Here is a 71,864-nt window from a genome sequence, read left to right on the forward strand (position 1 = left end):
TTTGCATATGTTTTTAGTTTAAAATTAGAGACGTGGTTTAGGGACAAAATATAAAAACTTCAAAATTGACAATGCATTGATACAAATTGTTTGGACCGGACAGAATACAATTGAATTGGATGGTCCAAAATTGTTCCTTTTAACTTAACACGAATCTCAATGCACAAAAAAATCCCCTGCGTAGGTGGGACCCACCTGCCGATTTAATTTAAATCGGACGACGGACGACGGACTGTACTATTCTTGTCAACCGCTCATATTAAAAAATAGAATTTTGTTTTATTTAAATTAAAGGGTGTCCGTTGTATTTGTTTTATTTTAATCATTTTCTCTTGACGGAAGGAAGACACACTCGCACTTTCAAGAAAACAACTTTCTTCGACTTCTCCCTCAGGAATTGTATTCATCTTCATAAATCAGGTACAAAGAGAGCAAACAATTACAAGAAATAATACAAAGATAATTACAATTACAATTACAAGAGATTGTTCTCCCAACACGACGGAAAAGAAATCTCTTATGCCTCCAAGTTTTAATGTACCAAAATTAAACCTTGATTAATGTATAAAAGGACACAATATGGCTTTTTCCTGTTTGATAGGGCTACACCTGAAATATATCACATTGTTATTAAGGAGTGCTCATCAGAACCATTTCTTCCTTACCAAATATGGTTGCAAGTCAAAATTTCAAAAACTTCTTATTGTATATTTTAGATATGGGAAATGAAGAACAGACCAGCGAAACCTTCAGCTAAATAGAAGTCTTGGATGTAGCGAGAATAGTGCTATTCCGATCCATTCAAACATACTCATGAACAGCGAGAATAGCGCTGTTCTCGCTATTCCTACAAAAACATGGAATAGCAAACTACTCTCTCAAATGTTCAATCGTTGTTCTCGCTATTCTAAATGTTCCAATACCTCATCATACCTCATATTTCATATCTTGATTTTCAAAAGCTAAATTATTGATCCGAACCATTCAATATGATATTTATACTAAAATATGCATGAGGATGAAATTTTAGAATTTTTGAAAATCTTTTACTATTTTTTAAGATAGATACAAAATCACTGTTTTTGGACTGTTAAAAAAACAGTGATTTTCTACCCATCTTAAAAATTAGTAAAACATTTTTAAAAATTATAAAATGTCATCTCCAACTATATTTTAGTTTGGATATCATGTTGAATTGTTCGAATCAACAATTTAAACTTTGAAAATGAAGATATAAGATATGAGGTATGATGAAATATGAAAAACATGAAGCATTGGAACCCTCCTCTCTCTCTCTATATATATATAGAGAGAGAGAGAAGTTGGCTACTCTACTTACATAAGCATATGATGGTATATGCTTATAAGTCATTTTTTTGTTTTCAAAATCCAAAAAGTCGATATGAACCGTTAGATGTGATCTCTATATTGAAATGTACTTGGAAACCAAATTTTATATTTTTCTGAATTTTTTTATTATTTATTAAGTCACTTTGATAATCGCTGATCCAACGATGATTTTTTATTTTACTGTTTTGTTAAGCCACTGTTGGATTAGCGATTTTCAAAGTGGCTTAATAAATAGTAAAAATTCAAAAAAATGTAAAATTTGGTCTCCAAGCACATTTTAATATAGAGATCACATCTAACGGTTCAGATCTACTTTTTGAATTTTGAAAACGAAAAAATGACTTATAAGCTTATACCCTCATATGCTTATGTAAATAGAATAGCCAACCCCTCTCTCTATGTATGTATATGTATATTTATACAACATTTTTTATTGTCTATCTCACTACTAATTGTATTTTTCCACTTTGTAAAACAGGCATCATGTCTAGGAAGATGTCTAACGATGAGCTATATACATCATCACGACAAGACGCCATTGATCTCCACGAGTATTTTTTTTTTCTATTTGCATATTTATTTAATAAAATTGATGAAAAGTAGATAGCTCACAATTTGATTTCATATCAAAATTATTTTATTACAGGAAAGCCAACAAGTTATTCAGAGAGGCCCAGGATGCTCACAGGCGGCAAGATGACAAGTCGTGTAAAAAACTAAAAAAGATGGCTCATTTCAAATTGAAGAAGGCCCAACAATTGCAGAAGATTGCAGCGGAGAAAATATTTAATATAAAAAATGAAAAAAATAACAAATTTGTAGTCGACCTGCATGGTCTGCACAAATCAGAGGCCGTGGATTATGTTTATCAACGCCTAGTCGAACTGGATGAATCTAGTGATACACCACCACCTCTCCTGGTCATAACAGGTATTGTGTATAATACCAACTCTTAATTTATGAATTCAAATTGGCAATATCTTGTTGCTATTTTTTTTAAAAAATCTATATGTGGTAAATGTCGTATATTTGTTTATTAATATGATTTTCAGGGACAAATAATTATTTTAACTTAGATCGGTCTAAATTATTCATGTTTAGTTGAAGTCTAATGTTAAGTCATGGCTTAAGGTATGCCTTGTTTGGTTAGAGTTAGTGGAGAACTAAAGTTTTGGAAGCGTAAGTTAATTAATTATTAATTATTAATAATAATTATATAATTATATAATATTAATATATTAATAATAACTATAATATATTATAATATTATTATAATAATTATTTAATATATTATAATATTATAATAATAATTTAATAAATTAACAACATAAGATATTAATTATATAATTATATATTAATTATAATTATTAGTAGTAAGATAATAATTATATAATATTAATATATTAATAATAACTAAAATATATCATAATATCATTATAATTACTATTTAATATATTAGGAAAAATTATTAATAATAAGATATTAATTATATAATATTAATATATTAATAATAACTATAATATATTATAATATTATAATAATAATAATTTAAAATATAAGTATTAATTATATAATTATATATTAATAATTATTAATAATTATTATTTATAATAATATACTAATTATATACTAATAATACAATATTATACTCATTGGAGTTAGGTCATGACATTCAATAAAATTAAACCATTATATGAAGCGATTTAATTTAGGTCGATTAAAGATCAGCTGATATCATCTTAGATCGACTCAATTAATACTCATTTAATGGAATAACAATGACTTAGGTCACATGATATATAAGACCAAGTCTTAATTTATGAATTCAAATTGGCAACATCTTATTGCTTTTTTTTTCTTAAAAATCTATTATGTGATAAATGTCGTTCGTAAATTAAAACATGCAACATCTTGTTGCTTTTTTTGGAAAAAAATATTAAATTTTTTTTAAAAATTGTTTAATGCAACATGGTGTGATTTAATTTCAGGTAGAGGGATCCATAGCAAACACGAGCCACAATTACCGAGTGCAATTAAAGATTTTTGTGATGACAACGGGTACGTGTACATTCATTTTTGTTATATCTCATTTTAAAATTATTATTAGATTTTATTAATATTTTTACAAATAATATTTTTATTTAGAATAATTATTTGAGTACCTTCACTCCAGTACTCTTAAAATCCATGTACTCTATTTAGAAAAACTATGTATTATGGTCTCCACTAATTATGTTGTCCCTACTAATTATTATTCTAAAAAGATATTATATGATCCCCACTAATTATTATTCTAAAATCTCTGCAACACTCTTCCTCTATGATCTAACTAATTATATGGTCCATGCTAATTATGTGGTCCTCTTTTCTTAATCTCCACACTCATTCCCGTGACAACTTTCATATATATAAATACTTGAAAGATAAAATATTAATACTTTGATACACAACTTATTACGATTATCTCTTTTCCAGTCCCCCAATCGTCCCATATCAACCTTCCTCTAATCAAGCAGTGGGGACTCCTTATCACCACATTAACCTTACTCAATCGTTCACGCGTCAACATTCCTCTCACAAAAATAGTTTACCACATAGATATACATACTTTAGTGCAAATGTATGAATACTTACAATACTTGATATTAATACTTTCATAAGTCATCTAGTGTCATATGTAAGAAGTGCTTGCAAATATAGGAATAAACACTTGCATGCCGATGAATACATGTGTGGCAATGAGTCCGAAAGTACATTATCATGGATCTCATTTGAAAGAAAAAATTGCGTAGAAGATATTTGTAGTTTTAGATTTGTAAAATTCCTCATAGATCGACACAAATATAAATGAGATTGAACGGAGGAAAAAAATCAAATTCTAAAAATGTGTATGGTCCCCCCATGTAGTTTGTCCCCTATAGATATCTATGGTGTGGGCACGTTTGAGAGATTTGGTTGGAGAGACAATTATTTACGTTAAAATTGTTCATTTTATAGGTATAAATACTTCATTGCATATGTATTAATACTTTATAAAAAAAGTTATGTGTAAGAGTTTTTGCGGTCCTCCAAAATAGTTATAATAGTTATGATGGAGGTACACTGCAGATACTGTAATGAGGTTATCAACCTCTCTTATTTATGTTTAATTAAAATGATAATCATTTTTCTCTTTTAGGTACTATTATAAAGAAGGGATCAGGCTCGGAACAATTCTCGTATCAAACCACATCTTTTAAGCCATCAGGAAATTTGAGTCACTGAATGATGGGACACACAAATAGGAATCAACTCAGCAACGGTGGAGAAGGAATGAAAAATAAGAAAAGTATCCTCTCAGGTATTGTAAAAGATTCTCCTCACTTTACGGTTTGAAATTAACTCCCATCTGTTTAGAAATTTGGACTAGCATAAGGGGTTTGAAATTAACTCTCATCTGCTTCGAGATTTGAGCTAGCAAAGGGGACAGGGATTCAAATCTGCTTTGATGTCTCGTTATTAGATCTAATATTCTGACCAATTTCTGTACCAAAACTTGTGTTTCAAACCACCAAATCGTCTAGAATGTGGTACTGCTGCCTTTTTACTCTTATTTGCAGGAAACAGGCGAAATTGTGAAGTCTGAAGACCTTCATGCAGGTCGCGTCACTCCTGATGCGGGTCGCATCGCACCTCAACGCGACCTCAGATGCGACACTCATCAGTCCCTTGAGAGACACAAGAACGCGGGTCGCATCACGGGATTCCTTGCTACAAACCAATTGATTCTGCATTCCAAAGGGCAAGAGACATATTCCTAGGGTTTAGACTTGACAGCTAACTTGGAGACGAAGTCGAGAAGCAAAAAGACGAAAGTTTCTTCACAGATCTTCTTTGTTCTTCGGGTTTTGTCATGAACAATCTTTTCATCAATTATTTTATTTACTTTTTGATTATGTTTGAGTAGTTTATTTAGTTTCTAGGGTTATGATGTAGTTTGAAACTTTGTTTTATTATGCATGTTTGAATCAGTGTTGAATATTTGTGTTTATTTGATTCGAGTATTATTTTAGTTGCTTAGTTGAAATTGATTGAATGATTCTTAATTGTCTACTGTTAGATGTCTATAACATCTATTCTAGTATTTTGACCTTGATGTTTCTTTCAACCAGACCAAGTATTTGAGATAGGTTCTCAAGACCAATTAGTAACTGTAAGGTGAACATTTCTATTTATCGTAAGATAATGGATGCCTTTAGTAAATCGAACAGGTAACTTAGGTTGAATACCAATAAACGTGAATTTAGGGGTTGAAAACCCTAAGAAGGTAAAATTGCATTTCCATCACCAAGTTTATTAAGCCAATAAATGAGAGTTGAGGTTTAGAAACATCAGGTACGATCAGTAGAGCCTTACGCAAAAAACCAACACAGAAAACTGAACATGCTGTATTCACTCGATGCCCACACAGGCCACGTCATATCTGACACGAATCGCATCACAAGGGTCACTTCTGAAAGGAAGCGGATCACGTAAATGGTGCTGAGAGGCAGAGTGGAAAATGAAATCAGAAATCCTAAAAACGCCTTTTTACAATTGATAAAAACCAAACTTTTAATTACTGTCATTTAATTATTGAAATCAATGTTTTATGATGGTCTAGAATTTTCACATCAAGTAATTTTTTATCTATCTTAAAAGTTAGTAAAAAATAATCTAAAAAATATAAAATTTGGTCTACAAGTACATATCCATAAGGAATCATGTTGAATGACTCAGGTTAACAATTATAATTTTGAAAACAAAAATATTGATTCATATTACAGACCAACTAGTGATATGCATAGTACGATCGACTCACTCTAATTCACTGAAGCATGGAAGAAGCAAAAATTGTCTAACAGCCTGTTTTTACTACTTTGGTTAAAGACTTCTAACGATATGATCTAAACAAACTGAGCTAAGATATGCAAAAAAACTAAAATTGAAGCAATATCATCCAACATTTTTCCCAGAACAAAAACAAAGCACACGACCATTTATTATAAATCATATAATACAAGTTTTTTAATAAATGGCGCTTCTTAGTACCTAAATTTGAACAGATTGCACATGTTGAATTTCATTTCCTCCTCTTCTTAGAAGGTTTACTGCTTTCAAGGCGTTGCCGTGCCTTTTCAAACTCTTCATCTGTTGGTTCAGGTTGCGAATTAGGGTTGCACTTTGAAACAATAGAAGAAAGAATGGAGTTAAATTGTTCCTTTCTTTGGCTTCTTCTCTCAGTTATTGCTAAGGCCAGATCATCCACCTCTTTATTCCTTTTCCTAAAAAATGGTTAAATAAACGATTAAGAGCAAATTTTTAACTTCAGGGTAGTTGTATTGCCAATTTGAAATAAAAAAAATATATATTAAATATACAAGTTTAGGATGCGAGTTTGAGATTCCACCATACCTGCAGCATATAAAATCATTGTCAGTTTAATTTTGTTTCACTTTGTAGTTTTGGATTGTGCCTTTTATGTGGGGTTTCTAAATGATGACTCAGGGTCAAGGGCTTAGTTAAATGCATTTTAATGCTGCGCTATAAGGGCATAATTATATGCATTTTAATGCTGTGGTTATAAATAACCTATTACAGTGTTATGGATATAAATTTCTAAAATGGAAAACATATAGGGGTTTATAAATGCTAACTTGGAGGGCCTAGCTAGAGGATTTGTAGGAGGCTCATTTTCTATATTTCAACTGCCCTGCAATATGAAGAAATTATTAAAATAAGAATACGCTTTTATAAATTAACAAAATGACACTATATTGAAGCTAGAATTTGGATTAGCATGTTAGAACAGGCAATGTATCGTAAGGTGGATATACAAGTCCATCATACTTGTGCAAAAAAAATTACTTTTTCCCATAATATTCTATTGGAACATGAAAGTTGTAGTTAATCTTAAGAAGATCGAAAAGTACCATCATGTGTAAATAGGAGAAATTAGTAAACACCAAAAAAGAAAATTAATGAACAATGAATAGACTCTGTGATAAATATTGAGTTGAGTTATATTTGAAGAAAAATGCCTGAGTCTGCTTTTGAAATTATTAAAAGCAAATAAATTCATTTCAAAACAATAAATATATGCTTCATTCTTCATTCACCAATGAAAATATTTGTTCAAGAAACACCGAATGGCAGTTGTGAATTACCTGATGGATGTTTTCCAATTACATCTCGACCTCTAGTCTCATCAAGCTTAGGACAATCCCGAATATAGACATCCTGTAGAGATGCAAGAAACTGGAACCCCCCTAGCAACTGTAACTTGTGACATCTACCCAAATGCAGCTTTGATAGAGATGCAAGAAACTGGAGGCCCCCTAGCGACTGTAACTGGTCACACGAATACAAATTCAGCTCTGATAGAGATTTAAGAGTTTTTGTAACCTCAGCTGGAATAGATACCAAATTTTGGCAAGAACGTATAGTCAAAGTTTGAAGGGAAGTGAGGTTTTGCAAGCAATTGGGAATTGAATTTTCAAGGTTCCCACAACCTTCCCGTTGAGATAACTCGTAGATGAACAATTTAGTGATGAAACGAGGGAGGTGAGAAATAGTTGAGACCTCACAAAAACTAAACCGAACTACAGTTAAATTCGGTAAAATCCCTTCCTTCAACCAGCCTGGTGATAAATTTCGTCCTCTATAACGGTTGATTTTCAACTCTTTGAGATTATAATGGGGACATAAACCATCAAGTACATCATTATCGTGTTCTCCATCTTGACCAATGAGACGAAAAGGTGACCATTCCAATTCCAGTTGGTTAATGAATGGTTGATTGTTCAGTTGTGCTTTCTGAGCAGCTTCTTTGCTGGGAACATATTCAAGATCCTTTATACGAACATATCCACTGAGTTCCCAAATGATCTTTAAATTCTCAATTTTTGCATTTTTGAAGGAAAGAACCTGGCGATCAAGCTTGATTGCTTTAACAATATTTTCAAAACGTTCTACCAAGGAGACCTTTGTAAAAGGCAAATAGAAAAGTTGTAAATTAGCCAATTTGTTAAATCCCTCGGGGAAACATTTAATCTCTGAGCAATCACTCATGTTTAGATACTGGAGGTTGTAAAGGTTACAAAAGGACTCTGGCAATGTTTCAACATTTGTGCCAGAAATATCCAGAATCTGAAGATGCTTTAGGTTTCCAATGTTTTTGGGTAGCTTCTTAATTTTGCATTTTGCAAGAGATAATGATTGAATATTTGTAAGCACATTGCACCAAGTTTCTATTCCAGTAATGCAACAACTGTTAGGACTTACCTTTAGAGAAAGCAATTTCTTATATTTGCTCAACTCCTTTTGCTCCTCTGGCTTTAATTTCTTTTGAAATACTGATACATGCCGAATATCCAGAGAGACTTCCTGTTTCCCATTTTCTAGGCAAAAACACTCATCTTTTGTTATAGATAGGCACACATCATGCATCAGATCATGAATCACATATTGGTCTCTGTCACCAAGTCTTTGGAAAAATCCTCTCCTTGCAAGGTCATCAAAGTAACGGTTCGCCTGGTTTCTCAATTCTTTGTCATTATCTTGAAGTCCGATAAAACCTTGCATGATCCAAAACTTTGTTAACTCAGGTTGGGTGAATTTAAAATCTTTTGGATAGAGTGAGCAAAATGAGAAACATTTTTTCAGATAAGTGGGTAAATATTGATAGCTCAATTGAAGTACGGGAAGTATATCATGTTCCTCTTTTTGTAATTCCCACATTTTACTGTCTTTGATATTCCTCCAGTGTTCAACACCTGAGTTGTTTCTCAAAGCACCTCCGATTGTTATGGCAGCAAGCGGAGATCCTTTTAGCCTTTCACAAATTTCCTTACCTATAACCTCCAATTCTGGATTAATATTGTTTGATTCGGCAACTGAATCAAATGCACATCTCTTAAAGAACTCCCAGTAAATATGGTCATCTAAACCCTCCAAATTTATAACACCTCCAGAGCCAATACTCGTGCCTGGAATTTTCACACATTCTGGATCCCTAGCTGTCACCAGCACTACACTTCCTGGATGTGCTCCTTTCATTGGTGCCAATAGACTTTGCCAGTCTTTGCTCCAAACGTCATCAAGAACTAGCAAAAATTTCTTGGAATTTAATCTCTTTTGTAAATCTTTTTGCAGTTCATTTAAATTAGTAAGATTGCACTCTTTTTCATTTTTAGTGGCACTACCCTCAATCATTTCTTTAGTTAACCTTACCAAATCAAAATTATCAGAGACACAAACCCACATGATTAGATCAAAGTATGACTCTACAGTTTTATCATTGCAAACCTTTTGTGCAAGAGTAGTTTTCCCAATGCCTCCCATGCCTACAATAGATAAAACAGATACATTCTGTTTCTGATCCATTCTGCTGCTACTCTCCCCAATGTGTAAATTAGAAATATTCACTCTTTTCACTCTCTTCCTTTTACCAGATCCAGAACTGGGAACTCCCATTAAACAGATCACTTCGTTGAACTCTTTATCACGCCCATACACATTAGATATATTAAGAAATGTGCTTGTAATCGGTCTAGCAGTTTCGCCAAATTGGTTGGGATTTTCTGGTATGCCATGACTGGAACAGATTTTTTCCATTTCATTATAGACGTCATTAAGCCTATCAAGAATCCCTTTTACTATCTTTGGGAAATCCCTCATCCAGTTCCTCAAAAAATTAATACCTGGGAAGCCCTTCTCGACTTTATTCTTCAATCTTTGGTACTCCAATTCATCAACTATGCTTTCAGCTTCATAGACGGAATCTTTAAGCTGGGAAAGGAGCTCGTCTATGGGGTTGTATTTAGGTAATCGCCAGCATTCGGATCTCTCGATTAGGAGTCGTGCCTTAGGCAATGCCACACGAAGCTTTAAGAGGTAACTATCGACAGCCGAGGCCTCAAGCCAAGAATCAACAGCAGATTTACCAATGGTTGACACCAAAAACTCGACTGCTTTATCCCACAATAAGTTCATTCCCCCCTGTTACGTTTATCAACCAACGTAAGGGAAAGGATTAGACAAGTAGTGAAATAATAAGCAAAAAAAAAAAATCCTTTTTTCCTCTATACCTTCTTTGGAATGAATTGAAGCAAAAGTAGCCTTTCTAACAATAGGAGTCCCCCGTCAAACGAAGAGGAAAAACAGAGATGTGCAAGCCTTTTTTTCTTGAAGTTTCCTGAAAGAAGAAAAATAGTATTTTCTTGTAACCAAGGTTCCGTCCTCAGCTGGAAGAAAGAAGAAGGGATAAATGGCGAAGTGAAGTTTGGTGATGAAAGAAGCGAAGGAAATGTTTGGGAAAGAAGAAATACCGTGTGGGAACTTGACAAAAAAAGAGTGAAAGTGAAATAGTACATTGATTTAATAATTCTTTTAAAACCCTAATTAAAGTTAACACTGGTGATGTACTCCCGATTTTTTTTATTAACAGAAAATAAAAATATCAAAATAGGGGTGAAATTTCAAAATATAGGAAGCACGGGATGGACGGAATAAACCATTACCTCCAGCTAATTCTGTTTTTAACCACGCAAACATGCTAATTCAAAAAAAAATCTTAGACAGGATAATCCATCCTGTGCAGTACTCTGGTTGGGAAATTGTTCAACCAGTTGTCTATCCTATTCCGAAAAATTTGAGTAACTGGAAAGCTCCTCTCGACTTTATGCTTCAAACTTTGGTACTGCAATTCATCAACTATGCTTTCGGCTTCATAGACAGAATCTTTTAGCAGGGAAAGATGCCCGTCTATTGGGTTGTATTTAGCTAGTCACCAGCATTCGGCTCTCTCAATTAGATGCTGTGCTAGAGGCAGTGCCTCAAGAAGTTTTAAGAGGTAATTATCGACATTGTTCCTATTAAGCCAAGAATCAACAGTAGATTGAGCAATGGTTGACACCAAAATATCGAGTACTTTATCCCACAAAATCATTCTCCCTTGTTACGGTTATCAACCACAAGGGAAGGATTAGAGTAGCAAAATAAGAAGCAAAATATTTTTTATTCTTTGTTCATGTCACCTTCTTTGCAATGAATTGAAGCAAAAGAAGTTGCTTTTATAATAAAATGGGATTTCCCCTGTCAACCAAAGATGAAAAACAGAGATGTGCAATTTTTTTCCCTTTATTTTTAATGATGAATGGAAGAAACACAACAAAATGAATGTTAGGACCATTGTTCTGAAAATCAGAATCAAAATCGGAATCAGAATCGTGATGTTAGTCATGGAATCAAAATCAAGTGAATCTGGAATCTACTGAATCAAACTAGAAACCATCTTTTTTTGGAAACAAAAAGAAAATTGCTTGTAGTAAAAAATTGATTTTTTTTTTTTAAAATAACTAATTTCCTGAAAAATTATGATAGCTCCAAAAATTAAACTCAAATAATATGTTAATGTAATATATGCAAATATTTAAAACTAAATAGGTAGCCAATAATGAATTCTCACATAGAGTAAAAAATATAAACAAAAATAAAAATATTATATATTTGATTAAAGATAAATTTAAAATGCATGTCAATATTGTTTTTAAAATTGTTTTATATAGAATTACAACTAAATCACACTTTTTTAGTGTTTATTATCTTAATTTTTACAGAAAAAAATACAAATGTTACGTACATATAAAATTAAATACGTTAAATGTTGAGAATACACTCGGCAGCTAAGAGATTTGGAAATCAAACAAGATATGCTAGGATCCTGATAACGTCAAAATATATAGTGAAAATCACTAATTTTTAGTACGAAAAATAGCAGAAAATCATATGCATAGTATCTATTTTCCTGAATTATGTTTTTAGGCTATTTTGGCAATTTTTGGGGAAAGTTGCGAATTTAGGTCAAAAACGGAGCAAAAATGTCATATCTAGGCCGATTCTAAAGGAAGTGTCAAAATAGGGCATCACTTGGAGTATGCAAATACCTCACACAAAGTGCATAACATGTAACATGGCAAAATTCACTGAAATTTGGCTAAGTACAGTGCCTTACAACCTCAATTATACCGCATGCGGTGTAAATGGCTATGCCATAAGGGCACACAGATTGGATCCGTGAACTGTTTAGTTTGGATGAAATCTCAGCCGTTGAATAGCAACCTTCTAGGATGATGAATCTCCAGATGTGGCAGGCCTTGCTACGCATTGAAGTCTATTTCGCTCCAAATATAACACAAAATGCTATATTTGGTACCCATGTTCTCCCATGATCCCCATGACTCCACACCCTTAGGAAAGACAATATAAACCCCTCTTGTAATAGAAATTAGTGTGCATATTTTAGTTGTGTAAGTCCATATTTTAGAGCAGAATATTGTGTGTAATTTCTGGAGTTTTGGAGAAGAAGAGGCTCTCGAAGTCCAAGGCGGAAGAAGGAGTCATCCAAGGAAGATGTGTTCTAGGTTTTAGGTTATATTTTTCTTTTATTACTTCTTTTATTTTGTTATGGCTTTGAGTAGCTAAGATCCTCCTCTCTAGGGATGGATGTAATGAATTCTAATTTATCTCTTTACTATAATATTTAATTTTATTTTATGTCTATTTGAGATTTTGTTATACTTAGAATGTTATTGAAATATGTCCTTGCATACATAGTTCTGTATACTATATGCCAATGTCCTCCACATACCTATAGGTGTTAAGTCATTGTACCTCAGTGTGAGAGGGGATACAAATAAGTACTATAAACACTTCGACTAATGAGGCTTGGCAGCAGTTCAAAGACTAGGGTTAGAACCTAGTGGGCTCCCTTGGCAGGATATAGATTAGATAGCATATCAAAGTATAATTAAGAATTTATTTATTACTTGTAATGAATAGGGTTTAGGGTTATTACTTAGCGAGTAATAGAGGAATATAACTGATTAGGTTAGTGTGAGTGATTTAATTACATTATATCATGTGATAGTCTGAACTGTCCCTCACAAGCCGACCTTAGAGTCGGAGAACCTTTCAAATACGCATAGAACCGAACCCAAGCACTCGTAGGGAATAATAGTGTCGGTATGCGGCTCTACTCTTCGGGGTGGTCTATATCGCATACGGCAGTGACAAAGGCCGTATGCGAGTAGACATGAGTACCATAAATATGCATTGAGATAATTAGAAGGATTTCTTCCAAAACCCTAGAGGCTCTCTAAACTTGGTTTACAGCAATTAGCATCTTATACCTTTACCAGAGTAAACTGTAAAATCACCCTGTACCTTTATTTATTTATTTATTTTATTAAGTATACACGCTACCCAATTAAACCCGAAGAATCTAGACTAGTGTTATTGTTGTTAAGCTACTTAGATCTATCCCTGTAGATCGACACCCGACACTACTATATGGTAGCATTAGAGTAACTAAGTATATATTTATATACTAAAAGTTAGTAGTCTCATTTAGAGTCATCAGATTCATATCTAGTAGAAAAAGAGAAGAAGATGTGAAGAAAGGAAGATGGATATGCATATCATATATATTATTTCATATACAGATAATAGTTGATTTCCTTCTAAATTATATTGTGTATTCTATGTTTAAAACATGTAATTGATTTACTAAAGATACCAAGTTGTATTGATAAAAAGGAGATGCTACAGCCTTGTAAATTAATTAAGAAAGAAAAGAAATAAAAATTAAGAAGAGAAGAGAGATTCATGGGAGTCTTGTGTTTTTGAGTTGTTATATATATATATATATATATATATATATATATATATATATATATTTTTACATTTCTATTATTATTTTTGACATTAAAGAATCAAAGTAACAAAAAAAAATTGTAACAAAAAAGAACTTTTATTTTATAAATAAAAGAACTAATTTTTTTAATATATAAAAAAAACTAACCATTTGCTCATAAATTTATTTATTACATTAGAGCAATCCATCATGTATTCTCTAAGGTTAATTTAATTAGCAACTTTTCCTAATTTACATTAAAAGATTAAATAACATAGGTTTAAATTGACGAGTCCTACTGTAAGAAGGTCCTTCTTCTTCTCTTCTGTATTTCCGGTATGTGCTTCCTTTGATGTCTATACTAAAATTCATATTCCTCTAACCATAATTTCCTCCACAATTGGTCAAATATGTGATAATTCGGTCAAAACTATGATAAAATTTGGCCGATATTTACGATTCAACCCTGATTTTACCGGTTTCCTGTACAAAAATTGCCTAGCCGAGTCAAATCGGGAAAAATCGGCTTGCTTCCAACAGATTTCACTCCAACTCGGTTGAGTCAATTCGGAATCGGTCGATTTTGTAAGACATGATTAGGATACTATGATTTATGTGATCCAATCCTACAGATCTAATCTCCAAACAATCAACCAATCGACAATAATAACTATTTAAGATAATTTATAACGATCCAAAGTAAGTTTGAACTATAAAAATAGAAGCAACAATTAAAAAATAGATCGGAGCCCCAATACGGATCCAAGTTCTTCTAACTCAATCAAGAAGCATGCATGATATTTATGGAAACTAATTAAGCAAAAACAGAACTGCAAATAGATAGAATATAATTGTTAACTAAATATAAACTAATTATGCACTACGTGTGCTTGTGAAACTGCTAACCACTTACTTTTTGAGTGTGCTTATGCAAGGTCTGTTTTGAACCGTTTGTCTAATCGCTTGGGATATAGACTAATGGTTTTAGGTGATTCTATTGAGCAGACTTGGTCGAGGTCTAAGCGTTTAGCTATGGCAGCTGGAATTCAAAATGAAAGATGTTGGATTGTATGGTTTAGCATAACCATGTGGTTTGTGTGGAAGCAAAGTCTTTAGAGATAATGTGTTGCCTTCAATGAATTTAGTTGATCAAATTCATGAGGGATTTTTGTGGATGAAATTTTGCAAGGAAAAATTGAGATAGATATGAAAGGCTGTAAGGACCGGCAATGGATGTAATTTTTATTATCTTTTTATTTTATTTTTTGGTTTGATAGCTTCTACCAACATTGTAATCTATATATATATATATATATATATATATATATATTGTAAGACTACGCTACTTCGCGAATTAAACGGGTTGTTTTAATTTGTGCTCATACCTCTAGTTTCGAAGTCTAAATAGCCGATCCAAACCGTTAGATGTTTAATCTATATTAAAATGTGCTTGGAGACCAAATTTTATATTTTTTGAATTTTTTTTACTATTTATTAAGATGGTTTGAAAATCGCTGTTTTTTAATGGTGCAGAATTTTAATAAAAACAGCGATTTTCAAACCATTTTAATAAATAGTAAAAAAAATTCCAAAAAATGTAAAATTTGGTCTCCAAGCACATTTTAATATAGATTAAACATCTAATAGTTTGAATCAGCTATTTGAACTTCGAAACTAGAGATATGAGCGCGAATTAAAACAACCCGTTTAATTCGCGAAGCGTAACCTTACTCTCTCTCTATATATATATATATAAACCGATATAATTGTTACCAAGTTACTGAATTCAGAATAAAAGAGAATTAACCACATACAATTTGTTACAGGAGGCGTGACCAAACCAACTAAGCAGCTTCGTGTAGATACTTGGTTTCGCAGCGGACAATTGGTTTTTGGCTTTGGGAATTCAATTAAGAGTATGCATGGCGACCTATTTTTTGATAGAGACGTATGGTAATCAGTGTTATTGATCGGAGGAAACTTCATAGCAAGAAAATGACAAGATATGTCACATTCCGAATCATAGCAAGGAAACTTCATGTATTAATTGCTTCACCATTTATCCCGCCATCATCGACCTTTAGCCTTTTGCCTTCTCAATATTTATTATATTTAGAAAATAATTAATACATTTTAAAAACCCAAAAAGATAACAAAACTTTTTCGATGAACCACATCAATTGTATGTGGTTAACTTTTGGCTAATTCGCTATGGAATTGCATATTTTTAGTACAGTTCCTTATCGTTTCAAAACTTTGTATAGTTCGTCACAAAAGCATACAGCCTTCCCTGGCGCTCTTAGAGTTATATCCTGTAATGGAACACTTCAATTCTTTAATTACATTCTAACAATTATTTTTTTATTTGAAAATTCATCGAAAAAGTAATTAAGTTAATTAAATAAATTTATTGACCATTAGTTTGGACTATGAATCAATTATTTACTCACAACTAATTTGTTAACAACTAATTTATTATAATCAAATAAATTAATTTGGAAATGAAAATAATCCAGCAGAGTGCAACTGAAAAATTAAAATTTAAATAGGTGTAAATTTTTTATTATGACCTTATTGTAGAAAGCTTGTATAAAAATATATATTCCTTAGTCTGTAGTGACTATTTTCAATGTGAAAAGATCGTCTCATGAAGGCCAAAATGTTTTAGACAGTTATGTATTTTCATTTTATTTGAATAAAAACTGCCCTTTTAAGAGAATTTAAAATCACAAAAACAATTCAATACAATGAATTAATTATTAATTAATGTAATTTAGCAATTTAGTTTTTTTTTTTATTTTAACAATTTTATTTTAAATTGAGAATTGCGTCCGGGAATTAATGGAAAAACTCAGTTCGAAAACTATTTCAAAAATAAAAAAAATAAACGATAAAGGATAAATAAACATCATCAAATATTGGATTACTAGACTAATACAATCTTATGTGAATTCGTTGTGATACGAATATAAATAAAATTTTGCAATCAGCTGAGGTCCAACCACTACTAGAAAAAAAAATACTTTGTCATCGGTTAAAATTGCTATCCGTCATCGGATTCTGAACCGTTGCCTATCACTCCGATAGGAAATGTATACACATATACCATCGGTTTGAGCCGATAGCTTTAAGCTCCAATGCGATCAGTTGGAAATTAGGGACAGATGGGAATAATAATTTCTCGGTCGTCAAATAAGCTGTTAATATAGAAACACCATCGTCTGTGAAGGAATTAGTGTCCTCGAGCAAACATGTTTATATTGCTTTTGATATTGATCATAGAATAGTTGGCTTGTTCAATTTGTTGCCTTGAGTTTGGTTACGTGATAGTTCATCAGGTTACAGACCTGCATTGTGAAACACTATCATAATTAACAAACTCTAAATTATCTCTGATCGAGGTAATTAGCAAGGAACTCTAATTGCACATAAGATCAGTGTGAGGATTAAATTAGGATGATCAAGTTTCACAGATCATAGCGACCAGGTTGTCGATTTAATTTCACGGATGCATATAAGTGTTTATATGACATTGGATTGACCATACATGAACATTATCTAAATTATGTGTTTGTGTCATTAATAGTTCATGTGGTGTCGGTCTTATGTCTAAGACATTTGGTCTTCTTGCTTAAGGAACGTACATCAATGGTTGGTGTTTACCGCTCGCTATAACAGGGAGCTATACGGACATCCTCTCTACGTGTAGGTGTTTAACCCTAAAAAGTTGGACGTTAATTACTTGGATACAATGTCATTTAATTAAACCAAAATTAGCCAATTAATATGTCAAACCAAAAGATGGGAGACAAATATCAAAAAATAAAATTCATGGTTAAAATCTACTCAAATAACCATGAATTTTGATATGTCATACACTTTCTAACTAAAAATGGTTGAAGGGTTATGAAATTTTAAAAATCAAATGAAATGGCAAGCTCTGATTGGTGCCACATGGCATAGGGTACCCATAGTAAGTAACCTAACAAAATTCAGAGCGCCCAAGCAAAGTCCCAACAAAGGAGGGCCCACTGATTAGAGACTCAAAGGGATTTTCGCTGAATCAGGGATATAGCTGGACTTAGAGCACAGGAATTGAATTCTGTGCACCAAGCTGTCAGCGCATAGGCTCACCATGCGCCTAGACCACCCAAACCCAGAAGACAAGCGGTGAGTTTAAACCCAGTGCCTCTGACCCCTTCATTTCGCATGCGATCAGCGCCTCTGCACGGCTTATTGAGCACCAAGCTCACCCAAGAAGAAGGAAAAGAAATAGATAGGGGACACTGTATGCCATGTTGGACGAGCTTGCGTTAGACAATTCAACCAGCTGTGAAGTCGTGAGACAAGCTCGAGGATTTGCAAGGGAAGATGATCGTAGAACTAGCATTCGATCTCCTCTTTTCTTGATTAAATCTTGGTGTGCGAAGTTTGATGTTTTCTATTTTGGAAACTAACTAAGCGACTGATCAAGGATGACTATGGAGCTGGCAACCTGTCTCCCTCCACTTGCTGGAGAGGTATGTGTTATAACACTTTGCTAGATCGTGTGTGTAGCCAGGGGCGGAACCATAATTTGAGTATAGGGGGTGCTAAATAATATTATTATTATTTTTTGGAATCAATGCTATAATTTGTAATATGAAATTGTTGTTTTCAATTTAGGAATTGTCTGATTAGTCGGTGCTATAATAAAATACCATTTGTTTATTGCAATTTCTAATTTGGAAAGGATTTTATTTTTGTCATCTTCCAATGCGCAAAGACGGAAGGCCCACAAGTCCAAATAGAAATGAATTTAATTATATTTTTTTAAATTTACATTGAAGCCCTCTAATTTTGAATATTTTTATAGGGGGGGCTTATACATGTAAAATGAACTATATAATACAATTCATATATACTTGATAATAAAAAAAATTTAAGTTGGGGTGGCTTAGCACCCCCCAGGTACACCTATGTTTCGCCCCTGTGTGTAGCACGATCCATAAACTATGTGGGTTTAATTGCATGTTCTATCGTAAGATTGTCTCTAGAGGCTAAATTTTTTTAAAATGTACCTGTTAGCCTAGAGAATTACCCAAAATGGAAATTATATATGTGGTCTAGCTATGTTATATATATATAGGAATATGCTAGCAGGCTACGCGTAGCATAGCTCCCCTCCGTGCAACGGCTCAATATTCGAATTTTCAAAATTCTAATAGTCGATCCGAACTGTTCATCTTGTTCTCCATATTAATATTTGTTTGGAGACCAAATTTTACATTTTTTGGAATTTGTTTACTATTTTTTTAGATTTATTGAAAATTGCTATTTTTTATGGTCCAGATTTGCTAAAAACAACGATTTTCAATAAATCTAAAAAAATAGTAAAAAAATTCAAAAAAATGTAAAATTTGGTCTCCAAATACATATTAATATGAAGAACAAGATGAATAGTTCGGATCGACCATTAGAATTTTGAAAAGTTGAATATTGAGTCGTTGCACGGAGGGGAGCTATGTTACGCGTAGCATGCTAGCATATTCCATATCCATTTCCCGTTTTGAATGGAGAATTGGCGTTCCAATAATACTGTAAAAACTGTAGAAAAAGAAAAACATTAAATCGCATAATATAAAATCTCCTCAGATCGTCACGTTAAAAGAGAAAATAATAACAAAATAGAAAACTGACAAACATGTTTGTTATTTCTTCAACCATTAAATTTATTCGTTATTTGAATCTCTACAGAGTACAGACCATCGAAAAAAAGGAATCCTGAAAATTAAAATAAGCAATTGTACTTGCATTACAAATTAGGACCCATTACATATCAATTATTAAAACCTTTAAAGCAAAAAACAGATTAGATACTTCAGCTAGTGATACCCTATCTCTAACTTATGTGGGTATAGTTTTTGATAGATCAAATTATACCCCAATTACACTATCTCTAACCTATGCTTAGCTACTAATTCATAATCAACAACTACATAAATACAAAGATTTTGTGTAGCCTGTTGCACCTACATAAATACAAAGTTTTTGATAGATCAAACTATACCCCAATTACACTATCTCTAAACCTTCTTTTATTCATTTTGTGTAGTCTGTTGCACCTAAATACAAAGATTGCTTGTCTTTTGTACAAACTTTTCCATTATTGTGGGTCTTAGAAGACAAAATAAAATGCTGTTGGCTTGGATAGCTCAGATTTCTGTGTATTCTTAGAATTTGTACCAATTGTTGTCACTGAAGTTTCAATAGAATATATAAATATTTAACTCTCTGGAAGATACATGCGGTTTGTCTCAGTAATATAACACATTTGGCTTGCTTCAAAATGAAATTAGCAGCATCGTATTATACCGCTTCTTTTCCAAAGTGGTACCATATTGACAAATGAACCCAACATTTGTTAGATTTGAAACACATTCAAATTTTTGGGGTTGTGGCTAATACTTCAGTGAAAACAATGCAAGCCATAGTTTAACAAAGAAACGACAAAAAAATTTAGTGTTAGTTGCAAATATAGAATTGTTAGCTTTATTTCCAAATATGTTTAATTAGTGGGTGTAATGCAACAAAAAAACATCCTGAATAGGGGAATGAGTTTTTGTGGTTGCCACCAGTATGTACCAGTTGCTATTAAGCGATATCAACCATTAGAACTAATTGAAATTTGTATAGAGTACCTGGCCTTTTTTCTTTTTAATTTCAACACTGACGAGACCTCCTTTTCACTACCCTTAATGGGAAAAATCAGAAAACATCTCTCCACCAAAGGTGCGGACGCCATTGCGGTTGTGACAAAAGCTGCGGTTAGAGAAGTAGGGATCGAAGAGGGTGGGTTCAGGAAGGACGGCGAAATGGATGTCTTTGACCTGGATTGGGAAAAAGAGAACTTGGGGGAGACGGAGAGTAAATAACCGGATTTAATTGGAGTTTGATGAAGCTATCCGTTAATCAAAATAATGTATCAAAATTCGGATAAACGGTAGAAGATGCTCATCGAAAACCCTCAGATGCTTGGGGATCATTTAGGATGAACTTGTTTTGCCTAAAAGAATAACTTCTTACTGATATTTTGACCACTCTCTAATCAAGCATGAAGTTATGTACTGAGATTTGGGTGAGATCAAATGGCCTGTGGATATGATCAAATAGCCCATTTTTTTTTTTTTTTGGACTATTCAATGCTATTGTTTAGGCATGTCATTAGTATTCTTAACCTAATTTCTTGAATTAAACAGGAATGAGATAGAGATAGCTTAGTGTGTGCAGAGAGAGTGGACACAGAACCCAGAATTGCATGAGAAAGGCGTGGAAATTCAGATTTAGGCAATCTACTGTTGAACCTAAATTTTGGAATTTCTATGGTTGTCAATCTAGGTACTTGAATATTTAATTTAGAAGACTGTTATGGAGGCAATTTTATTATTGTACTATTGTTAACCTAATTTAGCAAAGTAAATAGTAATTGGAGAAATGCCTCAGAACAGAACCCATGATCACAGGAGAAAAGAGGGGAAATTTAATTGCAACTTGCTATTGTTATTGTTGCTGTCAAAAACCAATTAATACTAATTAAGTGAGAAAAGAAAGAAATACAAAGAAAAATAAGTATATTTTCTGATGGACGGCCTTGTACAGAAGAAGAAAAAGAGGAGAAATTAAATTTGGCTTTAGATTGCACAGATTTTTTGAGCAAATGAACAAAATCCTTAATTGAGTGAGAAAAGAGAAAGAAAAAGAACAAAAGGAAAAAAATCTAATACCTGAGAAGAGAGGTGCGAAAATTCAAACAAATTCTTGTATACAGATTTTATACAGATCAAACCAAATTTGGAATATCTCCTGGATGCAAATTCAAACAAAACTATACTGGTAGCAAACCTGACGCAATTTTATGAGGACCAATCAATACAATTCTGGTATGAAACCGAGGTACTACTAATGCCAGTTGCCAAATTGGACCCGTATGTACCAAATGGGTAGTACATGCATAGGCAATAAGGTACGGGACTCAAATTGCTACTTCAACAGTTTAGCATGCAAAAGAAGATAGAATATTAACAACCCATCAAAAAAGCCTTTCCCCGTACTGGATCACTGAAACCTGATACTGAAATCCCTCAGTTGCTTGGGGATCATTAGGGTTTTTATCAGTATGAAGTTGTCTTGCCTAACCAACAAAAGAATATCACTTTTATTCTAATTTCAAAACTGCAATTATGGCTTATTCTATTATCTAGCCGAAGAGGATAACTTATTTTATTAATAAACTGTCTATGTAGAATCACAAGTAAAAGTGTCATTTTAGGAAACTAAATTGATTAGCATTCTTAACCTAATTGCTTGAATTAAACAGGAATGGATGGAGGGGGGTTTCAAAAAGCATCTGAATGGAGGGGGCTACGGAGAGGAGAGAGGAGGAGAATGGGGAGGGAGAGCGTCTGAGGAGAGAAAGAAAGGGGTTTAGAGTTTAGACTTGAGGAGAAAGAATTCACATCCCCTCCCTGAGGTTACCGGACAGAATACAATTGAATTGGATGGATGGTCCAAAATTGTTCCTTTTAACTTAACACGAATCTCAATGCACCAAAAATACTGCCCCTGCGTAGGTGGGACCCACCTGCCGATTTAATTTAAATCGGACGACGGACGACGGACTGTACTATTCTTGTCAACCGCTCATATTAAAAAATAGAATTTTGTTTTATTTAAATTAAATTAAGGGTGTCCGTTGTATTTGTTTTATTTTAATCATTTTCTCTTGACGGAAGGAAGACACACTCGCACTTTCAAGAAAACAACTTTCTTCGACTTCTCCCTCAGGAATTGTATTCGTCTTCAGAAATCAGGTACAAAGAGAGCAAACAATTACAAGAAATAATACAAAGATAATTACAATTACAATTACAATTACAAGAGATTGTTCTCCCAACACGACGGAAAAGAAATCTCTTATGCCTCCAAGTTTTAATGTACCAAAATTAAACCTTGATTAATGTATAAAAGGACACAATATGGCTTTTTCCTGTTTGATAGGGCTACACCTGAAATATATCACATTGTTATTAAGGAGTGCTCATCAGAACCATTTCTTCCTTACCAAATATGGTTGCAAGTCAAAATTTCAAAAACTTCTTATTGTATATTTTAGATATGGGAAATGAAGAACAGACCAGTGAAACCTTCAGCTAAATAGAAGTCTTGGCTATGTTTGGATGTAGCGAGAATAGCGAGAATAGTGCTATTCCGATCCATTCAAACATACTCATGAACAGCGAGAATAGCGCTGTTCTCGCTATTCCTACAAAAACATGGAATAGCAAACTACTCTCTCAAATGTTCAATCGTTGTTCTCGCTATTCTAAATGTTCCAATACCTCATCATACCTCATATTTCATATCTTGATTTTCAAAAGCTAAATTATTGATCCGAACCATTCAATATGATATTTATACTAAAATATGCATGAGGATGAAATTTTAGAATTTTTGAAAATCTTTTACTATTTTTTAAGATAGATACAAAATCACTGTTTTTGGATCGTTAAAAAAACAGTGATTTTCTACCCATCTTAAAAATTAGTAAAACATTTTTAAAAATTATAAAATGTCATCTCCAACTATATTTTAGTTTGGATATCATGTTGAATTGTTCGAATCAACAATTTAAACTTTGAAAATAAAGATATAAGATATGAGGTATGATGAGATATGAAAAACATGAGGCATTGGAACCCTCCTCTCTCTCTCTCTATATATATATATAGAGAGAGAGAGAGAGGTTGGCTACTCTACTTACATAAGCATATGATGGTATATGCTTATAAGTCATTTTTTTGTTTTCAAAATCCAAAAGGTCGATGTGAACCGTTAGATGTGATCTCTATATTGAAATGTACTTGGAAACCAAATTTTATATTTTTCTGAATTTTTTTATTATTTATTAAGTCACTTTGATAATCGCTTATCCAACGATGGTTTTTTATTTTACTGTTTTGTTAAGCCACTGTTGGATTAGCGATTTTCAAAGTAGCTTAATAAATAGTAAAAATTCAAAAAAAATGTAAAATTTGGTCTCCAAGCACATTTTAATATAGAGATCACATCTAACGGTTCAGATCTACTTTTTGAATTTTGAAAATGAAAAAATGACTTATAAGCTTATACCCTCATATGCTTGTGTAAATAGAATAGCCAACCTCTCTCTCTATGTATATATATGTATATTTATACAACATTTTTTATTGTCTATCTCACTACTAATTGTATTTTTCCACTTTGTAAAACAGGCGTCATGTCTAGGAAGATGTCTAACGATGAGCTATATACATCATCACGACAAGACGCCATTGATCTCCACGAGTATTTTTTTTTTTTCTATTTGCATATTTATTTAATAAAATTGATGAAAAATAGATAGCTCACAATTTGATTTCATATCAAAATTATTTTATTACAGGAAAGCCAACAAGTTATTCAGAGAGGCCCAGGATGCTCACAGGCGGCAAGATGACAAGTCGTGTAAAAAACTAAAAAAGATGGCTCATTTCAAATTGAAGAAGGCCCAACAATTGCAGAAGATTGCAGCAGAGAAAATATTTAATATAAAAAATGAAAAAAATAACAAATTTGTAGTCGACCTGCATGGTCTGCACAAATCAGAGGCCGTGGATTATGTTTATCAACGCCTAGTCGAACTGGATGAATCTAGTGATACACCACCACCCCTCCTGGTCATAACAGGTATTGTGTATAATACCAAGTCTTAATTTATGAATTCAAATTGGCAACATCTTGTTGCTATTTTTTTTTTTAAATCTATATGTGGTAAATGTCGTATATTTGTTTATTAGTATGATTTTCAGGGACAAATAATTATTTTAACTTAGATCGGTCTAAATTATTCATGTTTAGTTGAGGTCTAATGTTAAGTTATGGCTTAAGGTATTCCTTGTTTGGTTAGAGTTAGTGGAGAACTAAAGTTTTGGACGCGTAAGTTAATTAATTATTAATTATTAATAATTATATAATATTAATATATTAATAATAACTATAACATATTATAATATTATTATAATAATTATTTAATATATTATAATATTATAATAATAATTTAATAAATTAACAACATAAGATATTAATTATATAATTATATATTAATTATAATTATTAGTAGTAAGATAATAATTATATAATATTAATATATTAATAATAACTAAAATATATCATAATATCATTATAATTACTATTTAATATATTAGCAAAAATTATTAATAATAAGATATTAATTATATAATATTAATATATTAATAATAACTATAATATATTATAATATTATAATAATAATAATTTAAAATATAAGGTATTAATTATATAATTATTATTATTTATAATAATATACTAATTATATACTAATAATACAATATTATACTCATTGCAGTTAGGTCATGACATTCAATAAAATTAAACCATTATATGAAGTGATTTAATTTAGGTCGATTAAAGATCAGCTTATATCATCTTAGATCGACTCAATTAATACTCATTTAATGGAATAACAATGACTTAGGTCACATGATATATAAGACCAAGTCTTAATTTATGAATTCAAATTGGCAACATCTTATTGCTTTTTTTTTCTTAAAAATCTATTATGTGATAAATGTCGTTCGTAAATTAAAACATGCAACATCTTGTTGCTTTTTTTGGAAAAAAATATTAAATTTTTTTTAAAAATTGTTTAATGCAACATGGTGTGATTTAATTTCAGGTAGAGGGATCCATAGCAAACACGAGCCACAATTACCAAGTGCAATTAAAGATTTTTGTGATGACAACGGGTACGTGTACATTCATTTTTGTTATATCTCATTTTAAAATTATTATTATATTTTATTAATATTTTTACAAATAATATTTTTATTTAGAATAATTATTTGAGTACCTTCACTCCAGTACTCTTAAAATCCATGTACTCTATTTAGAAAAACTATGTATTATGGTCTCCACTAATTATGTTTTTCCTACTAATTATTATTCTAAAAAGATATTATATGATCCCCACTAATTATTATTCTAAAATCTCTGCAACACTCTTCCTCTATGATCTAACTAATTATATGGTCCCTGCTAATTATGTGGTCCTCTTTTCTTAATCTCCACACTCATTCCCGTGACAACTTCCATATATATAAATACTTGTAAGATAAAATATTAATACTTTGATGTGCAACTTATTATGATTATCTCTTTTCCAGTCCCCCAATCGTCCCGTAACAACCTTCCTCTAATCAAGCAGTGGGGACTCCTTATCACCACATTAACCTTACTCAATCGTTCACGTGTCAACCTTCATCTCACAAAAATAGTTTATCACATAGATATACATACTTTAGTGCAAATGTATGAATACTTACAATACTTGATATTAATACTTTCATAAGTCATCTAGTGTCATATGTAAGAAGTGCTTGCAAATATAGGAATAAACACTTGCATACCGATGAATACATGTGTGGCAATGAGCCCGAAAGTACATTATCATGGATCTCATTTGAAAGAAAAAATTGCGTAGAAGATATTTGTAGTTTTAGATTTGTAAAATTCCTCACAGATCGACATAAATATAAATGAGATTGAACGGAGGAAAAAAATCAAATTCTAAAAACGTGTATGGTCCCCCCATGTAGTTTGTCCCCTATAAATATCTATGGTGTGGGCACGTTTGAGAGATTTGGTTGGAGAGACAATTATTTACGTTAAAATTGTTTACCTTATAAGTATAAATAGTTTCGTGTATAGGTATAAATACTTCATTGCATATGTATTAATACTTTATAAAAAAAGTTATGTGTAAGAGTTTTTGCGGTCCTCCAAAATAGTTATAATAGTTATGATGGAGGTACACTGCAGATACTGTAATGCGGTTATCAACCTCTTTTATTTATGTTTAATTAAAATGATAATCAATTTTCTCTTTTAGGTACTATTATAAAGAAGGGATCAGGCTCGGAACAATTATCGTATCAAGCCACATCTTTTGAGCCATCAGGAAATTTGAGTCACTGAATGGTGGGATACACAAACAGGAATCAACTCAGCAACGGTGGAGAAGGAATGAAAAATAAGAAAAGTATCCTCTCAGATATTGTAAAAGATTCTCCTCACTTTACGGTTTGAAATTAACTCCCATCCGTAGGGCTGCTAATGATTAAGATTCGGCTCAAACTCGACTCGGCTCGTCAATTGTAGCCCAATGATTCGGCTCTTAACTCGGCTCATTTTTGAAAGAAAAAGCTCAGCTCGACTCGGCTCATGAAAGAAAAAGCTCGACTCGGCTCGGCTCATAAAAGAAAAAGCTCGACTCGGCTCACGAACTCGCGAACTCGCGAACCGACTCACGAGCCGACTCATATTTTTAATACATGTATATCTTCATTTGCTATGAGGCCTACCTTCATGCTAATGTTTAATTAATTTATATGTAGAGACGAATTTTTTCAAATTTGTAATACATGTATATCTTCATTTGTCATGAGGCCTACCTTCAAATTTTTCAGATTTCTAATTTTTTTCAGATTTCAAAATTTTCAGATTGCAAAATTTTTCAGATTTCAAATTTTTTTCAGATTTCAAATTTTTTTCATATTTCAAATTTTTTCATATTTCAAATTTTTTCAGATTTCAAATTTTTCATATTTCAAATTTTTTCAGATTTCAATTTTTTTCAGATTTCAATTTTTTCAGATTTCAAAATTTTTCAGATTTCAAATTTTTTTCAGATTTCAAAATTTTCAGATTTCAAATTTTTTTCAGATTTCAAAATTTTCAGATTTCAAAATTTTTCAGATTTCAAATTTTTTTCAGATTTCAAATTTTTTTCAGATTTCAAATTTTTTCAGATTTCAAATTTTTTCAGATTTCAAATTTTTTCAGATTTCAAATTTTTCAGATTTCAAATTTTTTCAGATTTCAAATTTTTTCAGATTTCAAATTTTTTCAGATTTCAATTTTTTCAGATTTCAAAATTTTTCAGATTTCAAATTTTTTTCAGATTTCAAATTTTTTCAGATTTCAAATTTTTCAGATTTCAAATTTTTTTCAGATTTCAAAATTTTCAGATTTCAAAATTTTTCAGATTTCAAATTTTTCATATTTCAAATTTTTTTCATATTTCAAATTTTTTTCAGATTTCAATTTTTTTCAAATTTCAAAGTTTTCAACTTGTAATATGAGCCGGCATTTTGAAATTATTTTAAAAAAATGATATTTTTTTCAAATTTCTTTAGATCATTTATTTAAAAAATAATCAAAGTTTTCAACATGTAATTTAAAGTCACAAGAATATCTCTATCCCACTTCAATCATTTCTTTAAAACAATTAAATGATCATTTTTTTAACATGTAATATGAGCCGACTCGCGAGCTCGTGAGTCGAGCCGAGTCGAGCCGAGTGTTTACATGAGTCGAGCCGAGCCGAGCTTTTTTCTTTCACAAGTGAGTCGAGTCGAGTTAGGGCATTTTTTAGTTTCGAGTCCGATTCATTATGAAATATTGAGCCGCTCAACTCATTGATTCGCGAGCCGGCTCGACTCATTAGCAGCCCTACCCATCCGTTTAGAAATTTGGACTAGCATAAGGGGTTTGAAATTAACTCTCATCTGCTTCGAGATTTGAGCTAGCAAAGGGGACAGGGATTCAAATCTGCTTTGATGTCTCATTATTAGATCTAATATTCCGACCAATTTCTGTACCAAAACCTGTGTTTCAAACCACCAAATCGTCTAGAATGCGGTACTGTTGCCTTTTTACTCTTATTTGCAGGAAACACGTGAAATTGTGAAGTCTGAAGACCTTCATGCAGGTCGCGTCACTCCTGACGTGGGTTGCATCGCACCTCAACGCAAGCTCATATGCGACACTCATCAGTCCCTTGAGAGACACAGGAACGCGGGTCGCATCACGTTTGATGCGAGTCGCATCAGCCTATTCTGGAAACAAATCAGAGAAGGAAACTAAGGCTCAATGAAGGAAAGGTCAGCCAGAACAGCTATATTACGGGATTCCTTGCTACAAACCAATTGATTCTGCATTCCAAAGGGCAAGAGACATATTCCTAGGGTTTAGACTTGACAGCTAGCTTGGAGACGAAGTCGAGAAGCGAAAAGACGAAAGTTTCTTCACGGATCTTCTTTGTTCTTCGGGTTTTGTCATGAACAATCTTTTCATCAATTGTTTTATTTACTTTTTTATTATGTTTGAATAGTTTATTTAGTTTCTAGAGTTATGATGTAGTTTGAAACTTTGTTTTATTATGCATGTTTGAAGCAGTGTTGAATATTTGTGTTTATTTGATTCGAGTATTATTTTAGTTGCTTGATTGAAATTGATTGAATGATTCTTGATTGTCTACTGTTAGATGTCTATAGCATCTATTCTAGTATTTTGACCTTGATGTTTCTTTCAACCAGATCAAGTATTTGAGATAGGTTCTCAAGACCAATTAGTAACTGTAAAGTGGACATTTCTATTTATCGTAAGATAATAGATGCCTTTAGTAAATCGAACAGGTAACTTAGGTTGAATACCAATAAACGTGAGTTTAGGGGTTGAAAACCCTAAGAAGGTAAAATTGTATTTCCGTCACCAAGTTTATTAAGCCAATAAATGAGAATTGAGGTTTAGGAACATCAAGTACGATCAGTAGAGCCTTGCGCAAAAAACCAACACAGAAAACTGAACATGCTGTATTCATTCGATGTCCACGCAGGCAGCGTCATATCTGACGCGAATCGCATCACAAGGGTCACTTTTCAAAGGAAGCGGGTCGCGTAAATGGTGCTGAGAGGCAGAGTGGAAAATAAAATCAGAAATCCTGAAAACGCCTTTTTACAATTGATAAAAACCAAACTTTTAATTACTATCATTTAATTATTGAAATCAGTGTTTTATGATGGTCCAGAATTTTCACATCAAGTAATTTTTTATCTATCTTAAAAGTTAGTAAAAAATAATCTAAAAAATATAAAATTTGGTCTACAAGTACATATCCATAAGGAATCATGTTGAATGACTCAGATTAACAATTATAATTTTGAAAACAAAAATATTGATTCATATTACAGACCAACTAGTGATATGCATAGTACCATCGACTCACTCTAATTCACTGAAGCATGGAAGAAGCAAAAATTGTCTAACAGCCTGTTTTTACTACTTTGGTTAAAGACTTCTAACGATATGATATAAACAAACTGAGCTAAGATATGCAAAAAAACTAAAATTGAAGCAATATCATCCAACATTTTTCCCAGAACAAAAACAAAGCACACGACCATTTATTATAAATCATATAATACAAGTTTTTTCATAAATGGCGCTTCTTAGTACCTAAATTTGAACAGATTGCACATGTTGAATTTCATTTCCTCCTCTTCTTAGAAGGTTTACTGCTTTCAAGGCGTTGCCGTGCCTTTTCAAACTCTTCATCTGTTGGTTCAGGTTGCGAATTAGGGTTGCACTTTGAAACAATAGAAGAAAGAATGGAGTTAAATTGTTCCTTTCTTTGGCTTCTTCTCTCAGTTATTGCTAAGGCCAGATCATCCACCTCTTTATTCCTTTTCCTAAAAAAAGGTTAAATAAAGGATTAAGAGCAAATTTTTAACTTCAGGGTAGTTGGATTGCCAATTTGAAATTAAAAAATGTATGTTAAATATACAAGTTTAGGATGCGAGTTTGAGATTCCACCATACCAGCATATAAAATCATTGTCAGTTTAATTTTGTTTCACTTTGTAGTTTTGGATTGTGCCTTTTATGCGGGGTTTCTAAATGATGACTCAAGGTCAAGGGCTTAGTTAAATGCATTTTAATGCTGTGGTATAAGGGCATAATTATATGCATTTTAATGCTGTGGTTATAAATAACCTATTACAGTGTTATGGATATAAATTTCTAAAATGGAAAACATATAGGGGTTTATAAATGCTAACTTGGAGGGCCTAGCTAGAGGATTTGTAGGAGGCTCAGTTTGAGAAACCTTCTTGGCCCACTTCTTATATGCTTTTGTAGATTTCAGTTCACCTGTCAACAGATGTGCAACTTCAATACAAATAATTTATAAATGAAACAAAACAATACCATATAAATACAAAATCAAATAAACCTTCAAACAAGAGTTTAAGATGACTAAAAAAATCACAAAACTAACTCTTGAAGCATTTCTACTCCGTGCATACAAGGTGAACATATTGTGGTTTTCATGGATATAATGGAGGGCGTATACTAAATATTTCATGGATATAATGTACTGTCTTCTTAACCCTATCTGAAATGTGAGAATTATCACATTTCTCACTAGATTGTTCAAAAATAATACCAAAACCCCACCTCAGCACCTGGAAAGAAAAGAAAAACAAGGACAACAAATGGGTGCTTTTTGGCATCTTTTAACTTGATAGTTTTTCTTTAAATTCGCATGTCTTGAGGTGAAATGATATTGTGCAGGGGTACACTTTAAAGTACCCATAATTCCTAAATAATACTTGGTAAATAATATTAGACCTTGGGATATAGCATCATCAATAATATCCTTGAACCGGTGAGAATCAAGCTTTTCATCAGAACAAATCATTGAACAAAAAAGCCTGAAAAAGGAAAAATAATAATCAGACAAAGTAATGAATTAGGGAATAATTCCACCTCTGCCCCTATGGAGCACAAACATATGATGTATGGGCCTTAAAAAGGAAGCAATTTATAAGCTCCTTAAGATATGATTATTATTACAACTACTGCCCCTCAAAATTGTGTAAAAGACCCACCTTACTTTTCCTTCTTCCTCGACAGATATAAACAATATGTAAGAGGGGCAATTCGGGCATCTTTAAAGTTATGCTTTTTGGGGTCGTTCGGCAACAAAGGATTAAGAGTGAAGGATTAAGAGCTTAAGGAGTGCTAAGGAACCGATGTTCGGTTGTCTTAATCTGTGGGTTTTGCTAAGGAAGCTAAAGGAAGGGATATGGGTGCCTTAAAGTCCGGGCAAAAGGAAGCTAAAGGAGGTGTTCTTAATCCGCGCTAAAAAACCGGTATTCGGTAAGATTAAGCGGCTAAGGAAGCTAAAGGAAGCGGATTAAGCCTTAAGGAGGCTTAATCCTTTGTTGCCGAACGGCCCCTTTATGCTTACCTTTTTTTTTATATGAAGGATAACCATTCGAATTCTTTATTAAAATTACCTAAGAGATCTTTAACTACACTTTCTAATAGATTGTACCTATTCATATTGCCTTCGAATTTTGCATAGAGTTCCTTGAGATCATTTTTCTCTGAATCTGAGCCTCTGTAGTTAGCTTCAAACTCTTCAATGTCCTCCTCAGTGACCTAAAATAGGAAAAGAGAAACATTCATTCAAGAGAGTATTCCTCCCACTCCGTAAACCATTTTGGATTGCTCCCTTTTAACAATTGTCAAGATGAGAGCTAAACAAGACAAGAAACCAGTGACATCATCCGGTCAGGTCTAGTAAATGTGAAACCTGATACTTAGTTTTACATCCAATTTGAGTTGAGTTTGAAACTTTTTGCAGCATGAAAACAAGGGTTCATAAATTACTACTTGAGATTGTTCGCTCAACATACCAGAAAAGAAATCACTTATGCCTCAATCTCCAAGTTTTAATGTACCAAAATTAAACCTTGATTATGCCTACATAATGTATAAAGAACACAAGATGGTGGTTTCCTGTTTGATAGGGCTACAACTGAAATTTTGAGGTATTGCAGAGTGCACTTGAAAAGGACTATTTATCACATTGTTATTCAGGCGCGCTCATCAGAACTATTTCTTCCTTACCAAATATGGTTGCAAGTCAAATTTCAAAAACATCTTATTGTATATTTTAGATATGGGAAATAAAAGAACAGACCAATGAAACCTTCAACAAAATAGAAGAGGCAACTAAAAATATAATGATCTATTTAGATGAAACAAACCTTTTTGAACGTCCTTTTAAAATAATCTCTGAGATCATTTCCAGCTTCTCCATCAAGTGCCTATAAACCAAAAGATTAAAAAAGTTTTCTGAATTACAGGCAAGTCCGTTTTTAATGAAATAATTGCACCTTGTGGAACCATTTTATAGCGGTAGCATCAATACCTTAGTGTACAGCTCATGTTACCATCAGTCAACAAATACTGCTACATTATGGCACCACAAAGTGACAGCTATTTCCATATAGGGGAATACAACAAGCTGAAAAGCCAATAACGCACGGGGTGCCAGTTTTCATACCACGCCACTTGAATTAATGCTACAACTAAGTAATGCAGAATAAACAATGTCTTCTATACCAACTGCTTATGGTTGTCAATGGTACCCTTTTATTAGTTTACACAGCCCGATCGTATTTGATAAGACAGGGACATGTAATTTTTTTTTTTTTTCATTAGCTTATTGGGTATGGGCAAGGGTAAAGTTTATTTTTTGTTAACATAGCAGATAAGGGTTACGGGTAAATACTATTCCATACCCGTTACCCTATACGGTAACTACCAACAATAAAACTTATAAAATTATATATGGAGATCATGCATGATATGATATAATTTTATTCATGACCCATATATATCTATTAAATGGCACCCATATATCCGCTTACCCCCGTACCGTATTCCATAAGACGGGTATGGGTAAGGTTTTTTTTGTTAAGCTTATTGGGTACGGGTATGGGTAAGGGTAAAGTTTTTTTTGTTGACTTGACGGGTAAGGATATGAAAATGCTTTTATCCGACCCATTTCGTGCACCTTAACAACTTGACACCCCTACAACTGCTCCTCAGCTTCCTTAAAACATCTTTTGGAAGAAAAAAAAATTCCAGATTTTAAAAGGCCAAATATGCAAGAATTTTTGTAAAAGAATCACTTACATCATCATCGGTAGTGCCAGTTAGGTCATAATTGGATCTTTTCTCTTCATCACCAAGTATTGAAATAACCTTTTGCAACAGCTGAAATTTTGACTTCGCATTCTGAAAGAAAAGATAACTTGATTTATGCCATTTGAAGAGATTTTCATAGCATAAGGTAAGATAAATTAGAGCTAAATTGCTCAGAAAAATCGGTATTGTACAGTACCAGGTTTACATGCCAATACATGAACATATGAACAACTGTATGTCCTACTTCTACATAAACTTTATTACTGTAAGTTTTCAAAGGAAAGGTCATCAGAAATGCATATTATACCTGATTATTTTTATCTTACTCTATTTGCAACTCGGATCAATTTCCAACAGAGGTGCAGGATCTTTTTCTTAGATGCAAATAACACCTCACTCAACTTTTGCTGTGTTTATTTCCATAGACAATGACATCTCATGATAACCAATTCATATGAACTTGGAAACCAATAGCCAAATCCCCCAAGATTGTCTTTGTTCAATTCAAATTTCTCAAAAAAACAAACAAAGAACTCTAGTTAAGATCATTAATCAATAACAATATATCATACCCACCTCTTCCATCAAACTAATATAACAGTGTGGCGTTAATTGTAACACACAGACATCTCAAAACAAAGTATGTGCAGTTATCAAATATGACAATTACAAGCATTATTTACAGATTCAACATTGGTAAATGCTAAATTAAGAAAAAATTCTAATGATAGCATTTAAAGTACCTCGTCTCCTGGGTTTTTATCAGGGTGGAGTCGCAAGGCTAAGTTCTTGTATGCCTTCTTTATCTCTTGCTGTGTTGCTGTTCTCTCTACCCCTAAAATCTGTTCACAAAAATAGCAATTAATTAGTAATTCACCTACAGTTGTGATGTTATGTAAATTCAAATGAACTTCAGCTAAAACATTTACAAAATACCCCAAAACATTTTTTTAATAGCACTACAGTGCCTTGTATCACAAAAGTTATGATCTTATGTAAATTTAGCATCTACAAAAAGTAAATACCCCTTGCTACAAGTCTTTAAGAGAAAAATGGATTCATAACTTTGTCAGGTTTTCAAATGAGCTTCACTGATTCCATTGACCAGTAAAGTCATTTTATCTTTCCATTGACCAGTAAAGTCCTTAAGAAGATGAGATGTTATTTTCTTCTTTATTTCCAGCACAGACTCAGTATCAGTACATACCAGTAAGAACTGGACCTTACTTGCCTCTTACTGAACCAGGTTTTCTTCTTTAATCAGCTTTTAATTAATAAAAACTTAGTGTTGAACTAATAGAGACCAGACGTATGGTATATACTGGTTCGGTACCATACAAATCAGATCTAAACAGATTTAACAAGTAGAGAGTACCTCGTACAAGCTCTTTCCGGTCTCGGTGGATCCACCACCACCGGCGGAGCTTGTCTCCGCCTCGTCGGAAACCCTAGTTTTCTTCTTTCTCCCCATTTTTCGTCCAATACAAGTATTCTCTGAGTATCGCAAGAAGGTCTAATTCGAAAATAATGAGAGGGTTTTGGATTTTCTTAGAAAATATACGACCGTAATCAAATCTCCTCTCCGTTTTATTCGAACTGGAGACCAAAAGTCTTATGTATTGGATGGGAAACAGTAGATTGTACTGGAGTGGACATATATCCTTGTCACGTCACCGCGGGAAAATTCCCGCTATACATTTTTTCAGGAATTCACATCCTCCCGGTACTGTAAGGACCGTTCTTTTTAACTTGGCACGAATCTCAAAGTCCAATAATACTGCTCCCTAATACCCCTATGCTAGCTCGAATCTCAAAGCGGATGGGAATTAATCAGTACCTGGGAGGATATTTTTCCCATTTTTCAGCCCATTCCCGCGTCGCTGAGTTGATTACTGCTTGTGGGTCCCACTGCTCAATTACTCAAATTGCCTGATGGCTATTGTTATTTTGTTAGCTGTGTTTTCAAAATGACTGATGACTCAAATTGCCTGATGAGCGCATGCATGTTTATTGTTATTTTGCTAGTTGTATTTTAAAAATAGCTAGGTTATCCCGTAATACAAGAATTAATAATAAAAAATAATAATTACATATACATCATCATCAGCTCAGATAATTAATGGCTGCTAGAAATAGAGGCAGAGCCAGACTTTTAAACTATGAGGGTCAAATGTGAATGAGAATCAAGCATATAATAAAAAAATTCTAATGTAAATGGAGGTCGATTTCACACTATCTATAATATTAACCTTTAAATTATATAAAAAATAAGTTATATATATTAAAAAAAAAAAAGTTGAAATTGAATGGGTCAATTGACCCCATTCAATCAAGGTAGATTTGTCTCTGGCTATAAAACTAGGATTGTCAACACCAACTCAAACAAAATAGATAGTGCAAGACACTATTGCAATCAGCTATTGAAATTCAATAGACAACATTAATCACATTTGCCATCGGTGGCGAAACTAAAGCGTGGGCTCGTCAAACTCGATGGTCGAACGTGTGTTGCCAATGGTATATTGATTAACGCTATCTATTTTGAGCCGATAGCATATTTGTGTATATTTCCTATAGGGGTGATAAGCAACTGTTCGGAACCCGATGGCAGAATGCGATTTCAACCGATAGCGAAATGTTTTTCTCTAGTAGTGTTTGGCCTATGTATGTTGAACGTGTATCTTCTTATTTTTGTTTGGGATTAAAACCGTCTGATCAGAATCTAGTCCAAGGTAGAGTGCACGGGCCTGCTTTAATAATCGCGCGGCTCGTCATTGGATGGTTCAAATCTATACAGAAATACTATGTTACCTTAGGTGATAAGAATTCTATGTCGTAGTCCAGAAAAGAAATGACAAAAAAATATTTAGTGTTAGTTGCAATAATAAGATTGTTAGTTTATTTGCATATATTTTTAATTAGTGGGTGTAGGGCTGTAAATGAGCCGAGTTTGAGCAAGTTACCTCCAACTTGGACTCGGCTCGTTTAATAAACGAGCGAGCTAATTCGAGTTGAGATGATAATAACGAGTTGTACAGCCAACTCGAACTCAGCTCGTTATCAACTTGAGTTAGCTTACAACTCGTTTATAACTCGAGTTCAAACATATTTTGCACAAATCTCAAAGCACAAATAACAGTCTAGAGATTCGGATTTTGATTATTTTAGGATTTATTGTGACTAATACTATGTAACTTTATGTAACTCGAGTTATAAATGAGCGAGTTAGGGCCAACTCGAACTCAGCTCATTTATTAAACGAGTTGGCCACTCGAGTTGTAAATGAGCTGTAAATAAGCGAATTACGAGTTCGAGTTTTTTTATCAAGTCCTAAGTGGATGTAATGCAAAAAAGAAATAAAAAAAAATATCTATCGTGAAAGGCGTAGGTACGTGTAGCGCTGCGGACGCCGTGCAGTTAGGAAGAGGGGCTGTCCGATGGCTATCGGACCACTTTTGTGTTCGATGGGTTCTCTCACCGTCATATCTGCTTTAGGATTCGTGTATGCGGATTTTAAAGTAGACGCGAAATTGTGGGCGCGAGTCCTAAAGCAGATCTGACGGTGAAGAGAATCCATCGAACACAAAAGTGGTCCGATGGGCGTCGGACGCCCCCCTGTCCCGTGCGGTTATGATTGGGCTACGGTTAGAGAAGGATCGAAGAGGGCGGCGGTATGGATGTAAAATGTGAAATGCATTAACATCCTCAGGACTTGGTAAGAAACATCAAATAACTTTTCATTTTATTTTATTTTATAACATTTTGCAAATAATTATATATACCTCAATTCTTTTGGAAATTATAAAAGAAATCTAATAAGTATTGTGTATATCAAAGTAATTGAGTATAACGCTAGAGAATGCAGCCATATGCACCATTTAGACATTTAATAATAATAATAATAATTTCATTTTTAATGGAAATTTGCGTCGAACTTTCTAAGCTTTTCAACAAAAGCATCAAAATTAATTTATTATCATTACAAAGATATCTACTTAAAATTATCAAATAATTATAAAATATGTTACACTTTCCGCTCCATCGTACATATATTGTATTTTTCACTGACTGCTAGTGCTAGCAGTGCCGAATCAACTCGCTTTTGAAGGCTTTATTAAAAGTCACACCAAAACATGCATTTTATAAATGCCAATTACGTGATCATCAAATGACAATTGTGTGATTTTTGACTTAAAATTACAACACAAAATTCCCCACCTCCCAGCTTAGAAAACAAAAAGATTGTAAGTGGCATTTCATAATCTTCACTTAATTATATTTTATAAGATATTGGAGTCAACCTAAACCTACAATTCTAAACTCGTGTTCGTTTGAGAGAAGAGAGTCTTCCGTTTTAGAGAAGATAAGCGAGAGAAAAAGACAATTTCTGAAAGAGCAGGATGAGCGACGAAATTACGAGACGAGTAAATAATAAAAATTATGAAATTTTAATTAACGGAATAATTTTTTTTAGATCCTAACCGTCCTATCAAAATTTAAATTTTGTTTTAATCTAAATAGAGATTCTGTTGTATAAAATCTACACCTTTCGAATTTAATATGATTAGCTTAGTTTCAGGGATAAAAAGCAGAAAACCCAAATAAATTTTTGGTGTGCACGCACGGGAGAACAGAGAAGCTGCGCGCACGGAATAGAGCTGAGAGAGATTGATTTTGCCAGTTCGCCAAGAGAGGGAGAGTATGAAGGGGCGGGTCGAGCAAATGAGGAGACGACGAAAAAATAACAAATTTTGAAATTTTAACGGAATACTTTTTAAAAAAAAATTCTAACCGTTCGATTAGAATCAAAATCTTGAAATTAGCTCCAACCGTCCGATCAAAGTCTAAATTTTGTTTTAATCTAAATATAGATTATGTTGCATAAAATCTACACTGTTTGAATTTAATATGGCCAGCTCAATTAGTTTCAAGGATAAAAAGGTCCTGAACTGATTAAGTCATTTTTTTAATTTAAATAGATATTTTCAAAATTACCATTTGAATAGGATTTTTCCTATTCAGCATAAATTTATTGTTATATTTACAAATGTGCATTTAAATTTAATTTATTCTTAGCTAAATCTTTGGAGGACCTTAAAATTTATTCGTTATAAAATTTCTAAATTCCTGGACCGCGCGTACCGAAGTCACGCTAGTGAATTATGGCGTACAAAGACCGAAATTACTAGTCGCTCTCGTTTGTTTCATAGAGACAAGGTACACTGCTACATCTTACGACCTTTTACATAATCACACGACGAAGCTGACGAAACCAAGGTCAGCCAATTAAAACTAGCCATGTCAACATGTAAGATTGGAAATCTTTCTTTGAAAAGTCGTCCTCGTAATTCTTTATTCCATCACAATTTTTTGCCGAAATTTTTATTAATAGAAAATATAATAAAAAAATATCCAGATTAGGGGACGCTTTTCGGGATTTTTCAGATATAAGGAAAACGTTTTTAAATATCGCGGCCACTGGCCGTTGTGAATTATCACGGCCATACTTAGTGCCTTATTAACCGTTTTAACTACATTAACAATTCTAATTGAACCAGAGAAAAAACCGGAAAAAAAAACCCTGTCCGTTATGGATAGAAACGGCCAGCGCGGAAAAAAAAAAAAAAAAAAAAAAAGCTGTCCGCGATGAACAGTAACGGCCAGCCTATAAAAAAAAAAAAAAAAAAAATGGGCTGTCCGCGATAAACAGCAACGGCCAGCCAAAAAAAAAAAGGAGTTTGGTACAATTTGTAATAAAATTAAAATTGGACAGCATTTTTCGGATTTTTTTAATTTTTTTTTTGCTGGCCGTTGCCATCCATCACGGACAGCATTTTTGGATTTTTTTTTTTTTTTTTTCTGTGCTGGCCGTTTCTATCCGTAACGGACAGGGTTTTTTCCGGTTTTTTTCTCTGGTTCAATTAGAATTGTTAATGTAATTAAAACGGTTAATAAGACACTAAGTATGGCCGTGATAATTCACAACGGCCAGTGGCCGCGATATTTAAAAACGTTTTCCTTATATCTGAAAAATCCCGAAAAGCGTTCCCTAATCTGGATATTTTTTTATTATATTTTCTATTAATAAAAATTTCGGCAATTTTTTGTATGTATAAACATTTACGAACTTCACCAGAATTTTTAACTTATTTCATTAATAGTAATATATTATTCTATTAACTAAATACAAAACTTATAAAAGTTCAAAGAATTAGATAATATATAATATGTTGGTTCTGTCATGTTTTCGAAATTTTAAGTACTAAATTGATAGCAATAATTTTTTTTGTGATATTTTTTCTCTCTCTTTAGAATTATGATATGTAATTTGTGTTAAATTTAAGGGTAAAATTAGATAAATTCTTTAAGTTCAAATTGGTAATTAGGATTAAAAGTTAGACCATTGAAAATTATAAATTAGAACATTGTTTTTATCCAGTACCGATTAGTTAATAAGTTTGAATTCAATTAGACATTTAAATCCAATTTGCTATTTTTTTTGCTCCTACGAAAATCCTGATCCGCCCATGAATATTAAAAGCCTTTTAAAATCATCATTAACAACTTGATTCTTTTATAAACCTATTTTGTACTTCTAAACATAAAATAATTTGCTGATTTTTATTTGTACTCTGTTTAGCTTTAAAATTGTATGGATTTTATTGAAAAATGTCTATAAAATCTGAACCGTTTATTTTAGATCAGACGATAGAGATTTAGTCAAATTATAGTAAACCTTGAAAGTGACATTACGGTAAAGTATATTGATTGGATAAACCGGGATGCCACATACCAACCCATCCCTGGTAAATGTATTGACAGCGTAGTTTAGACTTCATACAGCGCGCGTAACATATGAAAACTTTTTAACTTTGTTGTATATTCTCTGTATGAAGTCAAAACTACGCTGTGAATATATTTATCCGCCTATCCGCCTATCCGGGTAAACATATTGACAGAGGAGTTATGACTCTATGCAGCGCGAAAATTCTATGCACACTTTTAACTCTTTAATATATCCGCTGCATGAAGCCAAAACTACGCTGTGAATATCTGGCAGTCCTATCTTTCTTTTTCGTTTGAATCTGCATCTGCTCAGTTCTAAATTCTAATCCGAAGCGATTTTGAGAATTCTCCTTTCGATTCGATTCGTGATCGGAAGAAGCGACGAACGAAGCGAAATCTAACAAATTGGACTCGATTTGGAAGGAAGGCAGGACTGTAATCCAGCTAAATCATACTAAAAACTTGAAGGGTAATTCTGATTTTTTTGAGGAAATTAGAGATGAGATAGTATTATGGTTTTTTTTTTTTTAATTTGTTTAGAGGCACAATTGTGTTAATTTTTACTTGAAGGGTTATGCATTGTACCAAGTTTCATATGTACCAAATTCCAAAAAATAAAATAAAAGAAGGTAGCTTTACTATTCTGTCACTGGAAGAATAGAAAGGGTAATTCTGAGATTTTTGAAGAAATTAAGAGATGAGATAGTGATATGTTTTTTTTTAATGTGTTTAGAGGCACGAATGTGTTAATTTTTACTTGAAGGGTTATGCATTGTACCAAGTTTCAGATGTACCAACTTTAAAAAAAAAAAAAAAAAAAAACTGGCTTTAGAATTCTGTGTCTGACAGAATAGTAAGCAATTCTGACATTTTTTAAGGAATTAAGAGATAGTTTTGTGGGTTTCTTTTAATGTATTTAGAGGTGCAAATGGTGTTATTCTTACTTAGAAAGGGTTGCGCATTATACCAAGTTTCAAATGTACCAAATTTAAAAAAAAAAAAACTAGCTTTACATTTCCCTCTTTGGAATTATTATTTTCTTTGAAAATTTTGAATGTTACATTCTCTTTGCATAAAACCAATTGCATTATCAATTTCTTCACTTGAATAAGTGTTAGAGTTATTATAGCAAAAAAGAAGAAGAATGAATTAGAGAGAATAAGAAATCTAGAATGAGAGGAGTTTAATTAAGTTATTATTGTTGGAGATACTGAAATATTTGCCATAAAATATTTAAATTCTTCATAGATTATTTTTTTTTTAATTTTTTTTCAATGATCTAGGTTTTAGTTGCTTGGGAAATGGTATCAGTAAACCTTGGTATACTACACTATGTACTTGACCACATATACGGTACAATCTTACATCGTGCAAAGATCGGCACCCCTTTTTTCTCCAAGGGATGGGGCGGTACCAACCTAGAGTTACTGGAGCGAATGGTAAACCAGCTATTTCCTGATGCTGCCAGCCTGGCGTGTCCGCCAGCTGTCATCAAACTCACCTGGAAAACCAAGTGGGAGACTAACAGTGCATGTCTCAAGGAGGGTAGTTTTGCTACCACATGCGAGGAGGAGCTGGTAGGTGCGTTACCACCTGAGTGCCGTACTGCTAGGGTTGCATTTCTGGTACCGAAATCTGTACCAGCTGAAAAGATGGCCTGTGTGGTTCACCTTGCAGGTATAGTAAAGTTGGTAATCTTAGCAGTTAATTGGTACGAACATGGCCTGCTTGCTTGTTATAGTGGGCTGGTACCAGTATCTACAATAACAATTGGTCACTGTTTTCTTGTCTTAGTGTCCAGTACCAGTATCTACAATAACAATTCTTAATGGCTGGTACCAGTATCTACAATAACAATTTCTTACTATTTTTACATTTTTTATTTATTGGGTACTATAATTGGCTTCATTTGTGTTAAGTCAGGTAAAAAATTTAATTCATTTATCATAAAATTTGAGGCTTCATTTGGTGGTAATTTTGTCTAAGAAGCAAATTCCTAGGACTGAGTACCTTTTTATACTCGTATATATAACAGACTGGTGTATACTGTAAGCACTATTAGTCTATTACCAGCATAAACTTAGGAGTTAGAATATATTTAATAAAATGCAGGGACGGGAGATCATACATTTGAAAGAAGACTGAAGCTTGGTGCGCCTCTTTTAAAGCAAAACATAGCAACTATGGTGCTTGAGAGGTAATTTTGAACTCCATTATCAATGAACATATAAAATGAGTTTATATATAGTCCCTAAATAAGTAATGTTTATATTTACAGAAATTGCCCAGATTGGCATTTACAAAAAAGCCCCTATTTGATGGACAAGGAATAATCTACCTGTCTTTAGAATTTGGTTTCTACTTCTCTTGTGCAAATTTACTCTCATTATCTTTCGACAAAATTATTGGTTAATTTCCTCTTATTAATAAGCATGTGGTTGTTTTGTGTGTGTGTGTGTGTTATGTTTTTAGAGAAACAAGATGAACAAATGAATAATCTAAGGGCTAACATATGATTTTATGGATGTTAAATTAGAAAATAGCAAGTTGTGATTTTTCTTTTTGCCAAATACCACATAGCATGAGTGTTTTTTTTTAAAATACACAAAACTGTTGGCTCCCTTTTCTCTTTTTCAAAATCCCTTCAATTATTCTTTTGTTTATTTTAATTAATGCAAAGCCCCTATTACGGGAACCGGCGGCCGAGCATGCAACCAGGGTCGAAACTGCTTTGTGTTAGCGACTTGCTACTTTTGGGAAAAGCTACCATAGATGAGTCGAGAAGTCTCTTGCACTGGTTAGAGGCGGAGGCCGGCATTTCCAAGACCGGCATTTGTGGCCTCAGCATGGGTAAGAAACCAGGGGTGAAAGTAGATAGAGGGAAAGGGGTGCTAAACACCTCCTATAAATTGAATTTTTTCAGTTGTGTCTTTTAAAAATTTTATTTTTTACAAAAAAATATACTATTATACCCCCTCATAAAATTAGATTACAGAACACTTATTTATCCAGCCCCCCAATCTCAATTTTCTGGTTCCGTCCCTGAAAGAAACATTCTCTTTCTCACTCTTGTAAAGTTCTTCATTACTGTGTTAGAATCTAATCTTGACCTAACATTGATATGTTAAGATCAAGGATTACAGCACCTACATTGTAACATAATGCCAGGTATAGTACTGGACCTACTGGTACTTGAATTCATATCGCCTAAACTAACTCAAAATTTGAGTATAGATCTGGACCGTCAGATCTAGTTTGGCACGAATATTAAAGGGCATGCATTCTACCTCGGGCCGAATTGGCCCGGATTCTGATCTGGCGGTCCACAGCTAAACTCAAAATTTGACTTACTTCAGATGATCCGGACTCCTGGTACCTGGTTTGGTTATTCCTGATGTGAACCTATTAGGTACGGAACCTTAGGAGAGGGTAATTTATATAGTTGGTTCAATTATCTTTTCTTCTGAAGACCAAAAAAATACTTCTGAAGACTTTATTCAAAAGAATGGTCTAGTCCTGAGAAAACCTATTTTTCAACCTCTATGGTTTTGGGCTTAACGGCATCTCTCAAATATCTGAAACAGTGAAACTTGAAAATCAGTTTGTTAGCAAAAACTGAAATTGCTCAGCTATTTGGGGGAGGTTTATTTTCATTAAAAACTCATTATTGGTTCTTGTTACTACAATTACAGAAGCATGTTGTTTTGTTAAAATATAGGTGGGGTCCATGCAGCGATGGTGGGGGCTCTCCACCCTACCCCAATTGCCACTCTACCATTCCTAGCCCCACACTCTGCTGTTGTACCATTTTGCGAGGGTCTGTACCAGCATGTTACGGCATGGGATGCACTGAAGGAGGATGCATCAAATCCCATTGTAAAATGTAATGGTGAAGTGACTCTTGAGCAGGTCAAAGAAAAGCTCCGCTCTGTGCTCTCTCTCACTGATGTTACCAAATTTCCCGTGCCGAAAAACCCAAATGCAGTTATTTTTGTGGCTGCAACGGTGAGTTTTTTTTTTTCATTTTATAATGATTCCTTTGCTAATTTAACATGTATTGGTGGGTTGGTTAATGCGTCTTAACAGGCTGATATTTTTCCGGGGAGTATTTTGTAATTCCAGCAAACAACCTGGATATATCTGCTTGAGATGGATTTTCTATAAGGGGCACTTTTGGAAATTTGAAATATAAAATGGGAAGTCATTGTGGGAGGGTATTATTTTGTCTATAGAAGCACTGTTGGAACCAAATAGCCTATGCTGGTGCCGAAGTATTCACATCCTCTGAGATATCTCAAATTTTGAGTTGATCTGTTGAAAATCCAGACCGTTCAAATCTTTTCTGCACAAATCTCAAAGCACAATAATACTGAAGCATTCGGGATAGACACTGGAAAAAATTTGACCCAGCTTTAGATAAACTAAAAGTTTGAGGTATCTCAGAGGATACGAGCTCTAACTTTTTCATAAAGAGCATTTTATATCATGGAACTTTCACCTTTTGGGAATGTAGGATGATGGGTACATACCGAAACACTCAGTACTGGAGTTGCAAAAGGCGTGGCCTGGGTCAGAGGTGCGGTGGGTCACAGGGGGCCACGTGTCATCTTTTTTCCTACATGGAGATGCTTTTCGCAAGGCCATTGTTGATGGCCTCAATAGATTGCCTTTGACGAAGTCTTTAATATAACCTTAGAGATTCATTCCTTGGTATGGTTTACCATTATTCAATTTTTGTTTTTTTTTTCAATTTGTTTAATTGGGTCATTCGGTAGAGAGAGGGAGTATACATTTAATGTTGTAAAACTCAAATCTACCTGTGATAGGATCTGTTCTGGTTGATTGAAAATATGAAATAAAGAAGATTTTAACTATTTAAAACTTGGTGTCATAATCAATCAAGCCACTGCTTTGTTACTTATTAGCATACACTTACACAACCTTCTACTTATTAGGATACACTTACACAACCTTCTACTTATTAGCATACACTTACACAACCTTCTCAAACAAGGTATTAATCCCTGTACCACCATATAACAAAATAAGCAAAAAGGGAAAAACAAATAAATCCATAAAAGAACCAAAAGAAGAAAATCAATTCAAAACAAAAGAAAACCCAAATACATATTCATTATTTAAGTATATGTTATCATAGCATACTATCAATCTTCGATGGTAAACGTCGGAAGAAATTGACTGGAACGGGCGGTAACTTGCTTCTAAATCTCGGGTGCCGCAACAAATATAGACCTGCTACAAGTGCAACTACCCGAAATGGGGTCACATAAAGCACCAGGGCAGCAATTAAACACAACACTACAAACAAGCACGTAGCTCTGGGATCTCTCCAGCTCAGTAGGGAACCCAACCTCTCCCCTTGTGTTGCCATGTCGCCAACAACTGTTTGTATCCTCCCTGCTACGCTCCTAAGCCGATCATACCGCATGTACACCAAATCTTGTTGCTTTGATGTTGGAAAAGTGTCAAATTCTTCATCTAGTTCGTCAGGGCTAGCGGCCTCAGCCCATGATAATTTTGTATCCATGTGTGGAGGATGGCGAGGTCGTGATTTATAATTCCAAAGCCCGATGAAAAACATGTAGAGAAAGACGGTTGGGAGGATAAGTTCGGGGTACCACACTAGAATCAAAAGTAGTATGTGCACAAGAACTGTTGTTGCCGGGTTTTTCCACTTGCATACGTCTCCTAGCCATGAGAAAATAGCAACTAGGCCGGAGAGAAGAGACATTATGCGAAAGAAGTTAGCCTTGCTTCGGCGCATGCTCCACATGTGTGATTCAACATCAAGCATGTATTCAACTACTTCCTTGCGGAGTGGTGGCTCAGTTCGGCCTAGCCTGGCTGCCACTATGCTCATAGCTTGGTACCTGTAAGTTCAAAAATTTGAGAATAATTAGGAGAGATTGGTTGATCCTCCTTACGAAACTTTAGATGTCACTACCTTGATGAATAACAACTTGAAATAGTTCTTGTTTTGAAAGAATAATGTACAGCTAAGGTACTGATATATGTAGTGAGGCTATGGTAATTTGCAAAGCGCAGATCGGTCCATGCTATGGATCTATATCTCCATTTTCAAAATCTAAATAGTTGATCCAAACCACTCAACATGAACTCCATATGAAAATGCACTTAAAGATCAAATTTACATTTTTTTTAAATAGGTAGAAAATCACTATTTTGAGATGGTCAAAATATTTAGATCGGATGATTTTCTACCTATTTGAAAAAATAGAAAAAAAGTTCTAAAAAATTGTAAATTTTGGCCTCCAAGTATATTTTTATATGAGATCATTTTGAACTGTTCGGATTGATTGTTTAAACATTTTAAATGGAGATATTGATCCATAGCACGGACCATTATGCGCTTTGCAAAGTGCTATAGCCTCACTCTATATGCTTAACATATAATCATTGTTTTGTAATGCAAGTGTCAAAGTTTCAACCTACATTTGATATGCTTAAATCCTTAAACTATTACCTGAGACTGTCAAGTTGACTGACAGTAAAAGGTTGTAAATAGTGCATCCTTGGAAGCAGGGGTTGACCGTACATGTGCAACATTGAAGCAATAGACAGACAGGTAAATCTAACTGCCAACTGTAGTTCACCCATCTTCTTGACTCCTGATGGTGTCAAAACAATAAGCGGGTAGGAGTGTGTGTAAATCCGATCTGTTTCAAGAGTTGACAACCGGATCCTTACTTTTCCAACCCGCGAGTCCCGGGTAGAGTTTGGACAGCCTCCGAGATGGCAATTGTCAAAAACACCTATTAATTTTTTGATATTTCAGTTCAGTATCATAATTGCAAATAGAGGTTTGATAACTTTATTTTGCAAGTTTTAGTGCATGTACAGTAGTCAGTGCTTCTTTTAAGGGTACCTTCTCATATATCAAATAATATACATTAATCTGAGCAACTGGTATTTTAACAGTTAGTAGTTAGCACAAAAGCACAAAATTACTAAACTGGTAAACAGCTGCATACGTAAATAGGGATAATATCAGACCACATATTTAATCTTTTAATATTAAAAAGTAAAATGAGCACTTTATAAATTTGTGAGTTTTAAAAATTAGAAGGGTAAATATGATATTATGAATTTTAAAGAGGGGGAATACATAATTTCGAGGTTTTTGAGGGGTATACATGAAATTCCTTCTTTTTTGATACCTATTGTGATGACAGTAGAAGGATCATACACCTCCCAGGTGTACTGCTCGTTCCAGCTCGGGCTAAATGTACCGACCAAGGTCCTCGTCCGGACCCACTTCTGACCATATTTTGCAATACAATAGGCATCTGTTGTACCTCTACCTTCTCGATTTTTCATAGGAAGCAATGCCTTTGCACCCAAAATACCCACCTCCAAAACCCCAACAGCTGGGCGCCACAACTGTCGAGCAGTTGGCCGGGTATCACTTATATACATAGTTGATTCATCCATGACATGGTAAGCACCTTCTAAACAAACCCGTAAGTGGACCCGGCTTGCAAATCGAAGATCCCTTCTTGTCTCACCTTCTAGTGCTGGGATGCCAAATTTTTCGAGATCAAACCAGCGAGACTGCACGAATGGCCGGTGGTCAAGTCTTTTTTCGAATAGGGTTAGTGGTAGTGCAACTCGGCCTAGCAAGTCGTCTTTACGGGAGCTGACATGGTCTTCTACATGTAGCACGAGTTGTTCTTCGAATGGTTCAGCTACTACAAAGAGAAGGTCTTCGTTCCATTTCGGATTAAGTGTGGACGACACACTTGTGCGAGTTTTTAACACCTGAAGAATGTACAAAGAAATTAACTTTTTATTGTACTAGTAAATATTTCTCGATTTTTTTTAAAATTATCTCCTGCAGCTGTTCCTTTTGGGGTTTTATAAAGAGTTCAAATGAGAAATTTCTCCATGATAAATAATGCAATTGAGGGTATCAAAAGTAATGTTGCTCATCAGTCATCAGTCATCAGTTATCAAGGGTAAATATATTGACAGAGTAGTTTTGCTTCATGCAGCGCATGGACAATAGAGTCAAAACAACACTGATTATTGATTGTGCTCTGCATAAAGCAAAAACTACTCTGTCAATATCTTTACCCCATATCAACGGCACTTTGTGCTGCTGGTTCTGCACTACTTGCCAATTAATGAACAAAATAATTATACAACATTCATATGTAAAATTTACACTGTCAACTTTTCATACCTGATTCCCAACTTGAGCTTTGACAAACACCTCCGGCGTGCGTCCCCGTGTGGCGGGTTGCACATCTTGTGCCTCGATGACATTGACTCTAAGATACCAAAGTTTTGGTGAGACATAGACCTTTGATCGCACACTTGCTACACCCTCTCCATGTACCGTTGCCGCATCTGAGTGCCATGCCTCGGGAAATGCCTCATCTGCCTGTGTACCAATCCAAACTGCCACCATGACCTCACCTCGTACTTTCAACCCATCAACCCGTCGTGGGTCCTCTAGGCGGTACCACTGTGGGGCCAATGGACTGTCCGGTGGTACCCTTGTAGGAACCTCATTGAGGTCGAAAATGACTTTTCCCATGTAGTCGTCACGACCAACCATCTCTTTATCCTTTACATAGACTTCTAAAGACGATGATTGGACCCGGTCTTTGGAGAAGGCAAAAACTTGGTTCCATTCGGGGTTTGCACGCTTCTCGAGATGCCGTGTCGTGCCCTTGTAGTTACCTAGCTTCACCTCCACGTAAGGGTCGCAACTTCCCGTTAGGGGATTTAAGGGTAGATCCCTATATTTGAAGAAATCATTAAAATCATCATTTTTAATTTTATGACACCTTATAAGTTATATGCTGTTATCCTTTTCTGAAACAAAAATTTCTTTACTTTTTATATTATTATTTTTCAAGATCATCATTTTCCATCTTTTACTTTGCAAAAGAAGTCATAAAAGAAGGGGTGCTAATAAGAATATATTTAGCAAATGCCAATTAAATGAACTAAATTTCTAATTTCTTTCCTAGAGATCCAAACAATGTATACATCTTCAAGAACTTGTCACAAATAGAATTTAATGATAAATGATGCATTAATTAATTAATGACACATACTTGGCTTTGACAACTCGGACATAGAGGTAGTACATCTGCTCGACCAGGTCATATGTGCCAGTGAGCTTGTCGTTGCCACGGGCCCCACCCGTTGAGGGCCATCGCTCCCCCAAAAGCGGGTTGGTGTCCTTCAATTGGAAGTCTTCATGGTGCCGTTCGTCGTCATGGTTTACAATAGGGTGTGTCATTTCAAATTCTAGTTTCTTTCCACTGAAAGTATATATTCTCTTTTAACCCTAGAAACACAAAGGTTTGTAAGGAGAAAATATATAAACGAGCACTTCAAAAAAAAAAAAATGAAGAAGAAATTAAAAGGTGACTAGCGAATATTAATCAAGAAAAGCATCTTTGTGGGACTATCATGGGTGGAATTTCATGTCTAATTATATTTCTAAATATTATAATAGAACCTCTTTGTCTAGTGGAAAAATTTATCAAGTATCAAATAAAAACAATTTGTTAGTAGGACATGCAAAGTTTACATATAGCTCTTTCATTTCTATAGATATTAGTTTCTTTCAACAAAGATTTCTATAGATGTTTTACTTATTTTCATCAAACTAACCTTGAACTAGCAATCATGCATGTTACCTTATTCAAGGAGATGGCAATAAACAAGTGAATTCCAAAGCTACCTCTCTCTCTCTCTCTCTCTGACCCTTAATTAAATTGCATGCATGAAACTAGAGAGAGACTCAAATATAACCACTTGCAAACTTCCTTTTAGTCTGAGAGCGATCAATATGCTTTTCTCTTTTTCAGACTTGACTTTGCCTCTAGTTTGTGCAATGGATCAGCCCTTGGTGAAGTAAGGCATAGGAGAGATGTACATGTAACATGTTCTCTCTCACACTCTCTCACACACTCTCTCTCTACACTTTGCTTTCAGAGAGGAAAATTAGCTTTTAGGAATGGAAAAAAAAAAAAGCATTGGAACCTAATTAATTTCATCTGAGGGGACCCAACTATACCCAGTCAACTTTAAAATTTTCCTATGTTTAGAATCATCTAATTAGTTGTCATTTTTAATGTAGGATCACTTGATTAATTTACTTTCACAATTAAGATTTTCATATTGGTTATACAAATATTGTGTAATTTTTATATTTGTGGAACTTTATAAACAAAATTAAAAGATAAATTATTGGCATAATCGTAAAATCTGTTGAAGACAGGGCTTGTTTTGTTTGTAAATTAAGACGATACGAACATTTTCAAAACAAAATTAACTTAGTTTAAAATATCAAACTGAGTATACACACACACACACACACACATAAAATATTAGTCATGTTATACTTAATTTTTTTTATATTTAATAAGCTCTAAAGAGGTTAATGTGCAAAAGTGATGGATAAACAACTTGCACAATCCAATAATCTACAACCGTTTGATTGAAAATTAATAAATGAGTTTTTGACTACTAAAATGACTGATAAAATTTAAGAATTTGGAGAGAATTCATACATTGATTTTCTGTGACGCTTTCATTGCAGTAGAATATTATAAATTGTTAATTTTATCCTTTATCATATTATGATTGTGTGTTGCATAAACGTTGTATAGATTTTGTTGTAGTTATTTTTAACCAAAAAAGAAGATAAATGTTTAATCATTCGATTGCTATCATTCATAGTTCATTGTGAACTTTTAACTTAATATCTCGAGCTTATACCATGTTTAAATGTAGAAATATTTCCTTTCAAGAAGATGACAGAAACAAGAAGAGAAACAAAGAAGGGAATTGATTCCTAAGTGGCTTTGTTAAGCAAGGAATAATTGTACTAATTACCTGATTCTGATTTGACACGTTGAACAAAGTGGGATTGGAAGCAGGACAATATTCGCAAAAGCACCCTTCCAAATTCTAAAATTACTTTACTACAATTTTGTGTACAACTTTTGTTTTCAAAACATGTTAGTCTGGTTTATAATAACATGTGTAATATGTAAGAGAGAATCTTGTAATGGAGCGCACGACTTGGAGATAAAAGTTGCTTTAAGGGTCTCTTGTTGAATAAGCTTAGAAAAGAGATTGATTTTTATCAATCCTTTAATGCCAAGTTGCATCAAATGTCTGCACTAAAAGCACAGAATATATTCTCACAACACTTAACAAACTATGTTATTTCTTTGTATCCAATGAGAACACAACCAGTTTTTAACTTGATCAGTACCATAAAAAATTAAATTAAATTAAATTTGTACCATCAATCTCAACAAATTTCAATTGAAAAAGATGGTATGGGTTTAATTTTATTATTCTTTTATGTTACTGATAAAAAAAATGGACAAAATGGAATGGATGTTTTCATTATGAGGCAAACAAAAATATTACAAAATGAAAATCAGTATGCAAATTTGTAACACAAGTCCAGGAGAGAAAAGGACACTAATTAGTTGATTGGTTACAACTTACAATACAACTCTATTAAAATATTCACCATAATAAGAAAATTTTGGAAGTCAATTTGTTGTTATACAAAAATAAAATGATAAAAAAAAATACAGAAGAGAAATATAAATAAAGCTAAGATGCGAACACTCAGTTTTCACAACATAGTGTAGCTTTGCAAAAGGAACAAGAGTACATGAAGAGCAGGTCAATACAAATATTCGCAAAAGGTTTTGATCGATAACTAACCATAAACAGAAGCTCAATTTAATCAGCTTGTAAGCAATATAACTGGCGAATATTCCCAGAAGCTGGAGAAGGAAACAATAATAAGAGAAGGGCATTTTAGTCAATTTTACATTCATCATCAAGGTAAGATATAATAAAAGAGACGAACAATGATTAGGCTTGTCACAATTTCTCTTTTTTTTTTATAATAAGAGAAAAGTTTCCATCTAGACTGCTAAAACAATGAAAAATGGCATACTCTGGGCACCTTTTTAATAAAATTACAAATAAAAGAATATGTGGTATTTTCCATATAGTTATATGTTCCTATGTGTAATTTTCATGAATCAAATGCCCTTGGCCACATCATATAACTGTAATTTTGTTCCATTATACATTCAAAAACCAAATTTCAAACGAAAAGTGTAAACTGCTGATCTTGTTCTATTTCAAGAATAATGTATTCTTGTCATGAATTACAGAATTTGGAGTTCATTTTTTTGTATTAAGATCAATAATTAGAATTAATGCACCATTACTAACAATGATGTGTTCACTTTTGAGTTTCTTGGTCCAGTACAAGAAAAAATTTACAATTTTTGATACAAATGCCTTACTCTCAACAATTCCTTTTTCTGTTTAGACTTCGAATTTTGAATTATCAATGGAACAAAAAACACGGTTATGATGGGTCCCCAAAATAATATTGTATCCCTAATTTTCAAATATGTCATATTTTTAAGAAAATAAAGTCAGGAAACAGATACATACAATATAGCCAGTCTCTGAATTGGGCATGGAGTGCACATGCTAAATCCCGTTTTCTATTCTCATCGAGTTGCAAGCTTCTAATTGTTTGTTCGGTTTCTTTCAGATTCACTTCCTGAAATGAAACTTAGCAATTAAAAATCTCCTTATTGAACATTTTTTTTTTTTTTTTAAATTAGTGGTATATCCACCCGTTTCATTACTGATTTTTTTTTTTTTTACAACCTACATATTTGCAATCTAACCCCTCACCTACTACATCACATTTATCTCACAAGTGCACTACCATTTTCTCATCAATCCCATAACATTTAATCTATTTACTTCCACATTTAAACTGTTAGTTGTTATTTGTTAATATTCAGTATCTCCAGAGGAGCAAATTTTTTCTGAAACTTTTATTTACTATTTTGCATGGCTTTTTAATTTAATTATTTGGTTGACATATTTATTTAATGTGTGTGTGTTTAGTTCCGGGTTGTTACCTTTTTCTTCTGGGCTTCTCTATAAGCTTCCGGCAATAAAAATGGATTCATAATTGTCGGTTCTGAAACTTCTGGGTTAACCCAACTAGGAATCTGTAAATAAACACAAAATTAAAGACAATTTTTTTTTATTCTATTTCATTAGTAGTTCTATTTGAAATGAAACAAAGACTATAAGAAAGATATTTCAACTCAATAAGTAAACTCAGATGACACTATAGATTTTTGTACCAAGAAATTGGTGAAGAGGTCAGGATCAAGACAGGTGGCAGATTCTGATTGCGCATCAGAGACACCAGCAGGGTGAGAAAGTGCATCGTGCGGATCAACCATGCCCAAAACAAAAGGCTGGTCCCACTTGTTCTCATTTGGGTTTATTTCCGATTGTGCCAGGTGCTCCCCCAATTGTGCATAGTATGTATTAAATGGAGCTACCTGTCATCATACAAGATATTATTTATTTTGACACTGGCAATAGTAAGTACTAATTTATGTACCAAGGCAAAGTACCACTGAAGTATAGGTATGTATCAAAGAGGCCTATTCCACCCTTTTTTCAACTTCATTTACTTGTGCCTTTTATTTTGCCACCTATAATCTCTTTTTAGTTTAGATTTCTGAATAATGAGGCTATGGTACTTTGCAAAGCACGGATCAGTCCGTGCTATAGACCCATATCTCTATGTTTAAAGTTTAACAGTCCATCCGAATTATTTAACATGATCTCCATATGAAAATGCACTTGGAGACCAATGTTTATATTTTTTTAAATAGGTAGAAAATCATTACTTTTGGATGGTTTAGGTGATTTTCTACCAAACTAAAAAAATAGTAAAAAAATTCTAATAAATGTAAAATTTAGTCTCCTAGTACACTTTCATATGGAGGTCATGTTGAATGGTTCAGTTTGTCTGTTTAAACTTTGTAAACAGAGATATTGATCCATAGCACGAACGTTCCATGCTTTGCAAATTACCATAGCCTCACTCATTGCTGAATTAGATTGGGCTTAACCAAGTTTTATACACTCAGTTTCTGAAAATCTTATGAAGAACAAATAGTAAAATAACAAAAATAAATCACCTGAAGCTTGTGATTGTCACCTACAATAAGAGGTCGCTGATTCACTCCTAAGTAGAAAATACACTCACGGCAATTAGCAATGCAGATTCGCTTCGTAGCTGCCACAATTTGCACCCTTTCACAATGCTCAATCTTCACTGCCTGTTCACAAAACAAAATAAGTTGTTTATTGCTATATGAAACACAACCTATTTCTCATATGAAGGGGAGCTTGACGGTGTTATATTTGACAAAAATGTGAAAATATCATACCTTGCCAATGGCACCAAGCACAATGGTTGCATCAGAACATCCATATACAGTAGCATAGCTCACTGGTGCCAGTATGTATATCATTGAATCATGACAGTTCAGTACCTTTGAAAACAGAAAGAAGAGTTATCTTACGCAAGTGATACATAAACAACAGTAATTCATAATTTTGTTTGAGTGAGTCTATGGTACTATGCATATCACGGGTTGTTACCGTGCTACGGCTCTATATTCGAGTTTTCAAATCCTAACGGTCAATCCGAACCGTTCATCTTGTTCTCCATATTAATATGTGTTTGGAGACCAAATTTTACATTTTTTGAAATTTTTTTACTATTTTTTTAGATTTATTGAAAATCACTGTTTTTGGATGGTCCAGAATTTTCAGATCAAGTGATTTTCTAAATATCTAAAAAAATAGTAAAAAATTTTCAAAAAATGTAAAATTTGGTCTCCAAACACATATTAATATGGAGAACAAGATGAACGGTTCGGATCGACCGTTAGGATTTGAAAACTCAAATATAGAGCCGTAGCACGGTAACAACCCGTGATATGCATAGTACCATAGACTCACTCATTTTGTTTTAACCAAAACATGTTCCCCATGTGCTTAATATTATTTTACTTGGGCTGGACAAAATTAAACTTCCAACAGAAGTAAAAATTTCTAACAAAAGAACTCAGAGTGCTGGTACAAACTTTGAGGATCATAATTGGTATCCCAGCATACTACTATAACATCATATATATGAACACATAGTGCTGGTACAAGCTTCAAGTGATCATAATTGGTATTCCCTGCATACTACGACAATTGATAAGATGAACAGAAAAGCTAATGGAAAAGCTCCAAAATTATCCCTGCTTTCATACCTTTACAGAATGCCCCTTTATATCTCCCAGATGTTTAACCACTGAAGCCTTCGAAAACCCTTCAACAAATGTCTGGTTTCTATAATAGGCTGGATTGCTGCCATTATTCACTTGCCCCCTTGAATTATTATTATTTGCACCACTATTACTTGGGAGTGCATCCACCATGGTGATATCAGTATCTGTGCTACCACCACTTAAATGAGGAGCACTGGTATCCTTTAAAGGAGATATTCCCTTTTCCTTTTCAATGGCATTTTCTAATGTAGCAGTGATCTGCTGAGAGATCCACTCATGGATCTGGGAAGCAGGTACAGGTGCGGCCGGCATGTCAGGATCTGAATTTGCAAAGAAAGGAGAGGCTTGGGTTATAGCTAAACCCTCTGAGAATTGCATTAGAAACCCTAGGTGGCCAAATGTGTCTTGAGTTATTACCTGCCAAGTAAACGCAGAGCAAATCAATAACTTTTTAGAGTTACACTGATCAATAAGCTTCCCAAATCAATACAGATCCACTATATCGCATTCACCTTTTGCGACTCTTTTGTGATCATTTATGTGTTACTAAAATTTGGTTTACTTCATGCACCCAGTCTAAAATTTGAAGAGTTCTTCAACTAATGATACAGACCTCGTGCCTAAAATCCTTAAAAGCATCATACGACAAAAAAAAGGAGCCGGTACCAATCCAAGGGCAAACCAGGAATGAAAAAGAAAATACATACCAGAGCATCATCGCCTTCTACTCCTTCAAGGGCATCAGAGAGAAGGGAAAGAATGTTTGCCATGTGCTTTTGCAGATAAGAGAGCTGGTGGGACTCCTCGTCGGATTGTGAAGGCATGAACTTCCTACTATTACTCCTCACCAACTGTACCAAGAGCAAACAGAACAAATAAGTAAATGACAATATTTTACATTACAAAACCAACCCAATAATTTGATAAATATTTCCATGAACAACTTTTAATTTGAATACAAATAAACTACGTAAAGATAAATATGACCAAAGAAGTGTAACGGACTTTCATTAGACAACCAATAGAAATCTGCATGTGTTAATGACATTTTGGTAATACGGCATGTGGCAATTGGAACCAACTGAATCATATCAGGTCAAATGTAGACAAGCAATCTTAATTGAAAATCAAGTATTATGAGAAAACGACAATTCTAATGCACTAAAGCAGTAACTAAAATTTGAACATGCAGGTACAGAAAATTTATCTAATTATCAATCTCCTCTAAGCGCCATTTCACAGGACTCATCCATAAATGACTTATACCCCATGTGTCAGCATCTTATAGGCCAACAAACATCCATTTAAATCTCTACCTTTCAAGGATCAGAATGCTGACATGTGGGGCCATATATCACTTGAAAATGGCAATGTACCCCCCAAAATAAACCAAATTAAGGGGCAAAAGTGTAAAAATTTGACTTTTGAAGAGTGTGATCATAAAGTCCATCTTTACAAGGAATTCTATAAAAAATAAAAATAAAAAACATAATTAAACTTGAACAATTTTAACCTGAATTGGAGAAAGTGCAGATAGATATCCATCAAATGCCGAGGCATGAGGCCACACTTCATTGGCCAATGGGGAATCCTTGCTGCCACGAGGCACCAATCTTTTGTAGCCTTGCACATAGAGAAACAAAAGCAAATCTCTCAAATCAGCAGTACCTTGTCCTTCTACCCCCAAATCTTTGTCTTCGTAATGCAACACCCCTGCTAGGGTTTGAAGGATCAGGGAGGAGGTTTCCGTCGAGATCTGGAGGGACTCAGCAAGGGAGGCGGCGTCAATGCGGTGACCAGGGTTAGAGCCTTCGCTGAGCTTAGATTTGAGAGGAGAGAGGAGGGAAAGGGGGTCAGGTAGTGAGAACTTAGGTAAAGGGAGAAGACCATGGTCAAAGACCTCACGGCGGGGACGGATGAGAGGGACGGAGATAGACGCCGAGGAAGCGGAGGGAGGAGGTGGTGGTGGAGTAGAGGGTTCCGGCGCCATCTCCGACGAGATCTCCGGCGTGGTCTCCGGTGGGTCCGGGTTCATGGTTGTCGGATTTTAGAAAGCGATTGCGGTCAGAGAGAGAGAGAGAGAGAGAGAGAGTCGTCAGGATCCAATAAGAGAAGAGAAGAAATCAGGAATGGGGTCACGGGAGAGAGAGGGGAGCAAATGACATCTCTATCTATTTTGGGTTGACTTGAGGAATTCAGATTCATTGTAAATGGGCTTTCTATTGGGCCGTACAAGCACTGTTTGTATGAAGCATGAAATGAAGGTTAGACCCAGTTACAACAGGCCTGATTTCGGGCCTAAAGAGGCCCAATATAGGGAAATGGGCTTTCCCCGTTGGAGTTTGCTCCAACACAAGCTGGAGAAAGAGGGAGGACAGTAGGACACGGTAGATGAACTGAAGAAGTCACCGAAAAGTATCATTACCTTGAAGTAACAATTCGGATGGCATTTTATTTCCCATTCGTTCCCATACTTTTTTTTTTTCAAACAAATTCCCACCCTATGTAAAATGCTGGGAAAAAATAACGACGTCCAACTATTTTTTTTTTCCACGCTGCATGTTGCTTTCTCTTATATATCTATTTCTCTCCTATTTGCATTAAACACTAAACAAAACTTGTAGGGCCTCCTCGGCGGACAGAAGGAAAAAAGAATGAGAATGAGATTGCAAAATTTTTGAACTGATTTTTACTGTTTACGTGGGAAAAAAAAAATTCACTAAACAATAAATTTTTTACTGCAGCCAAACAGGGCCGTAGAGAATTTTTTTCCGACGGTGCAAGTTCCTTTCTTTTAATAGATTAATTTTTTTTAATAAATATACATAATTTTAAAATAAATTAGAATATTTCATAACTAATCTAATGGCATAATCGAACACTCATTACAGTACATTTTCATAATCATTCCCGTATGTATCTATATAAATAGAAGTTCCCGCAAATTAAATAGTGGATTTTCAAAGCAGTTTAGTCTTTTCTTTTTCCTGTTTTATTTAATATATAGTCCTTTATTGTTCTTGATTTGGTCTGCATAGACTAGTTTTTTTTTTCTTTTTTGAATTTCGAGATCAAATCTTCATCTTTATAATTATTGTCCTGGTCGGAACAACTGAATTTGTATCCCCTCAGGTTACCTGACTGAGTATAATTGGATCAGACGGTCCGAACATGTCATTTTTAACTTGGCACGCATCTCAAAGCACAAATAATACTGCCCCCTACTGTCATTCCGATCACCCACAGGTTGAAATTAATTATTGTCCTGGGAGGATATGAATCCGAAACAATTAGCTAGCCTTATTTGCCTTTTGGAATGTTGAGGCCTATGTTACTCCGATACTTCAGATTAGACTTCATATCTGTATCGGACACCGATACGTGTCCGACACGCCAGCTAACGTATCGGCTTACGTGATGTATTCTTACTGATCTGATACGGTCACCGATACGCCGTTGAAACTCACGAATACGTGATTTATGTAATAGATACGGTTGGGATACGCAACGACACTGAGCGACACTCTGAACTTAATGTACGTCCGTGCACCACGCATGAACCAGTAGCAAATCCCAATCAATACACCGCGCATAGACCGCCAAGTACTAGAAATCAAAATTTTTTGCACTCAATGGGAATCAAACTCGCTAACCTTAGTGAAGGGACATTCTGCCTTACCACTGTACCAAATCAAATTTGTTGCTATAATGGTGTATCTATAGTATTTAATAGATAACAGAGATATTGTATCATCCCCAAACAGATTTTTGATATTTAATTTATATAATATAAGTGTTAAATTAATAATATAATTAAAATAATAAAAAGTAATATATTTAATAGGCGTATCGTATCTAGAATTTTTAAAAATTGCCGTATCGCCGTATTCATATCATATCCGATACGATACCGTATCTGTATCCATACAACATATATAGGTTGAGGAAAATATAAACAAACCAAATATTGGAAATGAACAAGCTTAGAGTAGATAAACAATTTGGCTAAAGAGAAAGCTTTGAGTAGAATGTTGTAATTAGTTTTGCAAACATAGAAATAGCTACAGACACGCAAGCTGACTAGGCCTGCCCACTATTGAGTGCGTGTCCCCTAAGACTCAGTTTCAGAACTAAGCCATTAATGCCCTATTCGGCATAGGGCTGTCAAAAAAGCTCGCGGCTCGTCTCTAGCTCGCTCGCTAACAGCTCGCTCGGTAGTGGACCGAGCTGTTAACGAGCCAGCTCGGCTCAGGCTCGGGCCAAAATAAATGAGTTGAGCCAGGGGTCAGCTCGGACCGGGCCAGCTCGGCTCGTTAAGCTACAGTGAATTTAGGATTTAGTCCCGTATAATTTTAAGTCCAGTCTCATTTTTAAAGGCGCAATTATGCAAAATTGATGTATTTTCAGTTTGGGAAGAAAGGATATGGCTTTAGTTGCTTGAAGATGTGCCTGCTGGACAATTTCTTAAATTTTTTGAATGAGATTTCTTATTTTTTTATTTTTGAATTTGTATAATAACAGCCCAATAAAGCCCAACGAGCCAGCTCGTCAGCTTGCGAGCTAGCTCGGGCTGGCTTGTCACAAGCTGAGCCAGGGGTTTTGGCTCGGGTGACCTAAGTCCAGCTCGCTCGGTCCAGACTCGGGCCAAAATAAACGAGCTGCGCTAAGGCCCAGCTCGTTTACAGCCCTAATTCGGCAGTAAAAAAGAAAATTATTGTTTACGTGGGGGAAAAAAAATTCACTTGAACTGAATTTTTTTTCCCCACATGAACAGTAAAAATCAGTTCAAAACTTTTGATTCCTATTTCCATTCTTATTTCTTATTGGGCTGCCGAATAGGACCTAAAGGAAAGGAAGAGATGAGAGGTGAAACACATTCAAACCAGAGCTGCCCGTAAAGTTTATTCACTCCAGAAACAAGAAAACCATAGAGGAGAGGAAGGAAAGCGGTACTGTACTAAGGGAACTCCACATACAAAGTTCCAAAATCTGTTCCCTCCAATTCGAGATGTAGAGGGAGTGAGACAAATCCTTCCCCTTCCTTTCCTTTCTTCTGCTCATGCTGTTTCTGGAGCACAGTCTAATGTATGTGAAGTGCTATTTTGGATTATCCTTCATCTCTCTCTCTTATCTGTAATCTGTTTAATTAATTGATAAAGTTAATAGAGAAAGGTTTTTAATTAAAAAGATTATAATAAATAAACTAACATCATATATTATAATTATATTTTTAAGGAAACACATGTAAACAACTTTAGTGCGCAAATAAACTTTAATAAAATATATTTAATTTTTTTGTACGCATTGCTACAGAAAAAATAATTTGTATAGAGATTAGGGGTGAAAACGGAGCCAGATTATCTGCTTCTCGAATCCGCTCCGTATTCAGGTATGATCCAAATTCAGATAAAACAGATTTGGATTTTACCGGATAAGGATCCAGATAATTCTTAGATGAGAGAAACAGTATCCGGATCCTGATAGAGATAGGGATGCTTAATTCTTAGATGAGAGAAACAGTATCCGGATCCTGATAGAGATAGGGATGCTTAAACGGATCGGATATTCGTATGTATTCGGATCGCATCTTCTAACTCAATCTATCTCCGCTACTTTGCGTTGGACCTATTTGAAGTCGGAAGGGTTATATACTAACTATATTTAGTGGGACTAACACCAAATCTGAACCATCCGGACAACAGAGATGGCGCTCTTTTTTCCTCTGCTTTATGAGGCTCGTACTTCAAGCAAATCTTGGCAAGCTTGTAGTCCTCTCCAATTTCTACTAATTGAAGATTCTTTTTTACTATTTGACAGTTAGATATCGTTTATTTATTTTTAGACGAAAAGGCAGTCGATACCATATATATTATTATAATCCAGTTAGTCATTTAGGCATTTAGGCATTTTTAACTTTGCTTTGGAGTTTTTATTTATTTATAAATTTATGTTAATAATTTTCTCCATTCCAAAATTCAGTCGGTATTCATATATCTTAATTATCCGACCATTATTCGTTTTATATCCATATTCAAATCTGTATCCGTGGACTATTCGTTCCGTATCCGTATCCGTTTAAGGTGGATTTCGTTTTGCATTTTGATATCCGTTTACTATCCGTATCCGTATTCGTATCTGCTCATAATCCGATGGATGCGGATATGGTATCAGCATTATCTGCTTCGTATCCGCTCCGTTTTCACCCCTAATAGAGATCCATCAAAGCATTGCTAAAGCTAGAGATGCAAACGGATTGGATAGTGGTAAAACTATATTCGTAGCATTTTTATTTTTCGAATATAAATACATATCAGATATTAGATGGATATGGATACAAATTGAATATTCGTAGATAATACATACATTTTTACATAATATATATTAAACTATGAGTAAGGCTACCATACATTGTAATGCATAGACATTTTTGTGCATTGTATTATAAATTACCAGATTCAAAGTTCAAATAACCGATCCAAACTGTTCATCTTGTTCTCCATATTAATATGTATTTGGAGACCAAATTTTATATTTTTTGAAAATTTTTTACTATTTTTTTAGATTTATTGAAAATCGCTGTTTTTTTTTGTCCAGATTTGTCTGAAATACAACGATTTTCAATAAATATAAAAAATAGTAAATTTTTTCCAAAAAAATATAAAATTTGGTCTCCAAATACATATTAATATAGAGAACAAAATGAACGGTTTGAATCGGTTATTTAGACTTTGAATCCGATAATTTATAGTCTAATGTACAAAGATGCCTATGCATTGCAATTTATGATAGCCTTACTCTTAAACTATATGGTATATATCTACTATATATTCGAATACAAATAATTAAAATTTAAAATCATATCCATATCTACAAGAATATTCGAATATCGGATATCCATAATTAATTTTTTAATACAAATCCTAGGGGTGTAAACGGATCCGGATTATCCGACAGATATCCGCACCAAATCCGCTTATAATCCGGACTAAACGGATAGATATAATTTCTGGATCTGGATTCGGATATTTTCTGAATATTTAGAACTGAATCGGATACAGATTTGGATAAAATTTTATTTACCCGGAAACGGAACGGATATCCCGTAACTATCCGGATTAGAACAGGTATCAATATGAATTCAAATCCGCTAGCCCCACCACTTGTTTTTCCGAAAGCCCAATCCCTCCAAAATCCATTGCCTCTTGGTTTTCTAAAAGGGCAACACATTTTCCAAGGACAACAAGCTCATTTATTCATGCTCACCACGTGAGCTAACGTTGCTACAACAGTTATCTTATATATTGCCTCAGAACATCATTTCTTATATGTTGTGGGACAAATCGATAATTGCCGATGTATAAAACCGGACAACCAATTTTTTTTTTCTGTTTTTCGTGTGGTATTAAAAAAAATACTAGTATCGTGCCCGTACGTTACAACGGGAACATATTATAAAAGAACAAAAAATTCTCATAGAAAATAACATATTTTCATAAAAAAATAGACCAATAAAAAGATTAATCGATCCTGATAACTCTCTATATAACCTGCTTAGGGTTCTTATTTAATTTCGCGCCTCTCATTTTCAACTTAGTGTCTCTCTGTATCTCCATCTCTCCCTCTCAAATCCTCAGAGCTCCGTGTCTCTCTCTCTCTGTCCCCGTCTCTCCCTCTCAAAGCCGAGCCTCTCGCACCTCCGTCTCAATTGTGTCAGTTTTTAATTTTTTTATTGTTTCAAAAATTAATTAATGGTGTTTGTATATTGTTTTACAGTCTTGAGGACATCTGCTCAAGTTACTTAATCATCCGGCCGATCAACTATCACGGTATTAGCTTTATCTAATTTTCTCATTATTATACTTTTAAAACATTTTTTTTTGTATTTTTCATTGGAAAATATTTTTCCATCTAATTGTTTCCTTTGTTTTTCTTTTTCGAGTCTTTTTCTAATCTCAAGTGATGTGATTGCAAAAGAGGTAATTTTTTTTTATTGTTGTGCTTTACATTAATTGCATAAATGTGTATATTGCATAAATGTGTGTTAATTGAAGAAATAACTCAATCAGTTACTTGTATGTTTGTTAATTAAATTTTTTTAATTTAAATTTCTTGTTATAATATGTAATGCATTATAATCTGGATTCACAAAATGTTGGTTCTGAAAAAAAAAATTAGGATCGGTTGTTTCAAATAACCGAACCTAATAGTACTATTAGGATCAGTTATTTGAAACAACCGAACCTAATTCCCTTTTTTTTTTGAAAATTCGAATTAGGATCGGTTGTTTCAAATAACCAATCATAATTAGTACTATTAGGGTCGGTTATTTTAAACAACCGATCCAGATTAACACCCATTATGATCGGTTGTTCAAAATAACCGATCCTAATAGTATTATTATGATCAGTTATTTGAAACAACCGATTCTAATTCAAACTTTTAGGATCGGTTGTTTAACAGATCCAGATTAGTTTAGTATTAGTATTGTCCGGATCAAGATCGGATAAATTCCGACCCTAATGTGCGTAAATAACCGATCCTAATTTCAGTTTTTTCACTAGTGAATTAAGATGTTTGGACCATTACAAATCATTTAAAATCCTGATATACTACAAATACATTAATAGGGACATCTTGATGTTCTCTCATGCATTTAGCCGCTACACAAGGTGTTTGGACCATTACAAATCACTTAAAATCCTAATATACTACAAATATAGTTATACAGACATTTTCTTCATGTTCTCTCATTTAGCCTAGCGCACAAGTTATTTGCACGAGAAATGATCACTTGAAAATTCTGATATAATACAAATAGTAATAGGTGCTGTTTTATGAAAACCAAATAGTTTCAAGGAGCAAAGAGTACTAAAAGCAGTAAAATTTAGATGCATGTTATAAATATTTAAATTGCTAAAGTAGAAGAGAACACCTCATAATCATTTAATGGTGCAATCGTCATTGCTAATCTTGATGTGTTATGTTTTGACCCAAATTGCTATTGGAGCACGTTGAGTTTTGTATCTTTGATATGTAGACTCTTATAATGAAAGAGAACTAAGTCTAATACAATTTACTTTAAGTTGTTTCTTTGTCTTCTCAAATCTTAGAAAAATCTAACAAATTAGTATCAGAGCCATCTCACTGCCGGCAGTCGATTGATGGTTTCAGAGTTCAAATCTGTTCCGCTGCTGTTAGGGTTTCAATTTCACTTATCCAGTCAGATCCATTCGTCGTGAGTTGCTTCAGCAACTTTTGTTCAAATCGCGTTGAGAAATTTTCTGTGAGCCGCGATTCTGTCCTGGCGATTGGAGTCGTGCACCGCGTCGCTATTTAATTTTTCAGTGCACCGCGTAAAGTGGTCTTGTGAGCCGCGATTTGTAATTTCTGGGTGAGCCACGACAACACCTAAGTACTGTTCTGATTTTTAGCACAAGCTACGCAAAATCAAGGTTAATTTTGTGTACTGCCAAAGTCTGCCGCTTTTGATAATTCCGAAACAAATTAAAGTTTGTATCCGATTTGATTTATGCTTAATTCCATTTTCTGTTAAATTGGAATTTTTTCAAATTTAGATTTTGTGTTTCGGTGATTGGAGCAACATTGATAATTTGGGAATTGATTAATTAGGTGTTTGAGAAATTGAATGGATATGTCGGCGAAGTATGATATTGAGAAGTATGATGGGAAGACGAGTTTTGCGTTATGGCAAGTGCATATGGTGGCAATTTTGTCGAGCCAAGGCGTTAAGGATGTCATTTTTTGTCGAGATAATTTGATTGATGCGTTGACGGATAGTAAGTGGAGAACTATGGATGATAAGGCACTCTCCATTATCCAATTATGTTTGAGTAATTCGACATTGCAAGCGGTTCTATTGGAGAAAACTACTAAGAGTTTGTGGGAGAAATTGGAGAACATTTACATAAAGAAGTCTCTCACCAATCGATTGTGGTTGAAATTGAGCCCTACACCCTTCGCATGGTTGAAGGTACATCAATTTTCGATCATATTTCGGAGTTTGTATCTATTTTGAATGATTTGGGTAAGATTGATGTTAAGGTGGAGGATGAGGACCAAACGATTTTGTTATTGTGCTCATTACCCATATCATACAAGACTTTTAGAGACATGTTGATTTATAGTAGATACAAGATTTTCCTTGAGGATGTTAAGAGCAATTTGCAAGCCAAGTTGCACATTAATAGTGAAATGACCAATAGTGAAAAAAGGGAGTCAAGGTGTTGGTTTGGTTGTTGATCGAGGTAGGTCATGGGACCGAAATTCGAAAGATACAAGGACCCGTTCGAAGTCTAGGCACAAGAATTTGGCGTGTAACTATTGTAAGAAGAAGGGACACATTAAGGCCGATTGTTTCAAGCTTAAAAATAAACAAAAGGCGGATACTAAAAGTATTTTTTCAGAGGTGGCCAATGTGGTCGAGTGTGACATGGTTGATACTCTTTGTGTGGTAGATACCAATGTTGATGACAAGCATTGTTGAGTGATGGATACGGGTGCTTCACAACACATGACTCCAAATAGAGATTGGTTTGAGACTTATGAGTCTACGGATGGTAAAGTTCTCATGGGGAACAACAACATGTGTAAGGTTGCCGGAATTGGTTCGGTGACAATTAAGTTTCATGATGGAAATGTCCGAAGGTTGACAAGTGTGAGGCATATACCCGATTTGTCAAAGAATTTGATTTCTGTGGGGTTTATTGAGGAAAAGAGGTGCAAGTTCCAAAGTGAAGGTGGAGTCCTTAGGGTTTCTAAAGGGGCTCTCACAATCATGAAGGCAAAGAGAATTGGAACTCTTTATTTCCTACAAGGTTCCACGGTCACAGGGTCGGCTGTCATTGCGCGTTCGGGTACTATCTCGGATGCGGATGCTACAAAATTGTGGCATATGAGATTGGGGCATATGAGCGAGCAAGGAATGACCATTTTGAGCAAGAGAGGCTTGTTGTGTGGCAATGCACGGGCAACTTGGAGTTTTGTGAGCATTATGTATTTGGCAAGTATAAGAGGTTGAGCTTCTCCACGGCCATTCACTCGACCAAGGGAACATTGGACTACATCCATTTGGATCTTTGGGGACCTTCTCGCGAGCCTTATAAAGATAATGGTTCTCGTTACATGCTCACTTTCATTGATGATTTCTCAAGGAAGGTTTGAGTTTATTTCTTGAAAGAGAAAAGTGATGTGTTTCGCACCTTCAAAGAATGGAAATCAGTTTTGGAGAACCAAATAGGAAGAAAAGTTAAGAGGTTGAGAACTGATAATGGTTTGGAGTTTTGCAACCGTGAATTTGATAACTTTTGTAAGGCCGGAGGGATTGTTCGGCACAAGACGATGGTTTACACTCCTCGACAAAATAGTGTTGCAGAAAGGATGAATATGACACTACTTGAGAGGTCTAGGAGTATGCTTTCAAATGTGGGTTTGGGTAAGGAGTTTTGGGCAGAAGTCATTAACACATCTTGTTATTTGGTGAATCGATCTCCTACCACTTCAATTGAGTTGAAGACACTCGAAGAAGTGTGGTCGGGTAAGCCAATCGATTATTCAAATTTGAGGGTGTTTGGTTGTCCCGCTTATGCACATGTGAATAAAGGAAAGTTGGAGCCTAGATCAAAGAAGTGTGTTTTTGTTGGGTATCCCGAAAATGTGAAAAGGTATAAATTGTGGTGTCCCGCAATGTTGAAGGCAAATGATGTTGCATCTGAGCCGACTATTAAGGAGAATGAGATAGTTGAGAAGAAGATGGAGTTTGAGGAGCCGGTCCAAGAATGTGATGATGCCAATTTGGAAGAAAGCCAAGAAGAGGCACAACCATATGCATTGGCAAGGGACCGAGATAGAAGAGTAATTCGACCACCTACAAGGTATGGATACTCTGACTTTGCTTATTGTTTGGCAATTGCAGAGGATGTGGATTGTGAGCCATCTTCCTACAAGGAAGCCATTTCTTCCAAGGATGCGGCCAATTGGGTCACTGCTATGAATGAAAAGTTACAATCCTTGCAACAAAATAAGACTTGGTCTCTTGTGAAGCCTCCTAATGGTAAGAGGGTTGTGGGTTGTAAGTGGGTGTTTAAGAGGAAGATTGATGGCTCAAATTTCGCGGATTTTCGATACAAGGCAAGGCTTGTGGCTAAAGGGTATAGTCAAGTCCAAGGTGTGGACTTAAATGATGTATTTTCTCTCGTGGTTAAACATGCCTCCATTCGAGTTTTGCTCTCTTTGGTGGCAATGAAGGATTTGGAGTTGGAACAAATAGATGTGAAAGCCATCTTCTTGCATGGTGATTTGGAGGAGCAAATTTACATGAGTCAACCGGAGGGTTTTGAGGTTGCGGGAAAGAAGGACTGTGTGTGCATTTTGAAGAAGTCCATTTATGGCCTTAAGCAATCACCGCGGCAATAGTATAAAAAATTTGACTCATTCATGGGGAGTATTAATTTTTATCGTTCTAATTATGATAGTTGTGTCTATTTCAAGAAGTTGGATGGTGGGGATTTCATTTACTTGTTGCTCTATGTGAATGACATGTTGATTGCATCATCAAACTTGAAAGAAGTTAGGAGGTTGAAAGAGCAACTAAGTTCGGCATTTGAGATGAAAGATTTGGGGGCCGCCAAAAGGATTCTCGGGATACAAGGGATAGGTCCAAAAGAAAGTTGTTTTTTTCACAAAAGAGTTTTGCTGAGAAAGTGTTACGCCGTTTTGGCATGGAGAAAGCGAAGGTTGTTTCAACTCCTCTTGCGGCGCATTTCAAGCTTTCGGCCGCTTTAAGTCCAAAATCCGATAATGAGAAGAAATATATGGAAAAGGTTCTATATTCGAGTGTAGTCGGGAGTCTCATGTACTTGATGGTGTGTACTCGACTCGACATTGCTCAAGCCGTTAGTGTGGTAAGTAGATATCTCTCTTGTCCCAGAAAAGGGCATTGGGAAGCGGTGAAGTGGATCTTCCGTTATTTGAGAGGTACTATTGATAGTCGTTTGGAGTTTGGTAATGGCAAGACACTAACGGGTTTTGTAGATGCAGATTTTACGGGTGATTTAGACAAGATGCGTTCTTTGACAGGTTATGCTTTTACCCTTGGAGATTGTGCAATTAGTTGGAAGTCTACACTTCAAGCCACTGTTGCACGATACATTTGACCAAGGAGGCTATTTGGCTCAAGGCGTTTGTTGGTGAGATGTCTTCTTTCGAGGTTGTGATAACCAAAGCGCGATACATTTGACCAAGGACCGCATGTACCACGAGAAGACGAAGCACATTGACATTCGGTACCATTTTGTTCGAGATGTAATCTCGAAAGGCAAGGTTGTCGTGAAGAAGATTGGTACCGAGTCTAATCCAGCCGATATGCTCACAAAGCCTCTTCCAATTGCAAAGTTTAAGCTTTGTTCAAGTTTGTTATCGGTTTGTTTCTAGCTAGTTTGAGCTAGTTTTGTTTCTAGCATGTTGCTAGTGTATCTTTATGTTTACCTTTGTTTAGGTTATGTTTGCTTTATGCATTTGCTTTATATTTTAGTTTGTTTTAGATGCAATTTGGTTCAAGGTGGAGATTGTTATGTTTTGACTCAAATTGTTATTCGGATCTGTTGAAATTTGCATTTTTAATATGTAGACTCTTGTCATGAGAGAGAACTAAGTCTAATACAATTCACTTTGAGTTCTCTTTGTCTCTTGCTCAATTCCTCTTCTCAAATGCTAGAAAAATCTAACATGATCATGTCAAGCTGATAAATCAGTTGAACTTATATATCACTGTCGGTCCCTCTAAACAAACTAGCTTATCTGGTAATGTCCCACGTGGGACCCACTGAAAACAATGCCTGATCAGTTGTACTATTTGATCATATACCCATTGTAACGCCCCGAGTCCTTTTCTAAATCCTAATGTGACTCATGAGCTGTAAAAAATGCATGTGCTTCTCGCATAGATGATCACACGAGAATTTTGCTACCATTATTTGCTAATTGCATTGCAAGTATTTACACGGGGCGTAAATTTAATTAAGCACATGGATGCTTTCTAGGGAAAAATTGCTCAAATTAACTCGTAACTCGCTCGTTAACTATTTACTTGAACTTATTTATAATACGAGTCAGTTCTAACTCGAGTTGACTAACTTATTTAATTAATAAGCTGAGTTTGAGCATACTCCAACTCACTCATTAACAACTCAAAGTTACATAAATTAAATTTGTCACAATAAACCCCCAAGCCATTCTAAATGACTCCTCAGATGTGAGTTCATACTCATCACCACTCAAAATTCATCACAAAATAATTGTGACTCGTTAATTATGTTTGAATTTTTTGTGTTTAGATAAACTCTTACTAGAACCATTTGAATTGATTGTATTTAGATAAACTCTTAATACTAGTATATAACTATAACTCAGAAAATTAACTGGTCAAACGAGTTGACTCACTCATTAACTTAATGAGCTGAGCATGAGTTAGAAGTAGCTCGCTCAAACTTGACTCATTTACATCCCTAATGCTTTCTCAGTAGAAAACGTACGAACGATATGGGCTATTGCATGCGCTACAGAGAAATTATAGAAAATAACAAATCAGATAATTAATTAATGAATGTAGGGATGTCAACGGGTACGGTAAGGGTCGGGTGGAAGCATTTTGATACCCGTACCCGTCACAAATTATCCTTACCTGTACTCTAACCTTACCCGTTACAAATTATCCTTACCTGTACCCTACCCTTACCCGTTACAAATTACCTTACCCGTACCCTACCCTTACCTGTTGTAGTTGTCGGATAACGAAACGATAGCGGATAAATAACGATTAATACTTGTATAATAATTAATTATTTTAATTATTTATTAAATAAAACACTAAGACACATTTATTTGTTACATATATAATCACATTCCTAATATGAAAATTAATTCCAACTAAATTGTTTTTTTTTTATCAAAACACAAATTAAAAAACATAAATATTTCTGTTCTTTAATTAAAAAAAAAATCAGGCATGCAAATAAAAGCAAGATGGCAATTGTTCAAGTACTTTAATGGTGAATTATGTTTAACACAGTTACATAAATGGTTAATTGTTCAAGTTAGAAAAATTAATAAATTTTGTTTTCCAAAATCAAGAGTAGTTGCCAATTGGACTGTTGGAGATGGATAATAATTCAATACCTATTAAGATATATAATTACCCGATCAAAAAACGGGTACAAAATAGGCTTTACCCGTAACCTTACCCGTTTTGATAACGGAAAAAAATCTTTATCCGTACCTGTACTCGTACCCGATAAGTTTACGAAAAAAAAAATCTTACCCATACCCGTCTTATCGAATACGGTACGGGTCGGGTAAACGGATAAAAGGGTGCCATTGACACCCCTAAATGAATGATCTATTCTTGGAAAGAAGCTAGCTAGAAATAATGCAATAGTAGTTTCTATATACATAAACCACGTGATTGTACGAGTCAATAATGCCACTGAAACAATATGCACATGCACGAGATTTTTGGATTGCTGGTAGCCATTCATTTACGTAGATATTGTTTCTTTGATCTTATGTGAGATATCGTTCTTATCTTCTCTAGCTATTAGCTAGTATATATGTTTCTCGTTTCCAAAATCTATAACCACTCATTCGTTAACATCACTGTTAGTACGTACATACCTGTCTTTTCAGTGAAGGGGATAAATTTGTACCTTGCTAAAATATAATTTAGATAGCCTGGAATTAGCTGTATAATTAGTGTATAATCACCCATCTGCTAATTCTATTCAAGCCTACTGTATTAGCTAGGTTCTAGTTTTTGTTTTATCTGTAAAATGCTTTCGATCTCGCTATCAAAATCAA

The 71,864-nt window shown here is 34.2% G+C and overlaps 5 protein-coding genes across 11 annotated transcripts; 1 reads left to right on the top strand and 4 right to left on the bottom strand.

Moving 5' to 3' along the window:
• Positions 1–6,100: 6,100 nt before the first annotated feature.
• On the bottom strand, positions 6,101–15,166 carry LOC144549472 (putative disease resistance protein RGA3). 4 transcript variants are annotated; one of them, XR_013509688.1, is made up of 5 exons: positions 10,458–14,024; positions 7,536–10,368; positions 7,026–7,081; positions 6,750–6,783; positions 6,101–6,653 (listed from the first exon to the last, which is right to left on the bottom strand). XR_013509688.1 is itself a non-coding variant. In XM_078298217.1 (4 exons), the coding sequence occupies exons 3-4, from the start codon at positions 10,360–10,362 to the stop codon at positions 6,619–6,621; spliced, it is 2,862 nt and encodes a 953-aa protein (XP_078154343.1). In that variant the 5' UTR covers positions 10,363–10,368; positions 10,458–10,564; positions 14,976–15,166; the 3' UTR covers positions 6,101–6,618. The 4 variants fall into 4 exon arrangements, 3 of the variants coding, with proteins under 3 accessions (XP_078154343.1, XP_078154342.1, XP_078154341.1); XM_078298217.1 differs by lacking the exons at positions 6,750–6,783; positions 7,026–7,081 and adding an exon at positions 14,976–15,166 and having other exon boundaries at positions 10,458–10,564; XM_078298216.1 differs by lacking the exon at positions 6,750–6,783.
• Positions 15,167–30,328: 15,162 nt separating this feature from the next.
• Positions 30,329–35,531, bottom strand: LOC144549479 (chaperone protein dnaJ 6-like). Its single transcript, XM_078298228.1, has 8 exons — positions 35,372–35,531; positions 34,740–34,838; positions 33,985–34,086; positions 33,051–33,110; positions 32,333–32,439; positions 31,624–31,706; positions 31,053–31,143; positions 30,329–30,684 (listed from the first exon to the last, which is right to left on the bottom strand). Exons 1-8 carry the CDS (start codon positions 35,465–35,467, stop codon positions 30,483–30,485), a joined length of 840 nt encoding a protein of 279 aa, XP_078154354.1. The 5' UTR covers positions 35,468–35,531; the 3' UTR covers positions 30,329–30,482.
• A 5,465-nt stretch (positions 35,532–40,996) lies between these two features.
• Positions 40,997–45,663, top strand: LOC144549450 (alpha/beta hydrolase family protein). Its single transcript, XM_078298191.1, has 6 exons — positions 40,997–41,251; positions 42,066–42,459; positions 42,895–42,979; positions 43,463–43,632; positions 44,501–44,787; positions 45,296–45,663. Exons 2-6 carry the CDS (start codon positions 42,084–42,086, stop codon positions 45,470–45,472), a joined length of 1,095 nt encoding a protein of 364 aa, XP_078154317.1. The 5' UTR covers positions 40,997–41,251; positions 42,066–42,083; the 3' UTR covers positions 45,473–45,663.
• Positions 45,648–50,770, bottom strand: LOC144549449 (FT-interacting protein 1-like). Of its 4 annotated transcripts, none has more exons than XR_013509683.1 (7): positions 50,481–50,770; positions 49,890–50,125; positions 49,007–49,568; positions 47,982–48,582; positions 47,288–47,576; positions 45,754–46,673; positions 45,648–45,723 (listed from the first exon to the last, which is right to left on the bottom strand). XR_013509683.1 is itself a non-coding variant. In XM_078298189.1 (6 exons), exons 2-6 carry the CDS (start codon positions 50,075–50,077, stop codon positions 45,935–45,937), a joined length of 2,379 nt encoding a protein of 792 aa, XP_078154315.1. In that variant the 5' UTR covers positions 50,078–50,125; positions 50,481–50,770; the 3' UTR covers positions 45,648–45,934. The 4 variants fall into 4 exon arrangements, 2 of the variants coding, with proteins under 2 accessions (XP_078154315.1, XP_078154316.1); XR_013509684.1 differs by having other exon boundaries at positions 45,784–46,673; positions 50,481–50,610; XM_078298189.1 differs by having other exon boundaries at positions 45,648–46,673.
• Positions 50,771–52,231: 1,461 nt separating this feature from the next.
• LOC144549369 (uncharacterized) lies at positions 52,232–58,145 on the bottom strand. Its single transcript, XM_078298071.1, has 9 exons — positions 57,508–58,145; positions 56,702–56,845; positions 55,977–56,411; positions 55,101–55,205; positions 54,849–54,989; positions 53,997–54,200; positions 53,766–53,858; positions 53,284–53,395; positions 52,232–52,595 (listed from the first exon to the last, which is right to left on the bottom strand). Exons 1-9 carry the CDS (start codon positions 58,027–58,029, stop codon positions 52,552–52,554), a joined length of 1,800 nt encoding a protein of 599 aa, XP_078154197.1. The 5' UTR covers positions 58,030–58,145; the 3' UTR covers positions 52,232–52,551.
• Between the last annotated feature and the right edge of the window lie 13,719 nt (positions 58,146–71,864).

Source organism: Carex rostrata, chromosome 35 (genome assembly GCF_964058835.1).
Source record: "Carex rostrata chromosome 35, lpCarRost1.2, whole genome shotgun sequence".
Classification (NCBI taxonomy): Eukaryota; Viridiplantae; Streptophyta; class Magnoliopsida; order Poales; family Cyperaceae; genus Carex; species Carex rostrata.

Excerpts from the sequence above, each read along its gene's own strand:
- LOC144549472 (XM_078298215.1), bottom strand. The coding sequence starts at position 10,742 with ATGTACTATTTCACTTTCACTCTTTTTTTGTCAAGTTCCCACACGGTA. Across the intron at positions 10,369-10,457 it reads TTCAATTCATTCCAAAGAAG|GGGGGAATGAACTTATTGTG; the intron begins GTATAGAGGAAA and ends TAAACGTAACAG. Across the intron at positions 6,654-7,535 it reads AATTGGAAAACATCCATCAG|GAAAAGGAATAAAGAGGTGG; the intron begins GTAATTCACAAC and ends ACCATTTTTTAG.
- LOC144549479 (XM_078298228.1), bottom strand. The coding sequence starts at position 35,467 with ATGGGGAGAAAGAAGAAAACTAGGGTTTCCGACGAGGCGGAGACAAGC. Across the intron at positions 31,707-32,332 it reads TTCGAAGGCAATATGAATAG|GCTTTTTTGTTCAATGATTT; the intron begins GTACAATCTATT and ends TTCCTTTTTCAG. Across the intron at positions 31,144-31,623 it reads TGATGATGCTATATCCCAAG|GTGAACTGAAATCTACAAAA; the intron begins GTCTAATATTAT and ends ATCTGTTGACAG.
- LOC144549450 (XM_078298191.1), top strand. The coding sequence starts at position 42,084 with ATGGTATCAGTAAACCTTGGTATACTACACTATGTACTTGACCACATA. Across the intron at positions 42,460-42,894 it reads CTGTGTGGTTCACCTTGCAG|GGACGGGAGATCATACATTT; the intron begins GTATAGTAAAGT and ends AATAAAATGCAG. Across the intron at positions 44,788-45,295 it reads TTATTTTTGTGGCTGCAACG|GATGATGGGTACATACCGAA; the intron begins GTGAGTTTTTTT and ends TTGGGAATGTAG.
- LOC144549449 (XM_078298189.1), bottom strand. The coding sequence starts at position 50,077 with ATGACACACCCTATTGTAAACCATGACGACGAACGGCACCATGAAGAC. Across the intron at positions 49,569-49,889 it reads GTCCGAGTTGTCAAAGCCAA|GGATCTACCCTTAAATCCCC; the intron begins GTATGTGTCATT and ends CTTCAAATATAG. Across the intron at positions 48,583-49,006 it reads AAGCTCAAGTTGGGAATCAG|GTGTTAAAAACTCGCACAAG; the intron begins GTATGAAAAGTT and ends TACATTCTTCAG.
- LOC144549369 (XM_078298071.1), bottom strand. The coding sequence starts at position 58,029 with ATGAACCCGGACCCACCGGAGACCACGCCGGAGATCTCGTCGGAGATG. Across the intron at positions 55,206-55,976 it reads TAAAGGGGCATTCTGTAAAG|GTACTGAACTGTCATGATTC; the intron begins GTATGAAAGCAG and ends CTGTTTTCAAAG. Across the intron at positions 53,396-53,765 it reads GAGAAGCCCAGAAGAAAAAG|GAAGTGAATCTGAAAGAAAC; the intron begins GTAACAACCCGG and ends GTTTCATTTCAG.